Genomic DNA, 61,418 nt, shown 5'->3' with positions numbered 1-61,418 from the left:
CACATACATAACAACTCATACAATAATTTATATGATATTAATAATTTGTGTTTATTTCTCTCCATCACATTATTTAAATTTTCCGTCTTTCTCTCTCGATCGGAGGGCATGGGTCGCATGAATATGGAAAGGGAAATGAGGCAGCAAAAAGATTCTAGCAACCAGAGAGAAAGGCCATAAGAGTAGGGGAACAGCCTTTGTGGATGAGGCTAATGGCAGTCATAGAATTATACTCGACTCAATTATGTTGGAAGAGTAGCCCTTGTTCCTTGCAATTAAGAGAAAAGCCTTGGTATAGATGATTTGCTGAATGGTAGAAGACTTGTTTTGGAACATCAAAATTTTCCTAGCATGCCACAAATTAAAGAATCAAGAGTCATACCAAGCAAAATGGACCATTTAATTTCTCGTCATTGTTAGGGGAGAGATGGATATAGGTCTTACCGTCTTACACACAGTTTTACTAAATTGACAGTCCCTGAAAGTGAAAGCATGCATGAATGAATGAATAATGGATTCCTCACTTGTGCAACATCATTAGAGGAGGTGGACAAGTGCCTTCTAAACCGTTCGATCAGCACTAGTGATCACGGCATTATAAGATATTTTCATTAGAATGTTTTTAACTTTGCTCTCCCAGCCAAACCCCAAATGTGATTGAAAATACTTGCTCTAGGATGAAGAGGAAACAGCCATCCTTTGCTGGGATCCAAGCACAACTGCAATGATTGGGAGAGGGCAAGGCATCAATCTTCTAAACCAGTAACATCCACATAATTTTACAGTGCACACAGTATAAGTTCCTAAAGGTAGGGAGAGATTTTGTTTCACCATCTCTAACCCACCTGCACCTGTGTAGCTCCTGAATTACAAGAGATACACCAAACAGCACTGAGCATAAAAGCAAAAGCTGTAAATATTCATCTCCCCAATGAACTTTAGACCAAGATTATCAAAGTAAGGAGTGTATTTTCTTTTCAAGCAATGAAACACAAACATCGGCCAACACCTCTCTGAATCCTTTTTATTTTTTCTCTTCCTATTATATCATAAATCTTGTCCATGAAATATTTTTCTTGCAATGAACCTTTAAATTCAGTTTATCACTTTTATACTGGTTTTGGAGATTTAATTAACAGTCTAGGTGGTATTATTAAGAACTTCTCTCTTCCCTTGGTGTACATCCATTAACTCATTCAACCTTCCCTTGGTGTACATCCATTAACTCATTCCAATCAAACATAATAATAATACATAATCTAGTCTCAAATTGTAAACTAGATCAATCACATTCATTTAAAAAATCAATACATAGACTTATATACAAACCTATAAATGGGTGGATTAATATTGGGCGTTTGCATTATCTGATTTCATCATATTCATCAGACACCAGGATCGGACTAATGACGTATACAATACTTGAATTCTCGATGTAGATGCTACATAGTTGGATGATTATCCCATCTAATTGTACGTTAAAAAGATATTAGTGCTTGATATGGGAGAAGTTTTTCCGGTGAATGGATTATTTATTTTTGTTCTATTTATTTTTTATTATATTGTTGGGGAGCGATAAATGTGTAAAAGAAAGAGTATATTGATAAAGATATTTTCATTAGAATGTTTTTAACTTTGCTCTCCCAGCCAAACCCCAAATGTGATTGAAAATACTTGCTCTAGGATGAAGAGGAAACAGCCATCCTTTTCACCATCTCTAACCCACCTGCACCTGCGTAGCTCATGAATTACAAGAGATACACCAAACAGCACTGAGCATAAAAGCAAAAGCTATAAATATTCATCTCCCCAATGAACTTTAGACCAAGATTATCACCCGCTTCATGCTACAGATCATCAAAGTAAGGAGTGTATTTTCTTTTCAAGCAATGAAACACAAACATCGGCCAACACCTCTCTGAATCCTTTTTATTTTTTCTCTTCCTATTATATCATAAATCTTGTCCATGAAATATTTTTCTTGCAATGAACCTTTAAATTCAGTTTATCACTTTTATACTGGTTTTGGAGATTTAATTAATAGTCTAGGTATTATTAAGAACTTCTCTCTTCCCTTGGTGTACATCCATTAACTCATTCAACCTTCCCTTGGTGTACATCCATTAACTCATTCCAATCAAACATAATAATAATACATAATCTAGTCTCAAATTGTAAACTAGATCAATCACATTCATTTAAAAAATCAATACATAGACTTATATACAAACCTATAAATGGGTGGATTAATATTGGGAGTTGGATGATTACCCCATTTAATTGTACGTTAAAAAGATATTAGTGCTTGATATGGGAAAAGCTTTTCCGGTGAATGTATTATTTATTTTTGTTATGAGTCCTAACTATATAACTATTTATTTTTTATTATATTGTTGGTAGCGATAAATGTATAAAAGAAAGAGTATATTGATAAAGATATTTTTTTCCAAAATCAAAATAGCTATTAGGTTAAAAAAAAATAAAGAAATCCTAACTAGCTTGTTATCCTAGAACAAAAATTAGGTGGAGTAGAGAGAGTGCGATCCATGATCAACAACAGGATCTTGATTGATGTTATTCTCTAAGGACAAGGGTGACAAAAGAGATAAAGAATTCTGAATGGCCCACATATTGATATCATCTTCTTGCAAAAGATTGTAGTTAAAACATTGTTGTTGTTGCTGCTGTTCCTGTGGAGTTTGTTCAAGGGGGTCAGGCGGCTGAGGAGTGACATTATTGACTATGTCAGAGGGATTAGAAGAAGGTTGGTGTGATTTGAAATAAGCAAGGTGTTGAAGAAGAAGATGAAGTTCTTGGGTGGCGTAAAAGATCTGAGATTGCAATTGGAGGACGAGGCTGTAGCAACCACCAATGGGGTCACGGGCGCGCATGTCGGATTCGTAGATAAGGGTGCTCATGGCTAAGTCTCTGTGGTGCTGATCGAGGGGCTTAATCATGTTGGTGATCTTGCCAACCCCGAATAAACGATGGGCATTAAGGAACTGTTTTTGGCGATCATGAGGAAAATAAGGCGCCAGAATGCAGTTGGACCCGCACTTCCTGCGTTGGTACTTACAAGCTGCACATGCCTGTGTGCTGCTCCTTGACATGCTATCCTTCTTCCGTGCCCTCCGCCCACTTTCTCCAATTAATTGCTAACTCATATCTTTATATAATTTACATTATCAATATATTTTAGGAGGATCCAAACTACAAAATACATGTAATACATATAAATAAGCTATTGATGATTTAAATTTGAAATACATCATATAATATAGAGTTGTTATAACTAATTAATAATGTAAATATAAAATACATGTGATGTGATACCAATTGTTTGAATTTAAATTTAATTTAATTTTACGAAACTAACCTGTAAAACTTGTAATGTAAGGACTTCTCCCTTCTTTTATGCTTTTATGTTAATATCTATAAAAAAATTCCATCATTTTAAATTATCATTCTTTTATTTGTATAGTTGATCTTTATACCATTCTGTTAATAGTCACAATCTACATTCTTTTTTTTTTTTATCACTAAACCATATTTCAAGATTTTTTTTAGAAAAAATTCAGTTATACAATTTAAGCCGTTCATTATATATTAAAAGATATTCTCTTTATCCAAGTTTCAGATTCTATTGTAGTGAATGTTCCTTGTCTAAGTGAAAGTCTAGACCAAAAAAATTCCTATCCTACGAATTTCCAAACATGAAAGTGCTCTGTAAACGTCCAACAAATAAACTTTGAAGGGCAAGCAACTTAGAGGGCTCACACCTGTTGAATTGGTTTGTTTGGCAGTACCAAACCAAACCAAACCAAACTGAGGCTTTCAACAGATAATTATGTAATATATAACAATTTCTAATCTGATTGGAATTCATGTTCAGTATACTTTTCTACGTTCATTAATGTTATCAAACACAACCTCCTGACACCACCAGGATCAAAATGGGCCACGTGTGATGTCAACCACACTTGTTCTAAATACCAATACACTAAACCAAAATGACTTCTAAGACATAACACATGTTATTTGATGGAATAATAATAATCCTACTCAGATAAAGCCCACTTCAGCTCCCCATTATTTCGCAATCAAATTCTTCAGTCGATCTTGAATGGTCTCTGCAGGAAGAATCCCTTTCTCGTGTAAATTCTTCTTAAGTTCTCCAACACAATGTCTGATCAGCCAATAAGCTCACCCTTGATATGCAGGTGAGGATAACTGGACCAGTTTGAATAAACCTTAAGCCCTTGACGAACTTCTTCATCAGTAAGAATGTCAAAACTCTCAAAGGGAACATTTTCTTGCTGGAGAATTTCAACTACCTTCCTACTGAAACCACACTTAGGTTCATCTGGTTTTCCTTTCATAAGACGAGAGGATAAGGTTGTACTCAAATCAGTAGATTTAGAGATGCCACCTTTGCCGTCTCCTGATTCTTTCTCTTTTGCTTCATTAATGGTATCAATTCCATGATCTTTAAAAACTTCCTTCGGTTCCCCACTCTCATGCTAGCAATTGCTATGTCACACCCACCAAGAAGTTCTCCTTTACAGTAAAGCTAAGGAAATGTGGGCCAATTGGAAAACTTCTTCAAGTCTTCACGAACCTCTGAATCTGATAGGGCATCAAAACTTCCAAACTTGACTCTCTCTTCCTTCAACACATCAACAGCTTTCCTGCTAAATCCACATTTTGGCTCTTCAGGAGTTCCTTTCATAAAAAGCATGACAGGATTAGAGTCAACAAGCTGTTGAATTCTCTTTTCCCTGGTTGAACTTGATTTTTCTCCTTTGAAGAATCATTGTCTTTTGCTTATTCTTTCACTGGCAGGAGAAGCAGCTTCTCCAGGAGCATGCTACTTTAGCAACCTTATTGGCTAAGCTTGACGGATCAGCTCCCTCCAATGTATCAAAGGTCTTTCCATACTGACAAAAAAGGACTTAACTATTAAAATCAAGCAAAGAAGGTAACAACTAAGTACTAACAACTGATTTTTCAATCCCAAATGACAGATTGAATCAGCAAAGAGTATTATAACTGCAATAAACAACGGCTACATGGTGACATATATTGATTAAAAGGACATGAAAAAATTTCAAAACTGAGTCTTGATAATAAATTATATATTCAAATTCAGTTTAGTATTTACATGTAATTGTCTAAACTGAACACAGTGTTTCCTTAGACCAATGCAGCAGATGATCATGAGGCACAACTATCTTTCTTCAACATAAACAAACCTCTCTATCAAAAGAAATGTTTTGGGACATAACCCAAGAACAGCAAGAGGATGTAAGTGAAAGCAGTCTTGTACTTAACCAACAAAAAAAAGAAGCCAAAAAGGTTTAAGGCTAATCATCTATCATTTATATAACCAACACGAAGTTGTGGTGATGAAGTGAACAAGACAATAGACGTTTGAGATGAGAACGAGCTTGAATGCAAAAGCAGTGTGTATGTGTGTGCGCGCTTGCGTACTAAGGATGTGAAGAAAGATAGGGAGGGAATAGTGTGAGTAACAGAGTGAAGGGCAGATTGAATATTTTACACTTGTTTTTAAATGCTTTGGAGCATACATTTTTATAAAATCAATTATGTTTGTTGTTATTAATGCAATGATTAAGATTATTTAATGTAAAATCATATAAAATTAGTTGTGTTTATTATTATTATAATTACAATTAAGATTATTATCTTTTAAAATAAAAATTAGTTTTAATTTTACGTGAAAAATAAAAATATTTTAAAAAAAAATTATTTATCAGAAGTTAAACATTTTAAATTATTACAAAGAAAGAAGAAAAAAACTTGGCCAATAGATCCCTAGGGGCTAGGGGATTGGGTGGTGCACTTAGCAATAGGAGGTCCACCTTTTGAGAAGGGAAGATAATAACGGCCCACGGCCCACGAAGAATTCAAGCTGAGTTTAATTTTGGGTTGGCGTCCGATTCTCCAGAAGCCTCCTAAGAACCACAACCTCACGCTTCTCCCTCTATAAAGCTCTGCACCCTAACCACTTTCGATTTTTTTCAAAACGCAACTGTCATCGTGTCGTTCACCGATAAGGTTCGTTCTGATTCCCCTCCATCTTTCGATAAAGCTAGTACTTGTTGTTCATCCGTTGGTTACGGTGAAGCTCAAATCTCATCCTCTCTCATCGATCTGTAGAGAACGATTTCGCTGATTTCAATTTTTTTCTTCCATTGTTTTGTGAAATTTGCGTTGAGAATTGGTCTCCTTCTCGCGCAGCTTTGAAATTCATGGTTCAATTGTTGTCTATATTTATTTCCCGAAGCTTCAAGGTTTTTTGTTTTTATTTTTAATTTAGGTTGAATGATCGGAGAGTTTTTGGAACTAATTTTGATTCATTTTTATAGTTTGATTTTGAGATGTGGAGAGATTTAAGAATTTTGTGTGTTAATGTGTTTTGTGATGTTCGATGGAACAGAAATGGTGTTGGAACGGATGTTAGAAGTTAAAAGCAGTTGAATTTGAACTACAATTTAAAATTTCAGATTACAATTTAAATATTCGATTTTATTTCGAAGCCTTGTTCCTAGGACATACTGGTAATTCGTGATCAAGTTATGAATATTGAATAATTAATTTCTTCATATTTTTTGGACGTACGTGGTGGTTGGTGGATATTGGTAATTTGTGTTGGTGGGGTCAAATAGTGATTTTTCAAACTATAAAAAAGTAGATTTTGTTATATGTTTGGTATTTTATTTTATGTGAATTGACTATTGTCTCATACGAGTACTGATTTATTTTTTTTGTTTTTGGGTTGCTTGCTGAATTGTTGCAGATGTCGTATTCAAGGAGATCAAGGTGAGACGCTCACCCAGGGTTTAGTTATTGCTATTCAGTTTTAAGTGGCATGTGTTTTTGCTTAATAGGTGTTTCCATTTTCCATTTCATAGGTATTCTCGTTCTCCTTCTCCATACAAGCGATACAGTAGGTCTGTGTCCAGGTCTCTCTCAAGGACAAGCTCCAGAAGCCGTTCAAGGTAGGAATTTTTTTCCTCTGTAAATGATTGTAAAAAGATTTCTCATTGAATATTAATTGGTATAGAAGAATCATAAGATTATGCGATGAAAATAGCCAGACATTTATCATGATGTATGGTGTTCAATCCATTGTAGTTTTTACTTTTAAATTAGGAATTGAGAAGACAATTAAGCCATAGGTAAGTCTCAAACAGTGAGTGACTGTGAAAACTCCCTTTTAGTAAAAAAGTGAAACAGCAATGGAATAGTCAAGTGAGGTTCAACTAGTAGTATTCCTTCCTTCATTTGCTTTTCATCTAACAATATTTGACTTCAGTTTCATTGACGGGAATTGGTGAAAGAAAAGTGAAAAACAATTAATTGTTGAATCATGTGACTCATATTGGTGATATGGAATCATATTTTGTATGGTATGATACTATGATTCAAAGCCATTTGTGATTTCTTGTGATATGACGAATAAGTTGCTGCATCATATTGAATCCCATTGAGGATTGTGTGATTCTAACAGTAACTGTGGGAACCTTTGCATTTTCATTATCTGATTATGTATTCGTGTTTAATTTGTTTTCTTCTGGTAATTTAGGAGTTTATCAAGAGATGCAGAAAATCCAGGAAACAATTTGTATGTGACAGGATTGTCTCCTAGGATCACCAAGAGAGAACTGGAGAAACATTTTTCTGCTGAGGGAAAAGTAAGCTCTTCAATCCATTATATTCTTGGTGGAAGTTCTAATATAATAGTTGAAAGTAGCTTATTATTCCATGCAGATGTAAATGTGCTGTCTGTCTTCTGTTTCTTACATTTGAGTTGCTCTTCTTAGGTGATAGATGTCCATCTGGTAGTTGATCCTTGGACAAGGGAATCCCGTGGGTTTGGCTTTGTGACAATGGAGACTCTTGAGGAGGCAGATCGATGTGTAAAGTATCTGAATCGCTCAGTACTTGAAGGGCGTGTCATCACGGTGGAGAAGGTATACATTTCTAGCAGTGCCCTATTTTGTGGGGCCTGGATTTTTATTAGCTATTTTTTTTTCAACCCCAATGCATGGAAATTATGTGGGTGATTTGTTCTTTAGTTCCTCTAAGTTTTGAAAGTTTTGTGCTTGTTTCCGTTTGAAGTTTCTGTGGCAGCAGGTTAGCTGTGTGAAGCAGCTCTTCATCAAACTCTCAAATCACAACTAAACAAACAAATCAAATACACCACCAAGTATCAGATCATTGGGGTTGTATGCCCTGCATTACTCTCTTTTTTATTGCATTTATATCTTATTATTTTGTGCATCGTGAATATGTGATTTTTAAGATACTCCTCTCACAATTGCAGTGTTCAGTTTTTTGTTTTTGGATAAACATGTAACATTTTGACTTCATATTGATGCTACTATTGCTTACCTACCTGTGCATGGCAATACCCTCTATTCATGCTCTTATGTGCATCCTATTGCAGGCTAAAAGACGACGTGGTCGAACCCCAACACCAGGGAAGTATCTAGGGCTGAGAACTATTCGTGGTGTGTTTTCATAGTTCTTTCTTCAGATTTATTTATTTATTGTCACTTTTTTATTGTATAAAATTATCTGTTTACCTTGCTAATTCCTGATATGTATTCCATTACATATAGCTCAACGGCGTTCTCCAAGTGACTCTCCTCGTCGCTCCCCTAGCTATTCTCCTTATAGAAGAAGCTATAGCCGGTCTCCCTATTCTTCAGACCGAAGTAGGAGTCGTTCTTACTCTCCTGACTATAGGAGGAGGAAGTCAAACTATCCATATCACTCTAGGCGAAGGTCATACTCTCCATACTACAGCCGGTACAGGTCTTATTCTCGATATGATCGACACAGGTCATATTCTCGCTCTTGCTCTCCTTATAGCAGGTCACCTGTCAGCATCCGTGACAGATCATACTCTCCTTATGACTCACGATATGACTCACCGGATGATCACTCCTACAGAAGGCACCATTACAGATCTGTTTCACGAGGTGCCTCGCCTGATGATCGCTATTATAGAAGGCACCATTACAGGTCTGTTTCTCGAAGTGCCTCACCCAGGCCAAGGAGAAGGTCAAGGAGGAGCTACTCTCGGAGTGCCACTCCTGTTTCAAAGAGGAGCAACTCGCGAAGTGTGTCCCCCAGGTCAAGGAAGAGTCATTCAAGAAGCTCCAAGAGGAGTGGCAAATATGAGAAACACTACTCAAGAAGCCCGAGTGTGAGTGCAAGTTCAAGATCAGTATCGAGGTCAAATACTCCAAGGTCTACCTCTCCTTCAACTTGAAATTTGTTGGTCCTATATGGCTTGACATCATAGGATTATAGTGGATAATATTTTAGTGTGGTATATGCAGTTCTAGATTGAGTTTTGGTTTGGATCCGTTCAAGGCTTGTCTAAAAACCACCTGATCCTATTTCATGTAGGATTCAAATTATGTACTGTCAGTATAGATTATCTAATTTCGAACTTTCCCTTGGTTTAGTTCCATTTTTATTTTGCCATTATCTTCTTTTAGACTTTGTATTTTCTGTGTTGTCTTTTCTGATGTTCAGATGATATGGTCTCCCTAATGTTTACATTTTTTATAAATAGATGATTGCCCGATTACCCGGTATACATGCTCTATTCTAAATCTTGATAGTGAATCAGCTGCTTTATCTCTACTGTACACTTTCATGCAAATTTGTTTTTGAAAAAGATACAATTAATTTTGGTTGTTTTAAACTATTTTTTTTCTAAAAATATTTTAAATAAAAAGTGAAAAATGTAATTTTTTTACTTAGTAAAAGTCTTTGTTATATTTTATTATTATAAATTAATTTTTATATGATTAAAGATTTTTTCATTATTTAGTTTAATTTTATACAATAGATAACAGATGGTACTTGTATCGTCGTAGAATTATGTAGTAAGTTAACATTCAACAATTGATGTAAAAAATATTCAACAATTTTCAAAGTACAATGTCAAAAAAATTAATAATTTCATTTTTTTATATAATGTTTGCACTAAGTTTTCAACTTAGAATCTCATATATATTATCTTAAATCTTTCACTGCTAGGGTAGACCATAGTGGTTTTAAATTAATAATTTCATTGTATGTGATAATTATAAATTAAATGACAAAATTTTATGCAATGTTAATTAAATTCCTTTAAATTTATGTATAAAAGGTCAATAAAATGGTTGAAATAATTAGAAAATTAGAATAACATTCTTATTAAGTTAACTATTAAGTTAACTATTGTATTTTGAGAGTAATTAATTTATGATAACGTGATATTAATATTAATAGTCATTTGTGATGAGAGTAATTAATTTATGATAACGTGATATTAATATTAATAGTCATTTGTGATGAGATGATAATAATGTAAAAATATTTTATTATTTTTATCTTTTATACAATTTTATATTTTTTAATTATTTTAATAAATAATTTTATCAAACTCTTTTGATTAAATAAAATAATTTTTCAGTTTCTAATTCTTAACTTAAAAATAAATAAATAAAATATATTAAAAAGGAGATAAGTAATATTGAGATACATAATTAAAAAAAATTAAATATATTTGTGGTTGATGGAATATAACATTTTTTTATTTTTCGTTTTTTTAATATTTTTCATTTTAATTCTTACGAAATATATTTATTTTGTTTATCATTCTTAAAGTATTTTAGATAACATTTTAAATAATAAAAAAATTAAATACAAAACAAACACATTTTACAAGAAATAAAATAAAAACTTCTGTTTCCGGATTTGAACCCATGACCAACAAGTCACCAAGACACAACTTTACCGCTGCACCAAGACTCGCCCTCTTACAAGAAATAAAATAAAAAAAATAATATTAAATTACAGAAATAAAAAATATATTTAAACCTCAAAAAATCGTATAAAATAAAAATAAAAGGAAAGTTTGTAATAATATTGATTAAGAAAATAATAGTTTTATTTTAAAATTATACACATTGATAACACTTTTTTATACATTTTCACTTCTGATTCTTTAATCAGCATCTTCAAAATACATGTAAACATTTTTTTATATATTTGTAACACCATTTCACAAGATAATTTAAGGGATTAAGTTAGTGAAAAGTGTGAAGCCTTAAACTCTAAATCCTTACTTTTTTTTTCGTAAGGCTAATATCAATAGGGCAGGTAAATTACATTTTACTTTCTAAAGGATAATTCATGTAAAAATTATGCTAATTTTGCTTGAGACTTGAGAGTTTAATGTATGGAACATTTTTATTCATCTTAACAAAAGCATGTCTCTGTTTTTTCTCCGTTTGTCCAACTCCCTACTGTCCATCAACAACTAATTTAAAATTGGAAACTTTAAAAGAGGAAGCAAATTGAAATATTCAAATTTTCTATTCTAAAGTCTTGAAATCAGAAGTTATTCAAAATTAACTACCAATGAATTTTTTTTAGAAGAACTACCAATGAAGTTAATCAATGTTATTAAAAAAACTACCAATGAAATTAGAAGTTGCATGGGGAAGAAAAAGTTATGGAAAACTCGTTCATAATTGCTCTTTACCACTAAGAAATTCTGATTATATAAAGTAAAATATCACACATTTTATCTTTTAGAAGAGAATGGTGGATTTTTTTTTTTTTGAAAAAAAAAAGTATTATTTGAAATTTTCTCATTTTTAAAAGATGTGAAGGTAATTTACCCATGTCAATAACTACTGCATATAAAGTTTCTAGAACATGATTTTATTCAACTGAACCATAATATGTACCACATTAGTTCATTACAAAGATGAAAAAATAATACTCAAATTTGGAAGGCCGAGTAAATTGACATTAATTAAAAAACAGAATATGAAACTATAGATTTATTTGCATATAGAAAGCTCTATCTGTCAGAAGCAGATGGTTGAGAAAGCAATTAATATAAGAATACAGCTGAAATCTTATATGACAAGCTAAATATTATAGAAAGCTAAAATCTCCCTCACTTTCTCTTTTCAGAAATTATTTTTAATTTTTATTATTCACTTCTTTTTACTTATCATTCTGTTGGTGCTATATACAGTAACTTGAGTGCAAGAGACACACATCCAGCAGAAATTATGGCACGCGGCACTCTTCTATGTTCCAAATTTCCTTGGCATATTGAGCAATTGTCCGGTCACTGCTGAATTTTCCACTCCCTGCAGTGCTTAGGATGGACATTTTTAGCCATCTTTTCCTATCACTGCATGCAAATCAGACAAATAAAAAACATAATTACGGACAACTTTAAAGTTTCAAAGCTACAAACATATTCAGAAGTCAGAACCAGACCATATATTTCTTCAATCTTTCCTACTACTAAATCCTGACAAGGTTGAAAGTGTGGTAGAGATAACAATGGTTTACATTTTTGCTAGCTCAAAGTCCAAACATTAAGACTCGAAATATGGTTTACATTTTTGCTTTAATAAAGTAATATGCTTAGTTGTGTACTAATGTAACTTTGCAAAAAGAGTTTTATATCAACGGCAAACAGGAAGAGGAAACTTAAACGTGAAAACGTCTACAAGATTGACTCTTACCGGTATGCTTCATCAACTTTTGCCTGAGTATCCATGTAGCTTGGAAAGTCATGACCAACTAGAAAGTAATCACCACGGCCATAACCAGAATTTCCTTCCAAGGACTCAAGCAATGGATTATAGTCATAGCTTCCAAACACCCCACTCCTAATAAACTTCTTTGCCTCTTCAAATCGAGGATCGGGTTTGAACTATAAAAAAAAAAAAAAAAAAAAAAAAAAGCAGTAATGTTAGAAATACTTTTACGGGAATTTAAAGTTACACATGTTTAAATTTGAATTAGCTTATTTTGAAGAGATAAAAAATCGTTTGTTTTTGCACATTTTTTAACGAGCCTTTGTAAAGAAGTAAAAGCTATTATTTAATGGAAAATAATTGGTGGAAAAACATGCATGGATATTACTGCATACCAGTCCATTCTCTCTTTCCTTCCTCAGTCGAGGGACATCTTCTGCTGTGGCACCAAAAAGGAAAAAATTATCCTCACCAATCTCCTCCCTGATTTCCACATTGGCTCCATCTAAGGTACCTATTATAAGGCACCCATTTAAAGCAAATTTCATGTTGCTTGTGCCACTTGCTTCCATGCCTGCAGTGCTAATATGCTGAGAAAGCTCACTTCCTGGAATCAGCACCTCTGCCACAGACACATTGTAATTTGGGACAAACACAACCTGACAAAAAGTTAAATAAGAGCAGTTTAGATTTTGTTTCTCATTAAGCGTAAGTTTGATATTAGAATCATGCAGATACATAATGCCTGTATTCATGTGATGATAATAGGCCGAGTAATCAAGCAGATATAATATTAAGAATCTAGGGCTAGTTCCACAGATCTATCCTAAGAACTTGGCAAGAGTGGAGCTCTGAAAAAGTATCCCACAACAAAATAAAGGAATGAAAAACAGAGGGGATAGTATCCATAAATTCTTTTACTATTGGTGTGCACAATCATATTTGGGGGCCTGACATGGAACCATCAGCAATCAACTTTCATACCCAATATCATTATAAGCAGATAAGTATATGATAATATAGGGAAAAATCACTTAGTATCCTATCTTTTTCTATTTTCAAAACAAAAGGACTTTATCTAGGAAGTTGTACAAAATTAAGTTACCTTCAAGTAGCCGTTGACCTCAGGATCACTGTTGACAACAGCACCGACATCATTCACCAACCTGACTATCCTTATAGCATTTGTGTATGTTGCAAATGCCTTTCCTCCAATCATCACCGTGCGTGGAGTAGTGTTTTTACGTTCTTCAAGGCTCATCTCCTATTAAAGTTATAATGACTATCTTCAAGCATAGATCATATATTTGGTATAATACTGGGGTCTCTTAAAAATACATTGACAGTACATTGGCAACTCCTAGACTAAAGCAGATGAAATACTACACTAGACAGTGTTGACGAATTTGTTCAAGACATAGATGTTGACTGTCAACAAAAAAATAAAATGTTAAAATAGCTGCCCGGGTACAGGGCCAAGGACATCGGTGACCATGACTCATTATGAACATGGGTTAAAAGAAGTAAAAAAAATATTGGTAAATTAGAACGATTGGCATTTCACAAATTTACCCTGTCAAACAGCAGGCTGTTTCTCATACCTTTAGCTTCTTGTATCTATAAATCACACCAAGGATGTTTAATAGCTGCCTCTTGTATTCATGGATACGCTTGACTTGAATGTCAAATAGAGTATCTGGGTCAATGCTCTCCCCTGTCACCTGCAAAACATATCGTGCCAAGCGCTGCTTACTAGCCATCTTTGCAGACAGCCATTCTGCTTGCAGATCTTCATTGTCAGCAAACTACAGGTAAAAAAACAACAGGAATTTAATGTTAGAATACTGTAGTAAATAATTAAGAGGAATCAGTTACTACAGAGAATAAGCACATTTGGGCACTTGCCTGTCGAAGACCTGTTAACAAGTCAAGATTGGTTACCCATTTATCAGTTTTTAACCACTTGGTGATTATCCCGCCTAGCTCAGGGTTGCAAAATTGGAGCCATCTTCGAGGTGTTATCCCATTGGTTTTATTTTGGAACTTTGTTGGCCATATTGAAACATAATTTGCAAATAATTCTGACTTTAATATATCACTGTGTAACTGAGCAACACCATTCACCTACAAAGAGATAGGCACCAAGAGGTAAAAATAAATCAATTGAAATCAATTTCACAAACATAAACAGAAGGGTTATAGGAAAAATTAAAATTAATATTTGAAAAAATGGAGTGAGTTGGATAAGTATAGAATATTGAGGAAATAGTCATGTAGAGCCATAAAAAGGCCGTTTGGTATTCCTTATCTTAGACAACATAATTAATTTATCATTTTGGACACCTGCACTGACCATCTTTATTTCTTACTTCTTAGATTACAACTCTTAGCTTTAAAACCTCACTTCGTCTCTCAGCTTTATTAGATTCAAAATGTTACATATATATAGGATACAAAAAAAAGAGAAGAGAGATGACAGTGACATCTCACTGCTGCCTTCTGAATAAGGCTTACAGATTAAGCTACCAAACAAAGCTAAAATACAAAAGAAATATTCAACATTCAACACTCCCCCTCAAGCTGGAGCATATAAATCATATGCACCAAGCTTGGAACATATAGTCTGAATTCTGGGTCCTCTTAGGGACTTAGTCAAAATATCTGCTGGCTGGTCATTAGAACCAATGAACTCAGTGACAATCTCCTTGGACAGAAGCTTCTCTCGAATGAAATGACAATCAATCTCTATATGCTTAGTCCTTTCATGAAAGACTGGGTTTGAGGCAATATGAAGAGCAGCCTGATTATCACAATACAACTTCATTTGCAACTCTTCACAAAACCTCAATTCTTGCAGAAATTGTTTAATCCACATGAGTTCACAAGTAACCATAGCCATCGATCGATATTCAGCTTCTGCACTAGACCGAGCTACAACCGTCTGTTTCTTGCTTTTCCAAGAAATAAGATTTCCTCCAATGAAGACACAATAGCCTGATGTAGACCTCCTATCCATGGGACAGCCAGCCCAATCAGCATCACAATATCCTGATAATTGCGTATTACCTTTGTCTTCATACAACAACCCTTGTCCAGGAGCTCTCTTAATATACCTCAAAATACGCATGACAGCATTCCAATGGTCCAAATGAGGATTTTGCATAAATTGGCTAACCACTCCCACAGCAAAGGAGATATCAGGTCTAGTGATGGTAAGGTAAATGAGTTTTCCCACAAGCCTCCTATATCTCTCGGGGTCAGGATAAACTTCACTTTGATCTGCCATGAGCTTCAAATTAGGATCCATAGGACTTTCAACAGGTCTACAATTTTGCATACCTGTTTCTTCTAAAATATCAAGGGCATACTTCCTCTGAGAGATCACAACACCATCTCCTGATTGAGCCACTTCAATACCAAGGAAATACTTCAAAGATCCCAAATCTTTGGTCTGAAAATGACTGAATAAATGCTCTTTTAGCTGGCTGATCTTAGTAGCATCATTCCCTGTAATCACTATATCATCAACATAGACCATTAGATAAACACATTTTCCAGGAGATGTATGACAATAAAATACAGAGTGATCAGCTTCACTTCGTTTCAGTCCAAACATGTGAACAACATGACTAAATTTACCAAACCAAGCACGAGGAGATTGCTTCAACCCATAGAGAGATCGATGAAGCTTACACACAAGGCCATACTCCCCCTGAGCAACAAACCCAGGTGGTTGCTCCATATAAATATCCTCCTCAAGATCACCGTGGAGAAAGGCATTCTTAATATCAAGCTGATGGAGGGGCCAGTGACGAATAGCAGCCATAGCAAGAAACAGACGAACAGTGGTGAGTTTGGCGACAGGAGAGAAAGTATCACAGTAATCAATGCCATATACCTGTGTGTAGCCTTTAGCTACCAAACGAGCCTTAAGCCGATCAACCTCACCAGTGGGCCCAACTTTAACAGTGTAGACCCACCTACAACCCACAGGGGTCTTACCAGGGGGAAGAGGAACAAGCTCCCAAGTGCCATTATTTTCAAGGGCCTGCATTTCATCAATCATAGCCTGTCTCCAGCCAGGATGATCAAGTGCCTCACGGACAGTGGAAGGGATGGCAAGGGAAGACAATGAACAAATAAAGGAACTGTATGAAGGAGACAAATGGTGATAGCTTAAGAAATTATAAATAGGATGAGGATTACGAGTAGAACGAGTACCTTTTCTGATGGCAATGGGCCAATGTGAATCAGAATGAGGAGAAGAAGTGGAAGGAGAGGGCGGATCCATGAGTGGAGGACTGGTTGAAGAAGGACGAGAATCACTAGGAGAGGCTTCAGGTACTGGAGATCCAATCTGCCTTGTCCTGTGTTGATCTGTAGTCAGAGGTGGTAAGATGACTTCAGGTGAATTTGGTGAGGGAGATGGAACAATACTGACATTTTGGCCTGAGTTATCTAGGGGATAAGGAGAAGGAATAGGAAGAACTTCCTGAAGAGATGAAGAATGGTCCATGGAGGGTGAAAAGAAAGGTGTGTCTTCAAAGAAGGTTACATCTGCAGACATGTAGTATCGTCTCATGGTTGGAGAGTAACATTTGTAACCCTTTTGAAGACGAGAATAACCCAGGAAGACACATTTGACTGACCTAGCAGAGAGTTTATCTAAACCAGGAGACAAATCATGAACAAAACAGGTACAACCAAACACTTTAGGAGAGACATGAAATAAAGGATCATGAGGAAAGACAAGTGAGTGAGGAATTTGGTTTTCAAGAGAAGAAGAAGGCATCCGATTTATTAGGAAACAAGCAGTAAGCACCGCATCTCCCCAATGATGTATCGGAACATTCGAATTTAGCATTAGGGAGCGTGCAGTTTCAAGAAGATGACGATTCTTCCTTTCTGCAATACCATTTTGTTGTGGTGTGTGAGGACATGTGGATTGATGTAGAATACCTTTGGAAGACAGAAAAGAAGAAAGATCCTGAGAGAAATACTCTTTAGCATTATCACTTCTGAAAATTTTAATTGTTTTTCCAAATTGATTCTCAATTTCATTGTAGAATGACACAAATATAGGCAAAAGTTCAGATCTGTCTTTCATTAAATAAACCCAAGTACATCTAGAGAATTCATCAATGAAGGTTACAAAATATCGAAAACCAAAAGATGTAACACGACTTGGTCCCCAAATATCAGAATGAATGGTAGAGAAAGCCGAGTTACATCTTTGTACAGTTTGAGGAAATGACGACCTGACATGTTTTCCTAGTTGACAAGACTCACAATCTAAGACTCGAAGATTCTTAAGACTAGGGACCATCATCTTCAATTTTGATAAACTTGGGTGTCCTAGACGATCATGCAAAAGTTTGGGTTTTGAGATTGCAAAACAAGACCCAGGTGGACTGGATTCCAAATAGTAAAGTCCTCGTGATTCATGTCCTTCTCCAATCAGTCGCCCCGTCCCATGTTCCTGAATAACAAAAGAATTAGCAGTAAAGGTTACTGAACAATTTAACGAACGAGTTAATTGACTTAGTGAGATTAAATTATAGGGACACTGTGGAAGGAATAAAACAGAGTTTAATTTCAAGGAAGGAGACAATGAAACTTGACCACTTCCTTGAGACGCAACCTTGGAGCCATTAGCTACAGTGACGAGGTGAGGAATTTTTGGTAAGGAAAAGGATGAAAAGGAAGACTTATTACCAGAAATATGGTCAGAGGCACCTGAGTCGAGTATCCAAGGACTAGGACCTTCAATTGATTGAGAGATACAAGCTGTTGAAAAACATGGTACAGATGAGGATTGAGCTTGGTTGCTGGGTCTCTCGGATTTGAGCTTCAAATACTCCTGATACTCCTCATCAGAGAACTTAGACTCTGCTTTCTCTGATCTAGAAACCTGTGCAACCTTGTCAGGAAACCCATGCAACGAATAACAATTCTCTTGGGTGTGACCCATCCTCTTGCAGTAGGTGCAATGAGGACGTCCACCCCTTCCATTGCGGCCTCCTCTGCTGTTGCGACCGCCTCCTCTACCACGTGATGCAACCATTGCTGACGTCTCCACACTATCAGTAGGATTTTCATCCTTCGATAAGTGAGGCACACGGAGAAGCCTAGTGATGAGAGAATCCATGGATGGAACCTGATCCCCAGCGAGTACTTGATCACGAACATGATCAAAGTCTGAGTGTAAGCTTCTCATGATAAGGACCATGTAAAACTTGTCCAGTTTCTTGTTCACTTCTTCTAATGAATCAGCCACAAGAAACTTTCTCAGCTCTTCCACGGCAGCCCGAGCCTTACCCACATGAGCAATCATGTCATGGCTGGTTTGCTTGAGGGCTGTAACCTTCATGGTTGCATCAAATAAGCTCTGAATATCATTGGCAAAAATTTCTTGAGCCTTCTTCCAAAAAGAACGACACGTTTTAAATGATCTAAGGATATCCAAAATATCCGGTTCAACTGATTGCCATAACACAGCACACAATTGATAATCAAGCTTCTCCCATTCGGCTCTTTTGTCACTTGAAACAGAATCGGAAGCTTTCTCCAAGTGGTCATGGTGTCCTTGACCAAGAAACCAAAGTTCTACGGAAGCAGACCATGAGGGGTAATTTTTCCAGTTGAGTTTAGCAGCTGTGATGGTTGGAGTCCTGGAGAAGGAGAAAACAGGTCCAGGGGAAGCCATTTTGAGCCACAAGGTGAAACCCTAAGGGAGCAAAAAGGTGGAGAGAATAGGGCTGTAGCGTTCCAGGTGACGAAACGTGAAACTGGGGGCTGGAACGGACTCAGGAGAAGCCGACCAAGAGAACGGCGGAGGCGCGGCGCGATTCCGGCGCCGGGACGGCGGCGCGTGGACTGCACGCGCCGGAGGACGCGCGGGACGGTGGCGGCGCGTGGCGGCGCGTGGCTGCTCCGTTGCCGACGCGAGTTGGCCGGCTGGCTCGCGCTTCCCAAGGCGAGCCTAACCCTGGCTTCGCCGGAGAAATGGCCGCCGGAAAGTGGCGGCGGCGGCGGCAGACGGCGGCGGTGGCGGCGGACGGCGGCGGCGGCGGCGGGCGACGACGGATGACACCTGCTCTGATGCCAACTTGAAATGAAGGTGAGGAGGAGTCAAAACCTCACTTTCTCTCTCAGCTTTATTAGATTCAAAATGTTACATATATATAGGATACAAAAAAAAGAGAAGAGAGATGACAGTGACATCTCACTGCTGCCTTCTGAATAAGGCTTACAGATTAAGCTACCAAACAAAGCTAAAATACAAAAGAAATATTCAACATTCAACACTTACTTCTTAGATTACAACTCTTATCTTGCAATAGTTCTCCAGTGAGATGAAAGGTTGGAAGTGATGGTAGAGGATAAATTGCATTTTAACAGATCTTTTTCTATCGATAATAACATTTGAATAGAGCATATTATGATATTAATTTAACGAAGATTCTTCATTTTGAAGAACAATAATACCATCACAAGATTAATATACAAGAACATGGGAAGATGGATGACTCTTCTTTAATTTAGTTCAAAAAAGTGCACCACTTACCGCATGAGAAGAAACCACACACAAATTTGCCATCCGAACTACCGGCTTCTGGGGATTATCATCCAAGATGCGCATGGCGGAAAGCTCATTCTCAAGGTCCAATCGGGTTGTATTTATCATTGCAGTGAACTGCAAGAATTTCATGATTTCCATATTCAAATATATCAGTACACCTTTCATGGAGTTAATAGAAAAGAAACATGGAAGGTGAGCAACTTACTCTCTTGTCTATTTCTTGTATGATTTCCATATGGCGTGGAAGTAGTTTCCACATTACAGGTTGAGACCATTTCTCCAGTGCTTCAGGGAGGACAGTATGATTAGTGTACGCAATAGTCCTGGTTAAGATATAGCATCATGTTTTAGTGATGAGGTAATGAGTAATACACTACAATTGTGAGGGGTGGTGGAATAAAGAAAATGGAAAATAATCATTGCTAACAACATTTTCTACAATTAACTGACTTTGATGTCACATCCCATGCTTCATCCCATCCAAGCCCTTCATCATCCATTAGTAATCGCATCAACTCTGGTATTGCAAGTGTTGGGTGTGTATCATTCAACTGTACAGCAACCTTTGTTGGAAACTCTGACCAGTTCCAGGGCCCTTGTCTCCTCTCCTTAAATCTGGATATTATGTCCTGTAATTGGTCCAAGATAAGAATCGACAATGGTAAGGTAAAAATGTCAAACAAAAGAGGTGACCAAATTTCTTGGTGTTTGGCAAGAATAAATTATGTAACTAGGCTCCAAATTGATTCTCGTGTGAAAAATATCCATGCCATTAAATCCATAATACATTCTTGTTACATAAAGAAAGGGTTGTCAGTAAGGCATTCATTAAGATAAGTACCAACAGAAACTAGAACATTTTGTTTGTTAACTAAGAGGGGATGGTGAATTATAGATAACTGATAATATCTCTTGAACCTTCAAAATGAAGGTGAATCTAGACATTTTATTAACATAACATCAAATCAACATTATACAGTCACTCACCTACCACCACTGCTGAAAGTTTCAATCCTGGTTTCTTACTTTGAATGAGAACAAAGAACGATACTATACGGAAAACTTGGCACAAAAAGGAAAATTATCAGGTGGATTTAACTTACTTGGAGTGATGCACTGCAGAGAAAGAACTGCTGCTTCAACCGTAGAAGTTTTCCACCTTCTGTGGTATCGCCAGGATATAAAACTGCACAAATCTACAAATACAAATTTTAATATAGAACAACTTCACATAATTTTTTGCTTGATTCTTTTATACAGGGTCCAAGGACAAGAGGAGGGGATTATGGGGGTTGGGGACATAACTAAATTCAACAGGACTTGTTTTAAGATAATATAAGGGCAAATACTTGCTTATCTCTGTTAGTATTTCATTCTTATTACTGTAACAGGATCTTTGCAGGTAAAAAACAACTATTAATCTATTATCAATACTACAGTCACAGACAATAGGCACCCACCTAGTTATTCTTGAACGGTAATGAAAATTCACCGATACCAACCTGTTGAGCTCGTGAGTGAAGCACTGAAGCAGCATCATGTTGCCCATCATTAAATAAAAATAAATTGAAATCCTCAGCACTCGCTTTTGCCTCCCAGAGACGAAGACTGATGGTGTTCTTGGTTTGGTAACCTGGAATTGGCACATCATAAGCCAGTGCTTGCACAACCTCTCCTCCAACCCATTTTCGGCTGGTATAAACACCAAAATGTAAGTACTTTCATATCATTTACAGGAAAAAGGATTATGGTTTCACCATCATAGAAAGTCATAAATCAACGGCCTAAAACTGATTTTATAAAGTAACTCAGTGTATTTACACTTACCTTCCATCAGGATTAACCTCAACATGACCAAAGAATCTGATGGGGTACAAAATGTCATGCCTCACTACTTCCCAGGGGCTAAACTTCTGTTTAGTTTTCATTTGGTTTTACACATCAGTATCCCATGATATATGTGAAATAACATTATAGATTTAAAATAAGGGAGACAAATCAAACCTCTAGCCAGTCCTCTGCTACTTCCTCCTGACCTTCCCTGGTGATTCTCTGCTTAAATAGCCCGTATCTATACCTCAAACCATACCCCCAAGAAGGCAAATTAAGTGTTGCCATGGAATCCAGAAAGCAAGAAGCAAGCCTACCAAGACCACCATTTCCTAGTGCTGCATCCTTCTCCTGCAAAGTTGCATGTGTAATGGTTCAGCAAATGAGTTTTAGACACTAGATATTAAAACCAATCATACATATGAAGAAATGCAGACTTTTCGAAAATGCTTTCATTCTCAAAAATAAATGTTGAATTTATCAAAACTATTCCATGCTGATTAAAAGACTACGAAATATAAATCAGGTAAAATATTTTCAATGAATCTCCTCATAAGTTATCTATCAATTACATAATTTGACAATCATAAGATTGCTCAGTACTCATTGCACTATTTACCAATCTACATTTCTTTCTTCTTTTTGGACTTTTTAACACATAATGCTTGCTTTTTTGCATGATTTTACATTGGTTGAAATATATCCTGGAATAAAAAGCACAGACAAATCATCCTTTCTCATAAATCATGTTTTCTTTCACTTGACAAATAAATTTTTGGTGTTAGATATGTAAACCATTCATGTACTACCATCTAATAGCTTAATATTAAAGGTGAGTTGTTTTTAGCATGATATAAAGTCTCTATGCATGACAAAGTAGTGATGCGATGAGTTCAGCATTTCCTGCTCCCATTCTTTATAATAAAATTGAATTTTAGCATAAGATAAGTAGGCCTGTGTTCTTTCAAGAGTTAGTCCTTGTCACTTCACTTGGTTCACAATTAAATGATTTTGCAAGGATTAGGGTAATATCATGACAAGGCTCTAGAGAAAAACATATCTCATATACAGATTGTAATTTTTTATTACCTGCTCTGCTATTTCTTCAAGTTCAAGTCCAAATTTGCGCAAAGCATTAGCATATGCATCTTGGATATTCAGATTTCCAATGGCATTGGTCAAAGCTCGACCTTGAAGGAACTCCATCGATAAGTAGTAAGTTTGCTTGGGATCAACTTTGTGAAAATGAAGGTACGTTTCATTCCATTGCTGAAATGGTTATCATCAATGTACAACAACAGCATTAGTCCCATGCAAACAAACAATTCAAGTATACCAACCTAGGACTTAAACCAGTAGTGATGAGGGAACAAACTATTAACAAAATTTGAAGAACTTATTCAATGTATTTGGCACAATTTAATTACCCTTTATTTATGTAGTTTTTATCTTAAATAAATAGATTCCAAAGAAATGATTCACAACTTTCACCTTGATTACAAATATCAACCAGAATTTATAAATGTGCCTAAATTTCAGTTCAATTCAAGCTACTGAATCAAGCTGTCACATGGAAAAGCATAAAAAGACGGGAATGGATCCTCTCATACACACGACCTTATCATGTTAAAATTTGACATCACAGGATCCATGCCCATGTATAAAGGTTCACTATTTCACACATGCACAGACGTGCGCACACTTCCACACACTGAAACACTCCAATTGGTGGTATAACTCATTTGCGGTCCTAAAGCTCTCTGTCAGAAATTTTAATGGATGTCAACCCTCAATTATTATTGAGAATTTGAGATACCAACATCATTATAACTATAACAATACATGAAAGTGAACACATGCATATTCCTAACTGTTTATAAACAAAACACTTTTGACTCACAAATGATTATTATTATAGACAACATCCAAATTCCAATCCAAGAAGTACATCCTCGTACCCGAATCAGACGGTCACGAACACTCTCTGCAGTGGCATAGTAAGCTTGTTCCAGCTCAAACTTGAAAGGGGAAAAATGAGGACTGAACTGAGCATGGTAACTAATATTGGATGCAACCTCATCAGGCTTTTCAGCCAATGGATGTGCCACTGCTGGAACCTTGGCAGAAACTGCAGAAACCCCACCCTTACCACCACCACCATTAGCATCTACTTTAGCAGCCATTTCCAAATCTTTCTCCCCTGTCACAAAAAAAATTAAAAAAAATTCCACTACCCACTGATCAAATTGTCACAAAAATATAAACTTTATCTACCATCAATCAAAACAATTATGAACAAAAAAACCACCAAGTGAGAGAGCAATTACCTCTTCCAACTTCAAGCAATGCTGTCTCTCTATCTATCAATATCAAGAATCGATGAAATGGGCGAGAGGGAAAACAAGAGATTAATAAGAAAAAAGAAAATCAGGGTGTGGAAGCATATGGGAAGATATTTCAAGGAGTGTTATTGCTAAGCCACAAAAGGGAATCAAGAGATATGATGCTAAATGATACCATAAGTGAGACTGAGACCCTTTACGTGGAAAGTGACAAAAAGATAGAAAGGAAGAAAATATCAAGCAAGTTGAGATTTTTATTTCCTGTCTCCTATGGAAGTTGACAAAAATTAAAGAAAGAGAGTAGTGAGCGTGAAAGAAGCAAAGAGTCACATGAACTACAAAAGTGGGTTAGATATTAGATTTTGATTTTGATTTTGATTTTGCATTGGGATGGCAAAATAGTGATGAATTAGAGGCAGAATGGGATGAGGTAGTTTCGGAACGGTGAGACGGAGGACACGTGTTTGATTTGACTGAAGCGGTCGTAACGGGAAAAAGGCTCATGTTGTTGGAGCTCACCGAAAAAGAAAGAAACGTCGGTGTAAGTCTTTGGTCCCCTTTGTTTGCAGTAAAAGAGAAATAAAAGGAACCATAAATGAGGTTTAGTGCATGTTTACAAACAATTTTTGGAGTAAAATGAGATTTATGAATAACCATGTTTGATAGGAATTACATACAATATTATTCTAAATTGATAAAAAAATTTATTTATTATATTTAAAATATTTAATATCATAATACATTAAAATTTATTTAAATAATTTTCTATAATTTAAATTATTCTGTTAATTTTACAAATATTGCGTTATTATACTTTAATATGTTGTCATATATATAATATTACATCTTTAGTACATTCAATTATTATTTAATTCATTATATAATATTACATCTTATCTCATTTTATCCTTTTAAGGCCACAACACAACTCCATAAAAGAAGATACAAAACCTAAGACTGATGTATGTGAAAAACAACCATGCACTCCCAAACCAGCCGAAAGATGTGCTCCTGCATCAGAAAACGGATTCACTTGCCATTGCTGATAGGATATAGAAAATTCCTTTTGAAATGCTTTCAGCAAGGTCCATGTATAAAACATAATTTCGTGCCACAGCTTTTCATTGTCAAAGGATTAGCCTTGGAAAATTATGGCATTTTTGTACGTGCAACCATAAATTCCAAACAATTGAGGAAATTATCCCAGTTGCTCCAAATTTGTTGAACTACACGCACGTGAAAAATAAGTGTTATGGATGGGTCAAGCATAAAATAGAACATAGTTCCACTTGCATGAGCCAAAAGCATCATATTTATAATATTACATTATGAGATAAAATGAAGAGATAAATATGTAGTAAGTTGGTAAAAATACAACGACTCGTATATCAAAAAGGGGAGCAACTCAAGCTCAAACGCTTAATGCACAAATGAGGTAAAATTTGTATCATCCTAAAATGTTGTAACATAGTGCCACAAAACACAGCCATTAGTTGGTCTTGCTCTAAAATAGATCCAGTGACATCTTTAGTTTGTTTTGTTTCCATCTAGGAAGCTTATAGAAAGCAGATTTTGGCATTCCAAACTTCTCGCGGAACTCTTCATTAGATAAATATACCTAAATTCATCACAAAGTGTAGATTCCAGTCAATGTCATAGAGAGTAAAACAAAGAATTGTCTAGCATGAAAAGAGTGAATGCATATCTATATCTCATATAATAAAAGTTCCGCATAATGTATAGACAATTTCATTAATTGGCCTTTCAAATTGATCCTCCAAGAGCAAGAAAAAGCAAGGTGAAGATGCTAGCAAGACTGTTGAGTGAGTTCAGACAGTACCTCTCTTTTGGTCAAATCAATGCCAGTTACTGGATTAGCAGAAACCACTCTCAGGCGCTCATAGGGGTATGTTGCCATATTCTCACCATCCACATTTCTATCCTTTTGAGGGAAACTCACAGTCTCGTCAGATGAGCTCAGTTCTGTTGCTGGAGAACCAGACTGTGGCATTGTTTTTTCTGGGATACAAAAACAACAGTGAGAAAAAAATAGCAAGAAAAAGGATAAAATTTGAATGAATATAAGAGAAATAGTACTCCACATTCCTTTCCATTATTTTAGTGGTTCAAATTTCAGCCTAAACTTTATTGAACAGGATCATTGACTGGCCTTCACTATAATTTGGGAGAATATGTTGCACATTTGAGTAGTAAATAGGTTTATAACTTAGTCAAATTCAAGAACTGGGGGAATACAATATCCATTATCCAACTATATAAATTTCACATCATAAATTGATGAAAGGGATTCTTATTACCGGCACTACCATGGGAAGGAGATCCTTCAAGGAGCTTCTTGACAACTGGAGTAGAGCTAGAAAGAAGCCTATCACCTGATTGCCTAAGATCTGAGCCTGCACTACTCAGTATAGGTGAACTACTTCTTCCACGGCCATTGGAGAAAACAGAAATGTTTCTGTGTCCATTAGGAGTAGAAGGCCTGGAGTTTGCTTTCAACGGGGTTCTATTATGTCCCTGGATAAAGGAAAAGAAGACAGACAAAGGAAAGGATCAGAGCTGAAAACATTCTGAAATTATTATTTAAGTTATCATAACAAGACCAAAATCTTCCAGAAAAATCAGTATAATAACTCTAATACTACCCAGTCAGGTACCTCTAAAGTTTTTGGTTTTCCTTTCAGAATTGCAAGCTTTCTCTCAAATGAGTTACCAACAATCTGCAAAATTCATTCAAAATACTTTATAAGATGGGTGACAAATATAACCAAGGCATGTAATGCCAGAAAGGTGCCATATCCCCCTCAAAATTTCTTGTCATGATTTTGTATCTATGTAGTACAGCATGTTGAAAGGAGGAGGGAGGAAACAATCTTAAATATTCACATTACTCAGGAACACAAAAATATATCAAATTATACTAATTACATACATTTCCAGTAGAAGAGCACAAATATGTCGTGGAATTCATAAGAAACAGAAACAGCCTACAATATAAGGGGAAAACAAGAACAACAAGAATAGAACGAGTATCTAACAACACTTGAACAACAGTGTAGGGTCATTTAAACTAATGATTTATTTGCCATCATAGGATATAAAAAATTGAATTATATATATGTGACATTTTCATCAAAGCATAAATAGACAAAACAAGTTTCCATGTCCTGAGTCAAATTTCAAACTTCCTCTTTCACTGTATTTCCAATTCTTTGAATAAAGTTGTACATAATAAATGTAAAAATTTATCTACTTGCAGAATATAAATTATCTAAGTTTAAAAAACAGGCATGCAGAAGAAAGCATTATGTACATAAGAGAATAAATGAAAATGAAAACAGAAAACTACATTTATAGGTAAATCAACATCGGTTTATATAACAAAAAATTCTTGCAGAGTTCGGCAATCAATCTATATTTTTTGGGAAGTTGGGGGCAGGGGATTGCCTCAAGTCGCTATAATGCTCCACCACTATCCCAATGAGAAGTTGAGAACTTCCTAAAATTAGTTATCATAGTATTATGATTAATATATATAATTTTGAAGGGAGAAGACTTACATTTTCATTTGAGTGATCCCATGAAAAGAAACGAGTGAAAAATGGTGGCTCATGACCTTCCGTTACAATATAAATAGGGATGTTCATTGATAGGCCTTCAACAAGGACATCCATTTCCAGAAATTTCTGCTCATTACAATTTCCATTGTAAGAAAAACATATATGGCAGGAAAGAGTAAGTCCATATTACATTAAAACTGTAGCGTTTGATCACATGGCTCATTTTATAGATGAATAAGAACTAGTTCCTAAGATGAGATTGCCAAATTAGTGAATAATGAATAATGGAGAAACAATTATCAAACTTGGCTCTTTATGAATTAGATGTATAAACAATGACTCCATGTTTAGTATAGAGGCATTTTCATGAAGCACTTGGATGCATTGACAAAGAGTTCTAGAGTGACTGTGGTTGAGATCCACCCATGCAGGAAAAAATAGAAGTACAAAGTAATTATAAAAGTGAGTGAAGTAGTAAAAAAGAATGGCTAAATGAAGACCATATATAAGTGAAATGACATATTGATTCAATTGCGTGCGTGAAAACATCAGTGTGACAATTAGTGTAAAAGCTATCAGTGAGATCAATATAGGTACCAGGCCAAGATGAAGAACTTCTTGTTTTGATTTGATAGCCGAATGTAAGCCAACCCAAACATAAATCTCTCTTTGGCAATCAAGCAATAAGATGTCTTCAGTTATTAAATCATCCTGTGTATAATTGTATATCTCTTTCACCTGAAATATTATATCAAGGCCATAATTAATCACATTAAAATAATATACATGCACAAGAAAATTTTAACAAAAACAAAGTTCATAGATTTTATGAGGGAATAAAAGGCCTTAATTCTAATGATTCTATTGACATTTCAGTCAGATAGTTTAAACGATTATTAGAAATGCTACTCATGGTGGGTTTTATCTCAGTCTTCTTCAGCAATAATATTGTTATTAACTCAAGCTTAGTAAAATGTATTAGGTATTTACATAGTTATTTATTACATGTGACATGAACAAATTCAAATTGTAGAAGCAATATACCTTGAAGTCTCCTGAGTTAAAACTCCAACAAATGAGCGTGAGAAACAGAATCATCAATTAGACATGGTTTCCCTGTCATTTCACCCAGGATAGTTCTAAACCAAGTGAGATCTAGATTACTTTTCTTAAAAGGGTGTTTTTCTTACCTCTCGCTATTTTTAATGCAAACAAATGTGGATCATCTATGAATCCTTGAATTTCTTTGCCCTTTGGATACTCTGCCTTTCCACCGAGAGCATCCCAGAAAATATCAGGCTCATTCCCTTCCCTCACAGAAACAGGCAGCCATGTTGGCTGCAGGTTGCATCAAGGAATGAGATACAAGTTAACACCATTAGAAAAAATATTTCCAATAGAAAGCAGTAATGAACTGTCTTATAATTTAATATAAATCCAAATGAAAAACTCATTATTAAATGCTTCCTTTGCAAGGACTGTCATATAGATAAAACTTTCCAGCACCATATGTCAATTGAAATGACATACATTAAGTAGCTCCACCATTCTATCAAGAAGATTATGGTCTCTAGCTGAAGATAGGCTCCCAATCCAAGTATAGATAGATGCTTTATTTTGCAGAATGTAGCAATACGATGAATTCAAGGAGGTTGAAACCTATAACAATTTAGATACATAGTCAATAAATGCTTACAAAAAATATAAAATTTTACATAAAAAAATAAAACAGGATACAAACAAAATGTTTCAAAGCTACCATTTCCAGCACAATAGACGGAAAAAATAGATTATTCTGATTATAATTTTATTTTGGTTCCAGCCAACAGATGAAAGTCATCAAAGATTTGACATATATATCAGCCAATAGATCAGCATTAATAGAGCACAATAGGTTGGACTTAAGTGCTTAGTATTTTAGTCCATATTCAATAAGAACAGGATATTGAAATAGTTAGTAATGAAAAATAACCAATGCAAGTATAGATAGATGCTTTATTTTGCAGAATGTAGCAATACGATGAATTCAGGGAGGTTGAAACCTATAACAATTTAGATACATAGTCAATAAATGCTTACATAAAATATAAAATTTTACATATTAAAATAAAACAGGATACAAACAAAATATGTTTCAAAGCTACCATTTCGAGCACAACAGACGGAAAAAATAGATTATTCTGATTATAATTTTATTTTGGTTCCAGCCAACAGATGAAAGTCATCAAAGATTTGACATATATATCAGCCAATAGATCAGCATTAATAGAGCACAATAGGTTGGACTTAAGTGCTTAGTATTTTAGTCCATATTCAATAAGAACAGGATATTGAAATAGTTAGTAATGAAAAATAACCAATGCAAGTATAGATAGATGCTTTATTTTGCAGAATGTAGTAATACGATGAATTCAGGGAGGTTGAAACTTATAACAATTTAGATACATAGTCAATAAATGCTTACATAAAATATAAAATTTTACATTAAAAAATAAAACAGGATACAAACAAAATATGTTTCAAAGCTACCATTTCGAGCACAACAGACGGAAAAAATAGATTATTCTGATTATAATTTTATTTTGGTTCCAGCCAACAGATGAAAGTCATCAAAGATTTGACATATAGATCAGCATTAATAGAGCACAATAGGTTGAACTTAAGTGCTTAGTATTTTAGTCCATATATTGAAATAGTTAGTAATGAAAAATAACCAATGCAATTTAGAAGATAAAAGAGGATTCAATAGCTTTGCTTGAAGCCTTGGTAATTGGTGTCCATTTTTCTGGTAATTAGAGATAAGATATAATAAAAAGGGCTCCACTGTGGATAAAGTCAGAATCATTGAAACTTACTTGATCAACTTGGATGGCCTGCATATTATCTGGACTTGTACCTTGTACCCGAAACAAAGTAACCAGGTTTTTATTGTAAGTTTCATCCACTATACCTTTTTCTTCTATAAACTTCCTATATCCTGAACTGGTTCCCCCCTTACAAGAGGAAAAAATGAAGAATTTGGAGCACGTGACTTTGTGACTTTTTTTAATATTACACACAACTTAAAAATGAGATTATATTGGGCACATACCTTGAATATGATTACTCTCTGAAGTATTGAGAAAAATTGAGCTGGTTCCTTACCCTCATGGATTTGAGCCTGAACAGAAATTCAATGTACATTGAATAATTAGGCATAGTAATATGAAGGAAAGTTATGTCTTTTATATGAATGTACTCAAGATGCAGAATGCAGCAACAGGAAGCTAGCACCTGTTGAGAGATAAAAAATTGTGCAGATATTTCCCAAAACTATAATTTGATTATTGTACACATTCAATCAGCACATTATGAAAGATTTAGCAGAGCAAGAACAGCACTAACCATAGCCGGACTAGTTCTGATTGAATCAGCCATAGTACTCATGTGGGAAATGGCAGCTGCTTTATCCTCCTGCAGAACAAAATTATAGAACAAAATGGCAGTTTGTGTTAGGAATTATTAACATTAACCAAGCCTATTTCAAAAGGATGAGATTAAAAGTTTATCATTGTTACAGAAGTTGAAGAACTGAGTAAAACATGGAAGACAAATTTGAGAATTTTAGACAACTTCTGGAAATGAAATTGCACTTATCATTTTTTTCTATAAACATTAATACCAAGCAAGATGTCATGGTCAGTAATTTCAACAAACTAAGTAGCAAGTTCCAACCAAAACTAAACAGAGGATATTTGACTATCCTATTATAATTTTCTGATAATGACAGTTTTTCATACAACTATAGCTTTGCATCAAGGGTTGTCAAAGGATTAGCTAAATTCTGTTAAGGGTCAATTTAGAGCTCCTAGCATTTTGCCCTGGTCTTGGATGTGTTTACTGAGCATATGTAAGAGTCAGTGCCTCAGTGCATGCATTTTAGGATGATATAGTCCGAGTTGGAGAGTCGATAAAGAAAATAAATGGGAAGATAGAGATGTGGAGACAAGCTTAATTTTGTTTTAAGTATAAGACAGGGTATAGGGAATATAAGTTTAGCAAGAGGCACAATGATTTTAGCTTATAAGTGAAACTTAGAGACCGTACCTTACCACAAGTCAAGCAGTTTAAGCATCTAGGGCCCATCATACAAAACGATGGAGAAATAAAGGCGGATGTAAACCATAAGAATCAAGCAAGGTAGATAAAATGGAGGAGTGTCTTAATTGTTATCTATGACAAAAAGGAATGGTCCAAGCCTATAAAATTTTACCACACAGCTGTATAAGACTTGCACTGTTATATGGAATTGGATGTTGGTCATTAAAAACCCAAAAAGAGAATATAGATGAGGCAGAACCAGAACCTGGAGATCAACCCCAAGGACTTACTCCGGGAGCAAGGATTGGACTGGAGACTGAAAACTTAATATATCAGAAATGAGAATGTGGCATTGGATGTGTGGACATAATAGGAATGAATGAATTAGAGAGAAACTTGGGGACCATAGAGTAACACTTATTGTAGAAAAAATGGTATAATCTTGATTTAAGTGATTTGGGCATGTGTGGAGAAGACCTATAATGAGTAGATAAAATAGAGATAGAGGGAGACCAAGAAAACAATATAGTAGAAATCATTTAATGGTTTAGAGGTCAATGATTTGTGTATAGAATATAGATATGATGCGCACTAAAATGTTGAAGGGGTTGTTTGATCCATGCAATCGGCTTCACCTAGTGGGAAAAGGCTTGGTTTTTGTAGTTGTAATCTTAAATAACAGTTTAATCCATTTGTATGAATTACAAGTTACAAAACTACTTAGTAAAGACAGAAAACCTTGATTAGTGCTTACCGTTACACACTTGGAGCCAAGCCAAGCATAAAATAGTGTCTCATCCCTTCCATTTCCTGGAAATGTATACTGTACTATATAGCAATCTCCACTGTAAAGCTTTGTCAGTTCTGTAACTGAAAGAAGGGACAATTCATCACCATCCACCCGCCAAACCTGAAATTGCAGTATTCAGTTAACAGACAACACAGGAAAAGACAAATATATCACTGGACAAAAAGAAACAGCTAGGTTTTGAGCAATAAGATACTTTTATTGTGCCAGTGCAATCTATAGATGGCTCATTGTCTTCTTCAGGAAGCTCTTTCACCTCATAACCCTGGTGCTTGAATATGGCTGAGGCAGAAGAAACAAATATAAAGAAAAGAATAATAGAGACGCACTAATCATACACATCTTAAACAGAGTAATATGCATAACATACTAAACCTGCCACTTTTTCTTTGCCTTCCTCATAAAGCCTAGGCTCCACAGTTTTAGGCCAATTAGTAAAGTATGACCGAAAGATGGTACTTTCCAATCCTTCTGATAAAAATGTCAAATGAGTCTTGTTTGACCTGCCTTCATTTCTGACAAATTCCTAGTAAAATGGACATAATAGTGAGCACAGGCAATGCCCTCAATGCAATGCTTATGGGCAAGCACAATTGATAACATGCATTAGAAAGTTAGGATATAATGAAGTTAAGTTTCTATGAAACAAAAGGAAACTTAAAGAAGAGAGTCTTTACTTCTACAGCTCTGATTGCTGTTCTTCTTTCTGTCAATAAAGTCTGCCTTCCCATCCAGACAAAAATCTCACCATCACAGTCCAACATATAACACTTTTCTGTCTCAAGCATTTCTTTGCTGAATGCATTGCTTCCAGTCTCACAAAGTTTTCCCTGTAAATTTATCCTGTTAAGATGTGAAAACAACCACTCTTTAGCTAAGAGTAACATTTCTTGAAGTAAACAGTTCATTTTTACTATTTCTCCTTCACACGTCCCTGAAGCATATTGGTTTCCATTGAAACCAACTAATAAAATAATTCGGGTTAGTCAATAAACTGTGATGCCATTAAGTTGATCATTGAACTATCAATATGAATCTGTTAATTATTGATTCAAAACAAACTTGTATGTTTAACATAGAAATAAGGTTCGGCAAGTACGGTTCATCAACACACAAACATTACGCACATAGATGTATGAACCTCACCAAAATAGCTTTACAGGAGGAGTCTCAGATTCCTGAACACAAGGCGAATCTCGAGGAATGGGAGCGTAACCACCAAATAAACTCCAAAATTCACCCACATCAGAATCACCAACAAATTTTCCATCCTCTACAATAGTACAATTATGATTTGCAACATCTTCCCTCACAAAACAGGAATAAGCACCAAAAAAAGTAGTGTTATATTCAAACCTATTGTTGCCACTTCGCATTTTCCTCCATGCTTATTCTCCTTGATATACTGAACAACCTCCAAAGCTTTGGCTCTTTCTTGAATGGTAGAGTTGCACCCACTGAAGAGGAAGATTTTTAAGGCAGTGTCAAGAATGAATACATCTTCATGATTCAATGATGACCTTAGAAATGGCACCTAACGAATATGTAGTTGATTAGACAGGCTATACTAATCAAATTCCAGTTAAACATAAAGACATGTAGACAAGTATTATAAGAAATACATGTCAAAAGTCAAGCAACTGATGGTCTGAAAGCAAAGAAAAGAAAATGGTAATGAGAGCTATGCTGTCTGGAACCTAACATGTATAAGCTCAGCAGTGATCATCATTGATATTATCATCTAAAGCTATCAATCATTGTTTCATCCCCACATAAAAACCATGGTCAAAACCCCCCTTTAAAATAATTTGTAAATCATATAGTATTATGTGGGGACACAATTGTTAGATTCCATCTTAAAACCAATTGGCATGAAGTGATGTTGTCCAACAGGTATATAAGCTGCACTCCAAGAATTGAGGCACGCGATGTGGGACTTTCCTAACACCCTCCACAGATGCCTGCCAGAACAAGCAATTTACCAAGATTGGCTATAAGCTATGATACCATGTTAAATTCCATCTTAAAATCAATTGGCATTAAGTGAAGTTGTCCACCAAATATATAACTTGCATCCCAAGAATTGAGGCGGGTGATGTGGGACTTCCTAACAACAATAAGTTTTTGTCCATGACTAAATTTTTCAGAAAGAGGAATAGGCAGAGAGGAGATTCACACTATCAAACAACAGAAGCAGTTAATTATCAAACTTGAGAAATAACTCACTTCTTTCACGTGAACAACATAGTCTCCCTTGCAAGTATACATGCTAACTTGGTATTCACCATTCAAGTTCCCCTGCTTTGAAGTAAACACCCCTTCAATGGGTATTAGACAAGGTCTGAAGTATGACAGAAACTTCTGCGATTCTTGGCCTTGAATTTCCCTGTATTGAACACTACACGATCCTAAGGCTGCATCCAGATCAAGTGCCTTGTCTGATGCCAAGCTTGAGTCTACCTGTAAACACTTACTTGACTGTGAAACAATGCTAATCATTCTGTTTAATCACAGTCAACACTTCAATATTCATACTAACTTAAAAACTATGTTCACCGTTTAATGTTCCAATACACCTATTACCTTCCTTAGTCTATTTAACCACATTTAAATCACCAAACAAATTTTAGATAAACAAATACACACCCATAGTCTTTATTTTTCTGTTGGATAAACAGAAATTACACATCAAGCAAGTTTTATTGAGGAAATCTCGAAACTATATATTAGTCATTACAGTTTCACTTTCACATTCCCTCAATGGGATAAATTACATTTCTATACAGTGTCACCCTTCTCAGATAAGAGAACAATAGATTATAGTAAACATGATGAGAAACTTAGACAAGAAATGTTATAGAAAAACGGAGGACCACACCACTTTGTGAGTAAAAAGAATGAGGAACCAATTGAGGAAAAAGGACTAAGGGTATATACAGCCTAAAAATCTTTACTGGCAGAAAATTAACAGTAATATATTATTATCACAACAAGCAAGACAATTAAAAAAGAAAGGATACAAACCTTCTTTGCTTCATTTCCCAACCAGTAATGTATGTCATACTGAGGAGGGCCAATTTTTGGAAAGACTGCCTGTTTCCACAAACATGTAAAAAGGTCTGGATCAATGTATGCCAAGAGAATTTAGATGAAAATAAAGCTCATACTGACAGGGAATTGTTAAAATATCAATATGGTGAAGGTGGCCCCAGAAGTAATGGATTCAATTTCAAAAATGGATAGCAAAATGAGGAAAAGATGATGAAGATAATCGTTGAAACTTTGGATTTTAATTGAGATATGGCCATCAAATTCTTCATGAATTTAAAAGGATCAATGGGGAAATAAAGTGAGCAATATCTTACATTCAAGACTAAGTATGCACTTCCAGTATAGAATTTTCCATGGCTTGAATTTGACACTGAAACCAGCCTCTGGTTCTCAATACACCAAACTTCTAAGCCTCTAAGAACATTAAGTTAAGTACAAAACAGAAACTTGAAAAAAGAAATGTGATGGATTTAAAAATAAAATTTACAGATGAAACACAAATCTGGAAGAGCTAAGAGACATCTTTAAAAATAAAACTCAAGAAATATAAGTCTCCAGGTCAAGACTTTTATGTGCTTCCCAACTATTTTAAAATATATCATTATTAGAATACAAGAACCTATTTCCCTATCATATCCTATCTTTCTTTTTTTTTCTCCATAACCAATGAGACATGGGCTAATGCAAGTTAACCAGCTATTCATTTTGGTGCCTTTGTCATTAGAAATTAAAACAAATTTTATTTTCTTTAGCATGAAAAGGCTGAACTAAAAAATAACTACTACCTATTCAACAGACTAACACAAACTATAAAGCAATTTGAAAGAAAATGGTTGTAAGGATACGGGTTTGCTCCAGCAGTTTGGAATGCAGAATCCATATCTTTAGTGACAATAGGCATCGTCTCTATGGCTCTAATACTCCACCAAAATAACTCAACACTAGATTAGTCTGCAATCCAGGATTTAAACTGTGTTAGTCCTCAGAAGCTGAGGCATATGTAACTAATAGAATTGCACTCTACTGAGTATATTATTAAAACTTATCCCGTAAGGTTTAAGACATAACTATATGTTAAGCAAACAGAGAAGGTAGAATGAAACTTGGGGGCACACATTAATTACTGGATGTTTTGTATGCCCATCTATAATCCAGAAGCAGTGCTATAATAAATAAATCAAGGTAGGCAAACTTATGCTACCAATATGCAATTAATCTAAAACAGCCAAGATTGCACTTAAAGAATAATAATCAAATCCATTGTGTCCATAATCGGTATGCAACAAAGCCAGTCACTGGACTATTAATTACTCAACAATAATGCTGTGCAACTAATTAAGAATTTAATTTTATCAAGCAAATCAATTCTTTTATGTAAATACAACAAAAAAGAAATCACAAAGTTGTAATTATTTTTGTTATGAAATGTTCCAAAGGAGAATGTACATCAGACATGAAAAGTAGGTATATTTTGTTTCTGCAACACCTGTTAGGTTTAACACATGTCATTTTGCTGCTGAATTAACTAGAATGAAAAATAAATAAAGTGTGATAAACAATTTTTTCCACCTAGACCTCAAGAATTAAAAAAAAAATATATATATATATCATTCAGCTAATCGGCTTGATAACTTTTCAAGTGAATTGCTAGATGCTTAATTTTAAGATTTGAATCATTCTATAACCATCACCCCTCTATACTATCCATGCTCTAAAATTAAAACATCTACATCTACTGGGAAGTGGGAAGACAGTCAACACTAGCAAGAAATCTAAACTAATGACTGAAATAAAAATGCCTCAAATTTTCAGAAAATATTAGGAGAAACTAGCCCAACAAACACATAACTCCCAAAATCAACAAAACACTGAAGCTGACCACAAATGAATCTATCACAAATGAATCTATAGCAGTCAATACCCACAACTGAGCCTACCCCAAAGTTCTCATTTTTTTAAGCCTCTGAAACAAACACATAAAAGAAAGAAAAAAAAGCATCAACCACAAAGGCCATTCATTTTCTTGGGGAAAACAAAGTCAAAAGGCAATAACAATGCAAATCAAAAAGGATAGAAAAGAAGATGAGCTAGTGCAAAAATAAATTCAAATAGCAAAGAAAACTCAGTTGACCAAAAGGGTAGATCATACATTCATTCATACCTTGATTCAACAACAGATTCAGGAGCTAACAGATGATGATGGTGATGGTTGAACAGACAGGGAGAGAACAAAAAAGTTGGATATTCTTCCTCCCATTTGAAAAGCCAAGGCTGAAGACAAATGCAAAATGAAGCATTTATATTGGAGGGTAAAATGACATTGTTGAATGATGATAACAGCGTTTGGTAGAGAAAAAGACCTGAGAAAAAGAAAAAAAAATGAAAAAGCATGGTATCTATCTTTACCGTCCAGTTTGTAAGAGGGGCCCACGAAAGTCGCTTTCTAGTTGTTTCACTTTCCAGTGTGGTGGATCAAAGATGATGATGATGATGATGAAATTACACACAAAAACTCAGCTTGTGTTGTGTCTGTTTTACGTTTTGTACTGTGACCAGAGAGAAGATTAAAGCATGCTCATGGAAACCATAATGGACATATAGATTTCCATACTCATGTAACTTTCAACGCTCTCTCTCTGTTCTGACATGCCTCCTAGGTACATATATATAGTGTCTGTGTCTTTGTGTATGTACCAGTATCTTTTTTTATATTTTTAATTTTTAATTATTAATTATTAATAGAGAGTTCTTATGAGTTTTCATACGATAATTTTTTTGCAACAATAGTTAAATGAAGTTGGATATACTGTGATACTAAGAAAGAGAGTGGAGTGAGAGTTTATTAATAATACTAGTGTTGAAATTCTTAAATGTTTTGAAGTAGTACCATAAAATTGCTCTTATTATTATTAGGTTAAATTATTTTGAAGTAGTCAAATAATTGTTTATATTTATAAAAAAAATTACAGTCAAGTTATAAAGCTTATGAATTAATTAATTTCTTGACATAATTTTTTTTCAATAAATTGAAAAGTTGGAAATTTATTTGAAAAATCAAATAGGTTGATTTTTTAAGTTATTCCAATGACCCAAGTCTAGCAAAATCACTAATTGTGTGTTTAGAATTTGGAAGTATTTTTTAAAAAAGGGGAAAGTATCTTTAAGGGAATTTAAAATTATTTTGACTAAAATTTATTGTTAGATATTTTATTAAATGAAATTTATAATTTAATAGTTTTAAAAGGAAATTTAAATTAATTAAAGTCAAAAAATGTCTAAAAAGAAATTAAAAGTCAATCATTCTAAAAAAATTAAAAAAATCAAAATTATTGTCTTCCCCCCTCCCCTTTTCTCTTCTCTTTAAAATTTATAAACCACGGAAATTTAATTGTTTTATTTAAATACAAACTTTTAAATGGAAGAATTTTGTTTATTTTGTCCAAAATAAAAAAAAATGAAATAATTTTTTTATTACTCTATTCAAACACAAAATTTTGAACATGAAAAAATTTGAATATATACCTTAACCAAACAAAAACAAATAAAAATGAAAGAATTTCGAAGAAATTGAAATTTTAAAATTTTAAATTCTTCAAAATTATCCAAACACCCACCGAAGTATTTGCATTAGTTGTTTGATTAAAAATCTACCAAACTATCATCCAAAAATTCAAATAGTTCTTAGATGACATTATTGGTATCAAATATCAATTCTCATAACAACCACGGTACATGAAAGTGGTGAAAACTGCCCATTTGAAATGTAAACAACTCCTCCATGTATAAATCATAAAATCAGCTAGTCAAGTAGGAAAGAAAATTTAAGAAGTAAAAAAAATTCTGAGAAAGAAGTAACTTTACATTCCATTGAAATTTCATGTGATTTCCATTTTTTAAGTCCAATTATAAGTTTTTAAATTTTTGTCCACTTATATAAAAAATTATTATTTTTTATTATGATATAATTAATGTAAAATATTCATCAAATTTTATTGATGACTAATATTTTAAAAAAAATTTGATTATCTTTAGGGTAACTCTCTCTAAGTCTCAACAACTTCTTTTTTTCAGAAATAATATTATATTACTCCTACTATTTCTCAAGTATTGAGTAGTTTAACGTGGGAGCATTATCTTATTTGAATCTGGATACTACTTTTTACACAGAATAAATGCAAATAATTACACGGAGTTCTCTATGACCAAATGTATGGAGCCAAGCCAATTAAGATATAGGATTCTGCGGCAATTCAAGAAAGTTAGCAATTGAAACATACCTATAAAAGTCTGAAGTTGCAACCCCACCCAACACTAAAAGCAGAAAATATATGAATTTGACTTTTTTTTTATCTCTTCCCATGAAAATAATATCCCGGGATAATTAGATTAATATTTAATTATAACATTTAATTTTTAAAATTATTAAAATTGTATAATTTTAAAAAGGAAGCACAAGAACAACTCAAAGAAAGAAACCAAATCTGCAGCTATATAATTTGTAGTTGACTCCATCAATTCATGGCCTCCCATTTATTTCCACCTTTCTTGCTGCTTGTGCATTCATCTTTGTCCCCACCTTTCAAACATTTTTATCCGTTTCTCATTTATTATACTTTATCTGTCCCAAATTATAACACTTTATAACTAATTCACATCCCCTATAAAAAAATAATTAATTTAATTAATTACATTAAATAGGTCAATTATTTATATTATTGTTCTAAAATTATTATTATTTTATTTTTTTATTCATTTAATTATTTTTTATTAATATTTAGAGAAAAAATAATTAAGTAAAAGTATAAAAAAATAATTATATCTAAAAATTAAAAAGAGTCTTATAAAAAAATTAATAAATTTCTATAAAAAAAAACCTTGTAAATGAAGTATATGCAACATTCACATAATATAACAACGGTCCTCTCTTTCCTCCCCGGATTTTGATCATTTTTGTTTGACATCTTAGTTAGGGCCTGTTTGTATTAACCTTGCCATTTATAATTTATAAACTTCATTTTGAGAAAACTATAAAAGAGAATAAAATAGAGTTTGAAGAATATATTATATATATATATATATATATATATATATATATATATATATATATATATATATAGTAAACATACAGTAAAACAAATGAGTCCTTGAATTTAAATGGGGCAGTTAATTGAAAGTTTAATTTGCCTTCAGCTTTAATTTATATCCAAAGGCAATGGTTGCTGGGAAAATGAAATTATAGACATAAAAATGTTACATAATTATTACACGACAATGATTTACTATCTAATTGTATAAAATATAAATCCTCGAAAAAAAAAAGATCATGTTACTTTCTAAAACAAATAGTACAGATAATTACAAGGGGAAAAAGTGTTCGAAGAAAATATATAAAGAGTAACATTAAAGAAACTCTTCAAAAGTAAGTTGTTTATACAGTATATTTATATAATTTAAAATAAAATTAATTAAAGTAGATTGATAACAAAATATTTTATAGAATTATTTAATTATGACTTATTGAGGAGTTCTAAAACTCAATTGAAATTCAATAAATCCTAGCAAGTTATATACAATACAATGTGATCAATTGACATGCTTGCTATCTATTTTTCATGTAAGGAAGAGGTGATGTCTATAAGGCTTCCATGCTACCTCTCTTGTATGTAAAAAGTAATAGATATAATAGTAATTCATCATAACAAATATAAAATAAAAATGTTTTAATTCAAATATAATAATAATTTATATTTATTAAATATTTAATACATATAGATTAATCTTAAACATCAATAAATATTGATCCATAATATATGGGACACATAACCGTAGATAGTTGAGCTAAATCATCCATATGAAATAAAACACCTTATGGGCAAAATCTGTTTCAACATAACTTTTCCAGAATAAATAATGGTGTGTTACATCATTCAAGTTCGAGAAGAAAAAAATTCAACCGAATTATTAAAAGGATTCATTTTCAAACACAGATATATAATATATTAGCAAGTGTGCATACTAAAGGGCTTTGAAATATTTTTTTGAAAAATTGTTACAATACGTTGTTCTTTTTCTAATACCAAAATATACCATAAAGCGAATATTTTCCGTTGATGGCGGATCCTTCTTGTTGAAACATCTCGATTTACACATGCTATTATTAATGATGAAATTGTCTGAAAGCAAAATTACAGACAAGTGCTCTTCACAGTTGTATTTTTAGTAGTTTTTTACTCATTTTCTCTCACTTTTATACAAAAAAAGTAGCCCATACTTTTAAATAAAGACTTAATCATTTACCAATTAAATTTTAATTAACTGAGACTTGAGAAATTAATTAGTGCAGAGGAAAAAAAACAAGTATTATTAATGCAAATTAAATTTATGGCATAAATTTAATAATTAAAAACTGATGAAAATTTGATAAGGTAATTTTAAATTTTATCATTAAACTTTAATTATTTTACAAATTTTATCACTCAAGTTTTATTTTATAAATTTTATCACTTAATTTTTTAATTTTGTGGATTTTACCATCAAGTTTTTTCCACAAATTTTATCATTTAACTTTCAACATTCTATGATTTTTATTATCTAATTTTTTATACATTTTACAATCAAGTTGGTAACAAGATGACATCATTTTATTTTATCATTATCTTTTTTTGACATATTAATGGTGATAAAATATACAAAAATTAAAATTCTATGTGACAAGATTGATAAAAATAAAACTTAAATGATGAAATTTGTAAAATAATAAAATTTAGATGGTACAATTTGTAATTAAGGTAAGGAAATAATAAATCACAATTATTTTCACCAAATCCAGTAATAAATTTTGTACAAGGTGGTCTCTACTCGTTTATTTTGTGTTTATTTTTTTCAATACCTTCACCATTTCTTTCTCTCGGAGTTTTGATGTGTATATTTTAATATTTTTAACTAAATTTCATAGTTCGTATTGACATGAAAAAATGAAAAAGCTTATTGACAAATTCATTATTTAGGAATTATTTTTCTCTTAAACTAGGAAGCTTTTGAAGACAATATAAAGATATATGAGATATGATTCACCAAAAAATATATATAAGATATATTATTTTAAATTAAAGATAGAGAGATATGAAATTATTTTAAATTAAATCTCTTCTTAAAAAAAAAACTCAAATCGATATCTTAAAAGCATTTATCTGATAGCAAAATAGATCAGATATAAACTATAAAAGTTCAAGCTTAATTTCTAGACCTAAAAATTAGAAAGATAATTTATTCTTTAAAGTTTTACTCATCAAAAGAGTTGATAGTATAAATTGTTTCAGTGTAAATTCACGTTAGTCTTCACACAATTGAATAAAATAAAATTGTTTCAAGAATGCAAGTCCCAATACACAATTCTAAATTTGTTTATTTATTATAGATGTGACTTATTCCATCTTAATTACCAAGTGTAGTCTTATTATTAAAACATTAAATATAAAATATGAAAAATTATAAATATATTTTTTTCATGCCATGTCTTTAAGCATTTGCCAATGTCACAATTTGTGACTATAATGGTTGTCATCGTGCATTTCCATAATTTGGAAATTGTAGCAATCTCTAATAAATTCAATAACATTTTTATAAGATATTTGAAAAATAAAAATCTTTTGATTGCAATAAAATAGAGTTTAATAATTAGATATTAACAAAGACCAAAAACACAAAAAAATTGATTATATAATGTGATTAAATATAATAGTCTAAAGTATGTTTTTTATCTTTAATGAATACTTAAATGTTATGTTTGTCTCCTAATAAAAAAAATTATTTACATTAAGTCTCTAACAAAACAATAATTTTATTTTTGGCCCGTGAATTTTTTTTAGTTCTTAATAAATTAGTAAATTTTGTGTTTGTTTCCTAATAAAAAAAATCATTTGTTATTAATATTTTTCAAATGGACTAATAACAAATGAAGAAAATTTACCAGGAAGCAAATAGAAAATTCGGTAGTTTGTCATGGACTAAAAAAAATGCCAATGACCAAAAATAAAGTTTTTTGTTTTATTAGGGAGCTAAAACAAAACAAAATATGTATTAAGGAGCAAGCACAAAGTTTGAATATTTATTAGGAATCTCAAACATATTTTAACAAATATAAAATTTAGATAAAATTACTATTGATTTTATAATTAAAAAAATTTAGGAAATAAAAATTGATTTTATAAGATTTATTTTTTAAAAAAGTGATATTACTATTGGTTTTATAATTTAGAAAAAGTTTAAGAGATAAAAATTAATTTTATGAAAATTACAATTTAATAAAATATAATATCCAATTTTAGATCATATTTCTTTTACTAAATAAAAAATCTGATTTTTTTTAAAATATAATAGACTACTAGTTTTTCAATTTGGAAAAAGTTAGGGGGCAAGCCCCCTCCCTCTCCCACTAATGTGGCTATGTCCTTGTGTGGTGGTAACAAGGAAGGAGAATCCAGTTATTTGTCAAATAGCTCATAATGTTCATAGTGGATGACTCTGGTTGCAAGACCTCTGTAGACTCCAACGATTAAGTCAAAATGTGAGCTTAGAGAGTAAAAATGAGTGAAGTTATGTGTGAGAGTCTACACAAGTGGAAACATGCATTATAATAGTACAGGAGTATCAAGAAAATCCTTGGACATGATCAAACTAATATAAGACCCATTTTGGTAGATGAGTACAAATTTGGCTATCAACTCGAAGGAAGAAGCTTGTGAAGTATATGTCACAAAACAAATGCACCTCTATATGATCATCGAATGACATCTAGATGACCTGATTTAGTTGTAGAGCAACCAAGATGTTCCTCATGGACAAATGATTAACTATTCCCCTCATGGGTAGTTTTGCAATGTAATATTGATACTATTATCTTTCATCTATTTAATAACATTTTTTTATAAAATTTTTGTTCTGTTTAATCTATTTATTAACTTGTTTTGGTCTATGTGAAACAATATGGGATGACACTTATTTTGGGATGAGTATAATATAATTTTTGCACCTATAAAAGTTCATATATTTGGAAAACTAGTGATAGCCATGCATGGTACCATTGTTGGGGTGGTCATACACATTGTATGCATTTGTCTTGATTGAATACATGAATAGGCCTCCAAACCTAGGTGTGATTCTTAGTCCAAACAGAAGTTAATAAATTAAGGCATAGGGAATTAACTAATTATGTGTAAACCTATGCATAGTCCTCATGGTCAACCAATTAAGACCTAACCAATTGGCCGATAACATATAAACTTATGTGTGATCCTCACTCTAATAAGAGATTGACCAATCAAGACCTAGGCAATTGATTGAGTACCCAAAAACCTAGGTGTGATCCTCATTACACTAAGAGGTCTTCTAATTAAGACTTAGGCAATTGATTAATTATATATTTTTATTTTATTGTTGGGATAAATGTTCATAATGAATACAACTTTAACCAACAAAAAATTGCACACGTCGAGTTATCTAGCAGACTATACAAAGCAATCGTTCAAGCTGACGAAAATTACTTATGCGAAGCTATTATGTCAAGTTTAGAGTAACCATTATTGCATTGCTCAACTTGCAAAGGTTGAAGGGTAAATAATTAGAGTGCTTACTTGCAAAAACTACATACAAGCCGAGTAAAGGTATTAAACAAGGGTAAATACAATAGTAGGACTTACTCATAAGAACTTAAAAAAAAAATGTTTTTAACGTACTAAATGTGTAAAGACCTTGTGAAGGATTATTCCACATATCAGCTAAGTGCAAAGGCTAACATTGCGAAGGATTTAGCCTTATCTGCTTGAAGTGTTGTGTACTCTTTGGGGTCTTCAGGCCAATATCTTTATCTAACTTTAATATTAGTCTCATTCACCTATTTCGGCTTGAGGTTACATGACCGTGCACTATTTGAGATCCTTAAGGTGATCATCACCTCAATGATAGCTCGAATTTTAGCTTTATCCATTTATTTGACTTGAGGTTGAAAGGATACACATCTTCTAAGGTTTATGGTTAAACTCTTGGGTTGACTTTCTAGTTGACTATTTTAGTCAATTCCTTTGGAATCAACCTCTTTGGACTTGGCCTAACACCAAGTACCATTGTAGATGACATGTACCCATTAACAAGTGAAAGCCAAAACACCAATTAGCCATGCCACCAAGGAATGTTTTTCTCGCAATATGAGATCAATTCTGATATGCTCCTGCAATATTAGGATCTACCTCTACAATAATAAGGAATTGTTAATTATACTAAGTCAAGTATTAATATACTTTTGAATGTTCTTATTAATGGCATATTCAAGTCATTATCTATAGATGACTTGTGACCAAAACACTTTAAAAAAAATAGAAAATCCAACCTAACACAACTTAATACTATTTAATCACTAGAAACTTTTAAACATCTTAAATTCAACCCATTCAAACTTAGTCACATTCCTAATATTTATTACTCAGAATGTTTATTACTCAATAATAGATAGAAATAGAGGTATAAATAGAACATTGTCACACTTATGTATGCCACTTTTTTGGTGAATAGTATAGGGTTGCGCATTTTTTATAAAAAATCTGAACCAATTTTTTCACCAAAATGATTTAATTTTTTCAAAACCATTCAGGGAGACTTTTTAAATAGTAATGCAATGCCGTGTGTTTGGATGAGTTGCTTTTGTTCAAGTCGGTCTTTCATATAGCAAAAAATAATTACTATTGATGATATTGAATTGCGCAAGCCTGGTCTTTGATTAATGATAATAAAATCCACAAAATAAATGGCCTTTGATTATTGATAATAATGTAAATGGTATCTATTATGACGCGGGAAAAGAAGATGGTCTGAATTTGGCGCGCTCATTTGAAGTTTTTCCCGCTAACACAAACCTTATATGATCTCATCTCATAGTGTCTTCTATTACCATTTACCAGATCGCATTTTGCTCTTCAGAACAATGCCAGTCATCGCCGCTAAGCGCACATTGAGATCCCACCCCTCATCGCCCCCTCGCAAATCGCCCCGCCGATGCACCGCCGCAACCCCCAATTCCACTCCAACGGTAATTCCTCAAAACCCTAATTCCCCACCGTTCATTTTCACTTCTCTTTCAGTTCCTTTAACTTATCGATTTCTGTTCTTTCATTTGCAGATGAACAGATTCGGCGCCGACGAAAACCAAGCTGACCCGGAAGCTGTGAAACCCAAGTGGAATCCCAAAGGTGAGATTCTAGTTTCTTTTATTTTCTTTCTTTCTTTTTCCCTTTTTAATTTTGGTTTCTGTAATTTTTGTGGTGGGGAAATAATAGACGGTGAGCAATTGAAGAGGGTGAAGCTGGCATTGCACTTGTCCACTGCGCCGGCTTCGGTCGTGTGCCGCGAGGAGGAGCAGAATGTGGTTTTGGAGTTCTGCAAGGGGTGCGTTGAGCACCAGAAGGCCGGGAGTCTATACATATGTGGCTGTCCCGGAACTGGGAAATCGTTATCTATGGAGAAAGTGAAAGACAAATTACTCATTTGGGCCAAGGAGGTATGATGTACTTGTTGGTTTCATGCTCTTGGTGCTGTCTTTGGTGCCATGGTGATGTTATGGATTGATGATTGTGAACATGTTGCATAGATATTGAAAATTATGTTTTGCCCTTTTTTTTCTTCCTCTTTTCTTTTGAAAATTAACTAGCCCTTGATTGTTATGTCTAATAAGCCATTAGTATGTATTTGATGGGTCCCTTGGTTATTCATAGAGAAGAGTTCGATATGTTGTGCTTGCCCATTGTTGTTTGTAATTGATGATCCCATTTAATTGGCTGAAGAAGCATATGACTATAAGAGATCTTTAACTTGGGATGATCTATCTAAACTGCAATGTGATTTTTGTTCTTTTTTTAATATGATCTTGTCAATATAATTTACAGGCAGGTCTTCCACAGCCAGATGTTTTGTCTGTAAATTGTACAACCTTTACCAACACATCAGATATTTTCACTAAGGTAGGAATGCTGAAGCACATTTCATTGACCTGAAGTTGATGTTATCAGTTGACTGACCCACTGGCTGTTCTAGCAGATACTTGGGTTAAACCAAACACAGGGTAAAAAGGTTTCGGCTACACCCTTACAGCAACTTCAGAACATGTATTCTCAGAAATCGTCTAACAAGAACATGACGTAAGGAACATATACCTGCCCTGGACTATGAATCCCAGAGTTTTTCAAATTGAATATAATGAAGTCTGACATGCATGGAATATTTTTTTTACTTGGATGTTATCAAAGAAGTAATATACCTTCATTGTAACAGATTGATAGTAGCTGATGAGTTAGATTATTTGATAACCAAAGACAGAGGCGTGCTCCATGATCTTTTCATGCTCACCACCTTTCCTTTTTCTAGATGTATATTAATAGGTAAATTTCTTTGAAACACAAAATTGTTCGTGGCTAGTAAATCAGTTTGGGCAATTCAAGACATATTGTGCTTGTTTATACAGGTGTAGCGAATGCAATTGACCTAGCTGATCGATTTCTTCCAAGGCTTACATCACTAAATTGTGAGTAAAATAAAGTCAACAAGTTTATATATAGAAAAATTCATTTTATTTCAAACTCTTTGGATATTGCTTCTCTAATTCTTAATGACCATAGTAATGGAGCTATCCTACTTGTGTACATCATTGGTCATTATTTTTATTGTCTTGTTTTTTAATCTCTTCCATTTGTTTTGTTTCAGGCAAACCTATTGTTGTAAATTTTCGGGCTTACTCTAAAGATCAGATCCTCAAGATTCTTGAAGAAAGGTTAAATGTAAGATTAATTTTATTAAACTTGAGTTATATGGTTGTGCCATCTTCACCTTGAATCATGACCACTAGAAGGAAATTGTCATTGTGATGCTTTGTTAAATAGTTTACTGACTTCATGGAATAAAAAATGTGAACCAAATGTCACATTTTCTTGTTGAATATTTTTGTTAATAACTTTTTGTTTCATCACCAGGAACTTCCTTACACTGTCTTCCAACAGCAAGCCATGGAATTATGTGCTAGGGTCAGTCCATTTATATATTTGAAAAAAATAGTGCTATGCTATCTTTTTTTTTATATTAGGTAAAATGCATTGCTGATAAAAAAAAGAGTAAAATGCAACAAGTCCCATTTTACTATTTGTTTTAAATACACTATTGTAATTCATCTTGAAATAATATGTAGATCCTAAATAGAACTGCACTTTGCAGAAAGTTGCTGCAGCTTCTGGTGACATGCGGAATGCTCTTTGTATATGCGGGTCAGTCATTTATTATTATGATAAATTAGTGCATCCAAGCCTATTCATCAAAAGTGTTCATTTTGTTTATCGAAAAAAGTTGAAATGGAAATTTACTACAGTTCCAGATCTCATCCATAATTTTGTTGATCAAAATTAAGTCTCACCCAATATTTGAACTTAGTTAAAATAATAACTCTCCAATAAACATTTAAATGTATTTGATTAGAGCAAATAAATTAGGAAAAGGGAAGAAGTTAGTTAGGGGGTGTGGTTGAATTGAGGCTTCAGTTAGAGAGTTCTCAGGTTTCTAATACTGGGAGGATTACACACTTACACTTTGATTTGATTCTTCATCTCTAACATCACTGTTGTATCTTTTTGATACTTATCTAGGGATTGAGGAAGTGCCAGTAATAAAAATCCTAGTTCATTTCTCTAATTTGGATCGTTCCTATTAGATTGCTGTCACAATTTGCTTTGTCAATTTAGCAAGAGCAAAATCCAGCAAAAGAACAACTTTAATACTTTATTCCTTTTCCAGGAGGGCAATAGAGATGCTTGAAGCAGAAATTAGAGAGTCTGCCTGCAATTTGAATACTTCATTGGAAGAGATATCATCCTCCAGACAAAATCTTGCTACAGCTCCTGATTTTATGAAAAAACGAGAATTTGAGACTGTAAGTGTTCAATAATTCGTTTCTAATTTTTTAGGCTTACCTACGGATGAATTATGAAATGTTACACTAGAATAAAATTGTAAACAATTTAAGGATGAACTATAATGAGTAGAAATTTGCATTCATAATGCATCTCTTTTGATTAATTAATAGGTTTGGATAAAGTTGTGTTCTAATTTTTAAATTCAGTTGGTTTCTCTCAGGTGTTGTCATGAAATAGATACATTAGTTTTAGTCTGATTTGACTTATCGGTCATACTAGGTATAGTCAACTTAGTTCCATAATAGCATTCTGTATAATTAATATTGTAGCTGCAATAAACTATTTTCTTTAATCAGAATCTGTTCTATTATTGAGGCATTGTTAAAGACATCTGAGCAGCACTATTCAATAATTTTAGATTTATTAAACGAGTAAAGTTCTTCTGTCCTTTACTCTTCCTAACTTTGTACTAAAGGCCTAAGATCCTCAAAATAAATTGCAGGTAAGGACTGATCATATGGCACGTGCCTTGTCCAAGACATATAGATCACCAGTGGTGGATACAATACAATCTCTGCCACATCATCAGCAGGTAACTTGAACTATGAATGTTGTGTGAACTGTAGAGTTAGGCTTCCTATTATTGGAACTAACAATTTTTCATCTACTTTAAATGCTATCTTAGGTTGAATATGTAATAGGCTAATTTCAGTCTTAATTATTATCACAAAAGTCCTATCAAATGTTCAAAACTGAATGGAAGTGTCTTATTAGGACTCTTAACTACAATACGTTAGCAAAATATCATAAATTTCTGCCTGTATAATATGAATTTTATACATTTTTCCAATAAATTTGAAAGATGGAAGAAGGGACCTTTGATCAATCATGTGAACTGTAAGACATTAAGGGTAAGTAGTTTAAAGGCTTGTGTAATAGAATACTCAAATTAACCAAAAGATCTTTGACCAAGGCCAAGTTTGGATAAATTTCTTCATTAGTACTTATAGGAGAAGAAATGAAGAGGTAAAATGAATCAAAATCCTACAAGTTAAAATGAAGTTATGCACTTTAGTTTTAAGCAGAGTTTGATGAGAGCTTTTAAAAATTAAGGTATTAGACATGTAATAAGCTTTTTTTTGGTTGTTTTACTGAATACTGAAATTAATCAAACCCAATGCAGAAGCACCTTTTATACTAGGTTATACTAGGTATTGGCTATAACTTTTTTCTTGATCTGTACTGCTTGCAGATTGTACTCTGCTCTTCTATGAAACATTTTCGTGGAGCCAAGAAAGATACAATCCTTGGAGAGGTATGTTTCTCTCATTCACAAGGGTTTGATCCATTCTGACCTATACATTGATTTCTAAACTGTAATAATGATGCAGTTGTATAAATCGTATGTGGGGGTATGCAAATCTTGTATAATTCCTCCAGCGGGAATCTTGGAATTTTCAAACATGTGCAGAGTGCTAAATGACCAGGTATTGAAGGCAACTCTTGATTTGGTTTTAGATTTCTAGATGTAGCTTCCTGCAACTAGATGATTTTTCATATTCTACTTCAAATGAGGGAAAGTGATAATAGGTGAAATGATGAAGTTATATATTATAACTGCAGGGCCTTATTAAACTTGGACAATCTCGAGAGGATAAATTGAGAAGAGTGTCGCCTAAAGTAGATGAGGGTGATATTACTTTTGCATTGCAGGTATTCTTTCAGTCCCTTTTGATCTTGTATCATTTGAATTTTATTATCCCCAAATTTATTTGCATCTCGAGATTTGTAGTTGATCTTAAATTATTTCTTGCCCTTTAATTCCATGTCACAGGGAGTACGTTTTTTTCATAACTGTCTTTAATGATTCTGCTGATACTGGTAGTTTTCACTCAGCTTGACGTGAGATCAAAGACTCTTCCTTAGATTAAGGTTCGAAGATTTTGTTGTACATTCTTTTTTTAATAGGGGTTTTGTATGTTGTTTAATTTTACGTGTCTATTGTCTTCTCTTTTTGCCAAAATTCTAATAACTTGTTTTCTTGTGCATATGCAGATAAGTTTATTTGGTTCTAACCGGTGTCTTCATTATATGAAGTGGTATACTCGAAGCGTGGAGTTGAAATCACTAGTCCAAAATTTTCACCCAAGAAGCAAAAGCTGTTAGAGAATATTTTATTTTTTTATGCTATTTTATTTTCTCATGAGCTGAGTTGCATCGTGTAATTTATTTAGCTCATCTCACTTAGTAGTGAGTTATAGGAATGAGGCTTTATTGTTTTATTTTCTCAAGAGCAGAAAATAGCTATATATACATTTATTTCATACTATTAAATTAATTTTCTCAAATGTAAAAATCAGTCATGAATTTGTATTATTGAAGTAGGGAGACTATAATATAATCCTGCAAATGGTTGCAGGCAATCAAATGCCAAAAATTAGTTTGAAAATTTAGTGAACTAGAACTGAGGTGGAGTAAGCAAATAATGATGATATGATGAATATATTGTTCTTCAAACTTCAATTTTGGCCTGAAGAGCGGTTAAGATAAATCAAATTTGGTTGTTCCTTTTTTTTTCACTTTTGTACTTTGTAAAACTTACACCTTGTTTGGTAGATACTAGTTTCAGAGAAAAATAAAGTAGACGGAAATAAAAATAGATGAGTGAAGATAGATGAAAAAAAGAAAGATAAATGGAAGTAGATGAGAAATGTAGTTAGATTTCTGCGTAAAATCAATTGAAAAAGTGAAGATGTCTAAAAAATATTTAAAATTACTCTTAAAAGGAAAAACTCTTAAAATCACTAATTGAAAAATAATATAATCATTTGTAATCATAAATTGATATTTATCCTTTACAATGTAAAAACTTATATACTACTAAAATTAAAATCAGACTAAACTAATATTTGCACTGTAAGTGTTTGAGATTTTAAATTAAAATTTCAGATAACATATTATCAACAAAAGTGGATAATAGTTATGTACCATCCGATAATATATTAAAAAATCATGAGAAAAATAGAAGGGAAGTGTATTGTTTTTCCAAATAATGCAACATTATAAGAATTACAAACATAAAAGCATTCAAATTGTCGAACTTCAACTGATAAAAATAATAATTAAACTTCACTAGTTCTTCAAAGATGATTGACTAAGCTAAAATACAATCATTCCAAATTTCGTTACTCCTACTCAAAATTTGGGCATGGTTTGGCTTAAACTGCGGTGATCCCGAAACGAGTTTTTTGGTCATGTTATCATAGCAAGCTTTCCCTACATCCGTGACAACGTTTTTACAGCAATCTTTACTAATTGTACCCGTGCCAAAAAATATCCCAGAATAAAACTGATCACCACAATGTGGATGCAATTTAGCTGTACAATCCTTTAAATATTTCTCATATGATGAGATTATAGGTGGACCAATTGGAACAGAACCAACATCCTCTTGTTGGGCTGGAGTGTTGTTGCATGCATTGCTTCCAAACTTGGCTACTCCTCTCTGAAATTTGGGTTCTCTTTGCTCCAAATTTTGGTAATCCTATATAGTATATGTTGTCAATGCATCATGGCATGGTTTTCCCATGTCATGAATATTTGTGCAACAATCTTTGCTAATTATTTGGTTACCAAAAAATATTGTACCATACATATACAGCTCATCACAAGGTCTGTGCAGCTTCATTATACAAGCAGCTAAGTGTTCTTCTTCATAATCTTCAGCTAAGTGTTGTTTTGAACAATAAAATTTTATTGAGGCTACTGAAATGCTTTGCTAACGTTTGCACGAATGAGTTTTTGTAACCAATGGAACAAACAAAATGTTTTAAACGCTTTTTATTACTTGATAAATGCTAGCCTTTTCAGTTTTCATCTAAACTAAACCAGTGGTTTATTATTTTTCGTTTTTAAAGTGTGCGCTCAAACTTGTCAACTTAAAGTTACCAAATGAAAAATAAAACTGCAATTATAATTTTGGAAACTGAAATTTATTTAAAGGCTTAAATTCATGGTCCCTACAATTTAATATTTTTTTTTTCATTTTCATTCATGTCAATTATTTTTTAATTTTTTTGTAAAATATATTTATATATTTTTTCATTGTTTAAAGTAATTTTTTTTTGTTTATCTAAAACAATTTAAGGACGAAAAATAAAACAAACACATTTTATAAGTAAGGAATAAAATCATTTTTTTAGGGATGGAAATGAAAAAAAAAAATAATTGCAGGGACCAAAAATGTATTTAAACCTTATTTAAATTATTATTGTTAACAGAAATTATTTTATTTTTATTTAAATTTATTTACTTAATATAATAATTTGTTGTAAAATATGTAAAAAAACTATAAATTGTCATTTAAATATATATTATTATCATGTAACCGTGGAATTTTTTAATACAAAAGTATATATTTTTTATTTTATTTTTATTTATACATTATAAATATTTTTAACTTAATGGTCATCTTATTTTGATAAATATTTTTTTTAAAATTTAAATAAACTTTGACTATGAATAAGCTTTTTTATATTAATATCTTAACATTCTAGCTTCTGAAAGAAAAAAAAAAATTCTAGCCATTGTATAAAATTATACTGTTATGAGTGAGAGGAAGAAGATAATTATTATCATCTAAATAATTCCATTTACGTGAATTCAGAATTTTTTTTTATCAATAATTCAAGAACAAATATATTTGAACAACGATAGCGAATTAAGTTAAGTTGTTGGATCATAGTATAAACTGGCAACTCGGCCTGTGGCCCAATATATTTTGTGAACTTGACTTGGTGGTGGCCCAGTATTTATAGATTCTACTATTTATTTTTTTCTGAAAGAAAAATCTCATAATAAATACTCAAGTAGTTAATAATTGAGACACATAGAAAGAGTTGAGGAGTTTGATTTCCAACAAAATAATCCATGTTTGTTAAATTAAATGTGAGGAATGCTGGCTAGAATTATTAAATAAGAATAAAACCTACTAAAAATTGTAATTTCAATTAATACTAACAAATTATATATAGAATCATTAAAAAAGAGGATCAGAGAAAATGTCGCCAACAGTTCTCATTAAACATATATCTTATCTCGGTTCTTCCATCTCTAGACCAAAAAATAGAAATTATATATATTAGCATCATTTAATTAACTCATAATGAATGAATTGAGGAGTAAAAAATCTCAATAACCTTAAACGATTGGAAGTGAGTTTAATCTTAAGGAACTTTGTAACTTGTAAGGTTATTTTCTGGTATAAAAATGATGTTGTAAAATGAAATGGGCTGGTCTAAATTTATTCGATGAATTGTAGAATTTTAACTTTAAATTTTGAAGAAAAAAAACTTTCAGTGGGTTTATGCATTATTTTAAAAGCTCATATATAGTTCACATCAAACCGGGTAGCTTATTTTCTCAAATCTAGTGTAAGAAACATAGTTAATGTTTGTCCCACAACATTATCCTTTTTGATCATTTTATGTGTTATTGAATAACTTCTATCCTTTTTATATACTACAAGAGAAAGTAATAGTCTTTTTCCATATCAGATAGAATTTCTTCAACAATAAAATATAATTAAAAAAACTAATGAAGCATGTAAGTAGAGGAATATTTTGCATAACGAACTAATTTTAAATTTAGTAAGACAATTTAAACATATGATCCATATGGTGAGGAAAATTATTTATCTGGCTTTTATCCAAATTTAAATAGTGTGATGTCCCTTTCTGTTTGCTAAATTTGGCCCTTTCTAACCCCTTTCATAGTGGGCAAGAGGCACAGTTTGTTCAAAGGAGCAAAGGAGATAGTCTTCACTAAATAAAGTGATAGCAACTTGCAAGCTAATCGTGAACTATGAATAATTTGTATTAAATTCAATCATTATAATAAACAATATAATCATTTATTTTTGTTAGGTGCAAAAGAGGACGATTATTAACATATTATCAAACGTGCTTTATTTAATGCATGTATTTATTGTTTAAAATTCACATATGTCTTACTCAATTTTTATTTTAATAAATCTCAGATATATTTTAACGAATAGTAATACAATATGTTAGAAATAGTAGAGTAGATATAATAAATGGTGTTAGTTAGCATTTTTCAAGTAGCAGCCTAGCTAGAAGGTGCAGGTGTTTGAAACTGCGTTCACTAAGCAATAAGCTTATGTTCAACTCATTAACGTGGGTGGGAATTTGACACTTCCAAACAGTGATATACTCAGTGAGCTTTGTTTGTATTGTAAATTAAATAGTTCCAGCTTTAATATTAAAATTCAGAAGAAAAAATAACCATTACCACTACATTAAAATGACGCTCACACACACGTATAAAAATTTAAAGATTTGTTTACTCATTATTATGATCTTCATTTAGCAACAGGACTGGACTCATGTTCTTAGAAAATATAATATCAACTAGACTAATTAATTAACCTTTGTTTACTGTGGCTATACTGGACTGATATTTACGAGAAAATACTTACATGTTACCAATAAAATTCTCATATTTGAAAACGAGATCTCTAACTCACATTTTTTTTTAATTTGTTGGTAATACACACAGCTCAATGTGTGTGTATAATGATGGACAAATTACATTAGTGAATTCCATGATAATTAATAAATATAAATTTGTTGCTTTGCTTGATTTTGCGATTATGTATAGAAATTTATGTATAATCATGAATGGCAAATCAAAATAATTAGAAAGCTCAAGCAACCGAAGCTGGCCCCTCAAAGTTGAAAGTTGAAACAGTATACGATGGAGACAATTATGCACACTGCATCTTGAAAGTGACCACACCCACCCCCAAGATATTTTCCCTATAACAATTCATTTGACCAAAATACCCCCACCACACACTAGAATTTATGTTCACAAGGTCTATAAGACAAGGGTATTTTGGTCATTTAGCAAGGTAGCCTGAAGGAACAGAACAAACACTAGCCAGTGAGATAGAGAAAAAGAGAAGAAAAGATGAGGAGATAAGAAGATTGAGATTAATTGGCGTGGCAATGCTATTATATAATATCATCAGTTTCTGCATGTCTTTGTCCCATAAAGATAATATGTTTGTGCGTGTAGACCCATGTGAATTTGTGACTCTATTAATTATTCTATATATGTTTTGGCCAACGTTTTCTTTTCAGTTGCGATGGGTTAGTTTATTTAATTTCTTCATGATTCTGTTTGCATGCAATCGCTTCTGGACGAATCATTTCCTATCTCCATTGAATTTTTAAGTGACATTGTGACTACTAATGTAAGCCACAGGTATGTCACGCATCTATATCTGTCTATTTATTGTTCATGAGTTAATTAATGAAGATATAGAAATTCAAACATGGATAATCCAACTACCAAGCATCTGGCGGATTAGTTGTGTGAGGTTATTATAACTTAATTATTCAAAAGTTTTAAGTCTAAATTTTAAATATATAATTGTGTTAAATATTTAGAAAAAAAATTAATCACACATACAGTTATACATATAGTTATTTTATCTGATTCAAACAAGATTATCTCTACGGAAAGATATATTTCTATGGTTGAACACCTTTTTTTTCTATTTTCAAGGTTACATCGCCCTTCTTAATTTTGCGCACAAATTCTAGTGATATGTAAAACTTTAATTCAAACTATGTCACTTTAATTTATCTTCAAATATATAATAAAAAATTAATATATTCATATGTATACTTGTAAGGTAATGTGTGTGTATTGAAGTTGGATACCTCAAGTGACAAGGAGATTTTTTGCTAAATTCATGAATTAGTTTTATGAATAGAAAAATATATCAAGGTAAATAGGCGTTAGGAGATTTTTCTCTTCATAAAAGAGTTTACTCTAGTTGGCTTAGATTAGTTAAGATCTAATGTGACTTTGGAAAACTAAATGTTTCAGATTAAAAAAAAAAGCAAACAGATAATTAAAAGGTAATACATGTAAATTATATGTATGTAGCTAGCGATGCATATGTTACTGGAAGAGAAAATATGATGCATGCTTGACATATTGATGTTTATGAACGAATATTAGAAGTCATTTTTAATGTACACAAGCTATTTTTTCTCCAATTCAAAGCCTACTAGTGTACTTTTAGTGAAACACGGTAGCAATGAGTTTATATTTTTGTTTGGTAAAGATGACATGAATCATCTTTGCGGGAATCGATTATGTTTGAACTAAGTTCTATTTTTATATTAAGTGTTTAGATATTTATTATTTATTAAGTGTTTTATGATGATTTGTTAAATATATTTTTTTGCTGAATGGATAAATATTTTGTCTGTACAATTCTTCTGTATAGCAATTTTTAAAATTAAGAAGATAAAAAGAAATGTAAAATAAAATTAATGATGCACTGAATAAAAGTAAAGAAAAAAGAGTTATAAGAATGCGTTATAAAAAATTATGAGTATTAAAAAAATAATATGATTCCTAATTTTATGAATATCTTTAGTGCTTGGGTTTATGCTAGGGGGCAACGTGTACAAGTTGGCTTTCTCTGCTTAGGTGTTTGTATAGTACATCAAGCACTATTCTTCACTGTCCATATTCAGATAAATGGGAAAAATCGTTTTCACATAATGGAGATATTATATATACACATAATTATATGTCGTTTTACTTATTGAACTATTGTATTGTTTTTAGTCAAAATTAGATGCAGCAATGCTAATTTGTGGTTCTAAGTTACAAGGAAAGATATAGGAGCAGATTTAGGAGCACTGTAGAACAACTCAGACATAGCAGAGTTCTAAATTTAATAAATTTTAGATACATTTATCAAATAAGTTAAATAATCATACTATTATTTAAAACTTATTTAATAAAAAATGTCAGGTTTTAAATAATTTTGAAAGTTTTAAGCCTGAGAAATAAACTTATAGACTTGTTTAAGAAAATATAAATAATAAATATCAAACTAAATCTTCAAAGAAAAAACCATATTTCAATAAATAAATCAAACTTAGACTTCAATTTTAAAAAAATAAATCAGATTTATTTAACATAAAATTTGATGTAGCCTAACCCCATTTCTACCAAATGATAATGCTTATGAATCTAACACACTTTCCAAAGTATGAATCTAACTAATTAGTTAGAGGGGGGATTCAAAGCATGAGCATCCACCTTTTAAATAGAGACATTGCATCCGCAATTCACATGTATCTCCACCTTAAATTCTCTATATTCTTGGTACAATAATTGGTGGTTGAGATGAGAATCCATCAAATGGTCACTTTTTTTTTTTGTAATTGAGCCCTCGTGATACACATTTTCAAGTTTTTGTGCAATTGATCAACACCATGGTACGAAGTCCAAAGATTGCAAGACAAGTGCTTCTGTGTGTTACCCCACCGTTTTCAGGCACTTCACTAGACAGGGACAAGTTCGAGCACTGATCTTGCCTACCTTTAAATGCCGTGACCCTCAGAGCCATTGAGGAGAATTATTGATTGCAGTTGTAGGAAATTAAAGGTGTAAGTCGCCTGATTTGTAGATTTTTTGGTGGCTCCTTTGGAGGAGGAGGTCATTTCCAAGATATGAGTAATTTGTTTCGATTGTTTTTGAAATCAATGATTATTCTTATAAATTAATATGAAATTTTTTAACGTGTTTTGTTTTTATTTGTATATTTTTAATTTTTTTTTATAGAAAATCATATCCTTGATTCTAAAAATTACAAAGAATAAATTACTGAAAAGTAAATACATCTTATTGATATATATAATATTAATTAATTTCTTTAAGTTATCATTAAATGTATAATCTCATACTAACACAATTAACTTCTAGATCTCTCTCATTCTTATATGATTCGTTCCTAATGTTACAAAAGGCATCTTGAATCTCACTTTTATTTTATTTTTGTAACTTTTATAAAAATAATAAAAGAGATTTTTTTTCAGCCATTAGATTATGATGCTAGGGTTAGCTGTGTGAAATTTTCCGAATGATCATTAAGCTGGTCAAAATACTTATTCAAATTAAATTAAAAAGTTTAATTGCGGTTCAATCAATAATAATAATAATTTTATAATACAAAAATTTAAAAACAATAAAATAAAATATATCATAATAAAGTCTAAATTTCAATAACACAACAATATCTATTAATTAAAAACAATAAGTTTACATTTAAAAAAAATGACAAGTATCTTAGATTAATTATTTTTTACTTTTTTGAAAAAAATGAAAATGACATCAATGCAAGGGTTAATGATTTATAGTCACATTAATCTAAGCAATATTTGAAAGTGGCAGGGTTGTCAATTTGTCGGCAACTGTATTGTAGCTAGCAGAAACATGCTTGTGCCATGCTTTCATTCCTGTGTGAAACCAATGAAGAAAAGCTAGTTGTTAATTTTTGGCCACGTGCATTGGCTCAACTTTTATCAACACTAGCTATTAATTGTGAGATTTCAAAATAAAATGTTTTTTAACACTCAAATACCTATTAAATACCTAGTGAGAGATAAAGAAAAACACATATATGTACAATAAGTAATATGATGATGTTATAAGAAAAATAAATGAGGTGTTTTAAAAATAAGAGATGTTAAAAAATCATTGCTAGTTTCAAAATGAAGAATGTCCTTCCTAACGATTCTTCCATAGGTATGATAGACTTCAACAAATTTGTAGGGCTCTAGCCTACGTGAGACCATTGAAACATCCTTTTATGTGTGTAACGGGCTACTCGCATGTTCTTATTGCATTGCTTTCAAAGAGATATATGCATGTTTGTTTTCGTGAAAATGATACATTATTTGGTTTTTCTTTCTGTCAAATATTGTTACTCAATGTCACTTTGTTGGCATTTTCTTTTTGGGAAACTCTGTTTGTTTGGTTTGATCATATGCTCTCACTCGTCCATGCACTCTTGGTTCTCTTTGCATTATTCCTCGACATAGAACATGAATTGTCACAACACACTCCCTTATTATTTGCATATATACTTAGTTTTGGTCCCTTTTTTTTCCTTAATTTTTTTAGCGAAGATTAATTTGGTCTTAAAATTAAATTAGAATTAAAGCACTTTATCACAATTCAGTTTAGTACGTACCTCCAGAAAAATTATTTCTTTTAAATGGCCAAAGAGAGAGAGGGAGAGAAAAATGCTTAATTTGAAGGACCAATTTATTTATTTTTAAAAAATACATATGCAAAATCGCAAAGAGGGGCATAACACCCCTCAAGGATAATTAAGACTTGAGTTGCCTTCTTTTCTTCTTTGTTTTTGTCAGAGATGTTTAATTATTTATAGGGGTATCAGTTGACGTATTTTTTAGATATGTTGAATCTAATTTGATCTTTTTTTTAAAAACAAAATTCTCCATATTCTATCATTTTAAAGAAACTCCCTCTTCTAATAAATATTATTTTTATTATATTTCATCATAAAAAATAAATGTGAAACCATAATAATTTAGGACCATAGAAAAATTTCTCCTTCTCACTTAGTATTGTTTTTATGCTTAAGAGAGCAGGATCTATCTATCCTCAAATTGAGATTAAACACCGAAATTTAAACGTTGCTGAATAAATACTATTCTTGTTCCCACGAGTTATGACTAGTCCTTTATAA

At 32.7% G+C, this 61,418-nt stretch overlaps 5 protein-coding genes and 1 pseudogene across 10 annotated transcripts; 2 read left to right on the top strand and 4 right to left on the bottom strand.

Moving 5' to 3' along the window:
• Positions 1-2,519: 2,519 nt before the first annotated feature.
• LOC114424231 (LOB domain-containing protein 22-like) lies at positions 2,520-3,110 on the bottom strand. The gene has a single exon (XM_028391079.1). It carries the CDS (start codon positions 3,108-3,110, stop codon positions 2,520-2,522), a length of 591 nt encoding a protein of 196 aa, XP_028246880.1.
• Positions 3,111-4,175: 1,065 nt separating this feature from the next.
• Positions 4,176-5,079, bottom strand: LOC114424229 (annotated as a pseudogene).
• Positions 5,080-5,955: 876 nt separating this feature from the next.
• On the top strand, positions 5,956-9,635 carry LOC114423570 (serine/arginine-rich splicing factor SR45a). Of its 6 annotated transcripts, XR_003668861.1 has the most exons (8): positions 5,956-6,078; positions 6,821-6,843; positions 6,936-7,022; positions 7,610-7,718; positions 7,848-7,997; positions 8,146-8,249; positions 8,474-8,537; positions 8,649-8,723. XR_003668861.1 is itself a non-coding variant. In XM_028390380.1 (7 exons), the coding sequence occupies exons 2-7, from the start codon at positions 6,821-6,823 to the stop codon at positions 9,302-9,304; spliced, it is 1,089 nt and encodes a 362-aa protein (XP_028246181.1). In that variant the 5' UTR covers positions 5,956-6,078; the 3' UTR covers positions 9,305-9,635. The 6 variants fall into 6 exon arrangements, 4 of the variants coding, with proteins under 4 accessions (XP_028246181.1, XP_028246185.1, XP_028246182.1 ...); XR_003668860.1 differs by having other exon boundaries at positions 8,146-8,537; positions 8,649-8,734; XM_028390380.1 differs by lacking the exon at positions 8,146-8,249 and having other exon boundaries at positions 8,649-9,635.
• Positions 9,636-11,847: 2,212 nt separating this feature from the next.
• Positions 11,848-24,877, bottom strand: LOC114423568 (alpha-glucan phosphorylase, H isozyme). Its single transcript, XM_028390379.1, has 16 exons — positions 24,336-24,877; positions 23,967-24,208; positions 23,098-23,277; positions 22,183-22,359; positions 22,006-22,091; positions 21,681-21,870; positions 21,282-21,374; positions 20,629-20,807; positions 20,384-20,501; positions 20,164-20,292; positions 14,502-14,720; positions 14,198-14,401; positions 13,702-13,860; positions 12,992-13,255; positions 12,582-12,772; positions 11,848-12,241 (listed from the first exon to the last, which is right to left on the bottom strand). The coding sequence occupies exons 2-16, from the start codon at positions 24,189-24,191 to the stop codon at positions 12,115-12,117; spliced, it is 2,541 nt and encodes an 846-aa protein (XP_028246180.1). The 5' UTR covers positions 24,192-24,208; positions 24,336-24,877; the 3' UTR covers positions 11,848-12,114.
• Positions 24,878-25,613: 736 nt separating this feature from the next.
• LOC114423566 (villin-1-like) lies at positions 25,614-38,489 on the bottom strand. Its single transcript, XM_028390378.1, has 24 exons — positions 38,274-38,489; positions 38,029-38,138; positions 36,713-36,818; positions 36,182-36,281; positions 35,841-35,909; positions 35,043-35,276; positions 34,173-34,350; positions 33,963-34,089; positions 33,494-33,659; positions 33,192-33,342; positions 33,013-33,098; positions 32,763-32,918; positions 31,313-31,381; positions 31,020-31,088; positions 30,784-30,921; positions 29,459-29,587; positions 29,119-29,266; positions 28,973-28,983; positions 28,526-28,666; positions 27,929-28,054; positions 27,026-27,088; positions 26,669-26,885; positions 26,191-26,369; positions 25,614-25,968 (listed from the first exon to the last, which is right to left on the bottom strand). The coding sequence occupies exons 3-24, from the start codon at positions 36,766-36,768 to the stop codon at positions 25,855-25,857; spliced, it is 2,727 nt and encodes a 908-aa protein (XP_028246179.1). The 5' UTR covers positions 36,769-36,818; positions 38,029-38,138; positions 38,274-38,489; the 3' UTR covers positions 25,614-25,854.
• Positions 38,490-46,735: 8,246 nt separating this feature from the next.
• Positions 46,736-52,259, top strand: LOC114423901 (cell division control protein 6 homolog B-like). Its single transcript, XM_028390811.1, has 17 exons — positions 46,736-46,947; positions 47,038-47,107; positions 47,195-47,415; positions 47,801-47,875; positions 47,952-48,052; positions 48,186-48,292; positions 48,376-48,435; positions 48,615-48,688; positions 48,881-48,931; positions 49,119-49,168; positions 49,692-49,827; positions 50,313-50,402; positions 51,063-51,125; positions 51,202-51,297; positions 51,434-51,523; positions 51,645-51,742; positions 51,866-52,259. Exons 1-16 carry the CDS (start codon positions 46,780-46,782, stop codon positions 51,672-51,674), a joined length of 1,482 nt encoding a protein of 493 aa, XP_028246612.1. The 5' UTR covers positions 46,736-46,779; the 3' UTR covers positions 51,675-51,742; positions 51,866-52,259.
• Positions 52,260-61,418: the final 9,159 nt, after the last annotated feature.

The sequence above is a fragment of the Glycine soja genome, chromosome 8 (genome assembly GCF_004193775.1).
Source record: "Glycine soja cultivar W05 chromosome 8, ASM419377v2, whole genome shotgun sequence".
Taxonomy (NCBI): domain Eukaryota; kingdom Viridiplantae; phylum Streptophyta; class Magnoliopsida; order Fabales; family Fabaceae; genus Glycine; species Glycine soja.
Note: the sequence above shows the minus strand (reverse complement) of the source record. Positions and strands in the feature narration are given on the sequence as shown.

Excerpts from the sequence above, each read along its gene's own strand:
- LOC114424231 (XM_028391079.1), bottom strand. The coding sequence starts at position 3,110 with ATGTCAAGGAGCAGCACACAGGCATGTGCAGCTTGTAAGTACCAACGC.
- LOC114423570 (XM_028390380.1), top strand. The coding sequence starts at position 6,821 with ATGTCGTATTCAAGGAGATCAAG. Across the intron at positions 7,719-7,847 it reads ATTTTTCTGCTGAGGGAAAA|GTGATAGATGTCCATCTGGT; the intron begins GTAAGCTCTTCA and ends TGCTCTTCTTAG. Across the intron at positions 8,538-8,648 it reads AGGGCTGAGAACTATTCGTG|CTCAACGGCGTTCTCCAAGT; the intron begins GTGTGTTTTCAT and ends CATTACATATAG.
- LOC114423901 (XM_028390811.1), top strand. The coding sequence starts at position 46,780 with ATGATCTCATCTCATAGTGTCTTCTATTACCATTTACCAGATCGCATT. Across the intron at positions 46,948-47,037 it reads CCCCCAATTCCACTCCAACG|ATGAACAGATTCGGCGCCGA; the intron begins GTAATTCCTCAA and ends TTTCATTTGCAG. Across the intron at positions 48,293-48,375 it reads TTCTAGATGTATATTAATAG|GTGTAGCGAATGCAATTGAC; the intron begins GTAAATTTCTTT and ends TTGTTTATACAG.
- LOC114423568 (XM_028390379.1), bottom strand. The coding sequence starts at position 24,191 with ATGGCTGCTAAAGTAGATGCTAATGGTGGTGGTGGTAAGGGTGGGGTT. Across the intron at positions 20,293-20,383 it reads TACAAGAAATAGACAAGAGA|TTCACTGCAATGATAAATAC; the intron begins GTAAGTTGCTCA and ends AAATTCTTGCAG. Across the intron at positions 13,861-14,197 it reads ATAGATACAAGAAGCTAAAG|GAGATGAGCCTTGAAGAACG; the intron begins GTATGAGAAACA and ends TAACTTTAATAG.
- LOC114423566 (XM_028390378.1), bottom strand. The coding sequence starts at position 36,768 with ATGCCTATTGTCACTAAAGATATGGATTCTGCATTCCAAACTGCTGGA. Across the intron at positions 31,089-31,312 it reads TCAGAACTAGTCCGGCTATG|GCTCAAATCCATGAGGGTAA; the intron begins GTTAGTGCTGTT and ends ATTTCTGTTCAG. Across the intron at positions 26,370-26,668 it reads TCCTTCCCATGGTAGTGCCG|AAAAAACAATGCCACAGTCT; the intron begins GTAATAAGAATC and ends TTTGTATCCCAG.